This window comes from Salvia miltiorrhiza, chromosome 5 (genome assembly GCF_028751815.1).
Source record: "Salvia miltiorrhiza cultivar Shanhuang (shh) chromosome 5, IMPLAD_Smil_shh, whole genome shotgun sequence".
In the NCBI taxonomy this organism is placed as follows: Eukaryota; Viridiplantae; Streptophyta; class Magnoliopsida; order Lamiales; family Lamiaceae; genus Salvia; species Salvia miltiorrhiza.
In genome coordinates, this window is record NC_080391.1 from 25233277 (window position 1) to 25303541 (window position 70265).

General features: G+C 37.8%; 2 protein-coding genes and 1 long non-coding RNA gene across 5 annotated transcripts; all 3 read left to right on the forward strand.

The window, feature by feature from the left end:
• The first annotated feature begins 2760 nt into the window (after window positions 1-2760).
• Window positions 2761-3945, forward strand: LOC131025708 (uncharacterized). The gene is made up of 2 exons (XM_057955499.1): window positions 2761-3301; window positions 3614-3945. The coding sequence occupies exons 1-2, from the start codon at window positions 2761-2763 to the stop codon at window positions 3943-3945; spliced, it is 873 nt and encodes a 290-aa protein (XP_057811482.1).
• A 12509-nt stretch (window positions 3946-16454) lies between these two features.
• LOC131024236 (uncharacterized) lies at window positions 16455-55795 on the forward strand. Of its 3 annotated transcripts, none has more exons than XM_057953752.1 (17): window positions 16455-16830; window positions 16964-17012; window positions 17840-17907; window positions 18025-18066; window positions 20929-21010; window positions 51884-52035; window positions 52173-52221; window positions 53037-53129; window positions 53319-53422; window positions 53492-53558; window positions 53691-53781; window positions 54100-54169; window positions 54273-54368; window positions 54567-54666; window positions 54815-54901; window positions 54977-55062; window positions 55455-55795. In XM_057953752.1, the coding sequence occupies exons 1-17, from the start codon at window positions 16633-16635 to the stop codon at window positions 55590-55592; spliced, it is 1572 nt and encodes a 523-aa protein (XP_057809735.1). In that variant the 5' UTR covers window positions 16455-16632; the 3' UTR covers window positions 55593-55795. The 3 variants fall into 3 exon arrangements, 2 of the variants coding, with proteins under 2 accessions (XP_057809735.1, XP_057809734.1); XR_009101699.1 differs by having other exon boundaries at window positions 16456-16830; window positions 52983-53129; window positions 54988-55062; window positions 55455-55592; XM_057953751.1 differs by having other exon boundaries at window positions 16458-16830; window positions 52983-53129.
• Window positions 21600-23276, forward strand: LOC131024237 (uncharacterized). Its single transcript, XR_009101700.1, has 3 exons — window positions 21600-21816; window positions 22787-22864; window positions 23038-23276. It is a non-coding gene; the product is annotated as an uncharacterized LOC131024237 (long non-coding RNA).
• Window positions 55796-70265: the final 14470 nt, after the last annotated feature.

Genomic DNA, 70265 nt, shown 5'->3' on the forward strand with positions numbered 1-70265 from the left:
TTTAGAATGTAGGTTTGCAATCTGCTGTTGTGAATGGAGGTGTGGTGGCGGCGGCGGCCATCGAATGGAGGTAGGGCTGGCAGCAGCGCCGCCCGGCCCGCCCCTCCACACTGTGGCTACTGCTTGCAGAGCTAATGGGCGGGGTGGAAGCATCGACACGTGCTAAAGCGCGACAGGGCCAATGGCACTGATGATCGGACGAAGGCAGAATGGAGGGAGATAGAGAGAGAGAGAGAGAGAGGGGGGGGAGGAAACTGGATCTGGAAGTCTGGAGCTCAATCAAAATTTCTCATAATTTCTTTTTTTATGGTAGGGAAAAGTCGCTAATTTCTAGATCTAATCATCTCATTTTCTAACAATTATTTCAATTTAATAATCTAAACCACAAAAAAACGAAAATAATAATAATAATAATAATAATAATAATAATAATAATAATAATAATAATAATAATAATAATAATAATAATAATAATAATAATAATAATAATAATAATAAATCGACTATTCGGGTATTACCTAATTACCCTTCAAGTATATTTGATACTCAATAAAACTACAATCTTAATACTCGATCCTGATCCAAACCTAATTTTTCAGATATTGGATTGGGTCGGGTATACCTGATATCGGTAACCCGTTTGGACACCCCTAACTAAAGCACAAATACTCCTGTAAAACTAGTTATGTCACTGATGATCGAACGGAGGCAGAATGGAGAGAGATAGAGAGAGAGGGGGGAGGTGGGGAGGGAACTGGATCTGGAAGTCTGGAACATAATCATTAATTTCTTTTTTTATGTTAGGGAAAACTCTCTAATTTCTAGATCTAATCATCTCATTTTTAACAATTATTTCAATTTAATAATCTAAACCACTAAAAAAGGAAATAATAATAATAATAATAATAATAATAATAATAATAATAATAATAATAATAATAATAATAATAATAATAATAAATCGGCTATTCGGGTATTACCCAATTACCCTTCAAGTTTATTTGATACTCAATAAAACTACAATCTCAATACTTGATCCTGACCCAAACCTAATTTTTTGGATATTGGATTGGGTCGAGTATACCTGATATCAGTAATCCATTTGGACACCCCTAACTAAAGCACAAATACTCCTGTAAAATTGGTTTTACAATAAAATCGGTTTCTACCATATAAGTATCCAATGACCATGACCCACATTGCTGACCCTGACCCATTTGTATTAAATAAAAAAAGACAAAAATTTATATGCTATAGAAATCTTGCGCTCACAGTGAGCGCGGATCTTCCATGCCCAGACCCGATTCGAAACCGGGTCCATCAACCCGGTGTGTGTGTGTATATATATATATATATATATATATATATATATATATATATATATAATTTTTAACCCTAGGCCCAAACTCTCTCTATTCCATCTCTCTCCATATGCACTCTACCTCGATAGAATACACACACACACAAATCTTCTTCACCTTCGGTGATTGTGAAGTCGTCATCGTTGTCTTCCTCTTGAATTCGCTTGGCCGCCGTCATAAGCCGCCGCCATCCCTTCGTCTCCCTCTCTCCTTTTATTTCACTCTGTCTCGTTCTCTCGACAATACACACATTAGTTCTAAATCCCCCATCCCATTTCCCCTTTTTCGAACTTGCCGCTGTTGCTATGAATTCGGTGAGCGGCCTACGTACCGCCGCGTCTCCTTCGTTGAGAATCGCCATGCCGCCACTCTTTCTCCTCCGCCTTCTCTCTTTGGCTGGTTGACGGTGTATGGTGTGGTCGTGGATTTCGACCTCCGCGTTCAACAAATACCACCGCCTTCTCTTCATTTAAGTCGAGGCCAGGGCTCTCATCGACCCGGACAGCAGCCATGACCTCTGCCAAGCGCACAACTCCGACGCCACCGTCGCGCCTCTTCCTCTGATACTCTGGACGGATAGCACCAGTGAGGAGAGCCGCACCGCCTCTGCTTCTGGGGACTGCCGGTACGCGTGTAGCTCTGCCAAAATAAGCAACAACAAACCGGACACTCTCAATTCATGTTGGGTTGGATTGATGTTGCACGATTGTTTGATTGAGGTATTGTCGATTTGAGGTGTTCAATTCTAGTGGTTTGGGGAGATCCACTCAAAATTTTGACTTTGAATTGATGTTTGTAGTTGTCGGATTTGATTGACACTTTTAATATATCTAAATAATATTAGTTGTATATACCAATGAGGGTTTTGAGGGTAAATGATAACGAGATGTGAAAGCGAAAAACCCTAGTGACTTTTCTCGCTTATTTTTCTTCCGCCGCCTTCATGGATTTCGGCGGCCATCCAACTGGAAAACCGGGCCTTTCATTTCCTACAGTTTCTGCTAACTTTGTTTCTATTCATGCGTCCACTTTGAATAAGCCCCCGGGCTCTGACCATAGCGGTCAAACACTTGACGTCAACCATGTTTAAGGTGATCTGGTGACGAACCCTAACCAGGAGGGTTCTGCTGAGGATGCTTTAAAAGGAACGAATTCCACTGACGCTGGCGATGGAAAATGAGAGAAGTTTAATGTCTCTTATGCTGATGTTACTACCAATCGTGTTCCGAAGCGCCCGGACCTCCCGGCACACAGATTTCTCTCACTCAGACCCTCTTAGGAGGGTGATCACTTCTCCTTCAAAATCCCTAAATAAATCTACACGAAGGAGGTTAATGAGTTTTCTCATGCTTTAACCGGAATATTATTTCTTAAGAAATGAGAGAAATTGCGTCCTGCCATGGTTATCAAGAACGAGCTTCAACATCTTTGGGGAGCCAAAGCGACATGGCAATTGATACCACTGGGAAAAGGATATTACACAATGATGTTTCACAACGCAGAGGACAAACTTCAAGCGAAAAGCAAGCCGATATGGGAGATATTTGGCGGGCACGTTCGGTTGAGAGAATGGACTAAGAATTTTGATCCTTTTAAGGAGCATTCTTCTTTGGCCAACGTTTGGGTCCGGATTCATTACTTGCCTATTGAGTACTGGAACGTGGAGATTCTTGCTGGAATTGGTCGTTTTGTGGGTCACCCTCTCAAAATTGATGGGGCATCTGTTCGTAGAGATTTTGGGCAATACGCTAGGCTTTATATCGAGATTGATTTGGCTAAGTCCCTTCCTACTACTCTTCTTATTGATGTTAATGATATTTCCTTTCACGTGGAATTTTCTTATGAATACATCCCTTTGTATTGCTCTAGTTGTAAAGTCACGGGACATTCCCTTGATAAATGTCGTAAGGGCAAGCACGCTGGCGCTGGCGACATGGAGAGTTTGTAAAATCAACAGGAGAAGCAAGTTGTTGCTAAAGGCCCTCAATGGAAACCGGTGATGCATGAGAATCGTTCTTTGGGTGAAAATTTGGCTTCGAAAGAGTGTTTGGCTGATGGCATGAAGGAGCAGCAGTAATATGCACTGGTTCGTGAATAGCAAGTGATAGAGGGTTCGGTTGTTGATAAATCTCCTTCCATCTTGAGTAATAGATTCAATGTGCTTAATGAGGATAACTCCAATGAGAAGGGTGTTGACGACAACAGATAGATTACCAGTAGGGATGGTTCTCGAAACTCGGCTCCGAGGTCAGATTTCACGGATTCTCCGCTGGCGCATAAAAGCAGTTCTATTTCTCCGAGATCGGGAGAATACTTGGGAAGGCAGAATCATGTTGATTTGGCTTATTTTAATTCTCAGAATTCGTCGAGGCAGACGGTTTCTCTTGGAAGCAGGTCCCTCTCACCGCGGGCGGGAGTTGCGCAAAATTCTTTGGGTAGAAAGAATGAGAACAACAACATACCTTCTCAAGTTCGAGAAGAAGCTTGTTTTTCTGATGTTGTTGTTGAGGCTAGGCTAGGTTTGATGCTGGAAAATCCTCGGGAGATTTCTCCCAAGCGCGACCATGTTGTTGCTGCTTTATAGGAAGTTTTGGTGGAGTCGATTGTGGCCAGCATTAATTTGCAGGGAAGTTCTACGGGGACGGGAACCGGCATGGGCGCTCATGTGCGTGATCCCCCTCGGGCAAAGGAAATCAGTTTGACGTGTTGGCTGGTCTTGATTTAGAGGGTGGTGAGGCAGCGCATTCCATGTCGGGACCAGATTTAGTGAATGCGGGCAGTGGCTTGCAGAATGAAGCTTTGGTGATTGAGAAAGAAGTGGCAGAGCAACAGTCGGGGGTTGGGGCAGAAAGTTTAGAGCAGGTTAATTCTCCGACTCAAAAGGAGGTTGTTGGTGATAAGCAGTCCAATCCTACTCCGGAAGATATGGCTAGTCGTCTAAGTCGGTTAGAAGAGCAGGTCAGTCAGGGAATGCAGTTGCTCTCATAGCCGAAGCGAGGACGTGGCCGCCCAAAGGGCTCGGGAAAGGGCAGGGAGCCTGTGCTTGCAGTTCCAGAAGGTTGCATTAAAAGTCGCCTTAGGAATGCGGAAGAAATGGGTTATAAGCCGAGAGAGTTTGTAGTTGACCTTAGCAATAGTCCCAGCATGCAGGCAATGAATAATGTAGTACATGGGCGTTGGTCGGATGAAATGGATGATTATCCTGATTTTCGATACTGAGATGTTTTATTTTACGATCTCCTTTCGAGTTTCGTGCCCTTAGTCTGCGTCTTTGTGCTTTCAGGGGATTTTTTCTCTTTTCTTTTATAATAAACCTCAATTTAATAAAGTTGTATATACAAATGACACTATAAGATTGAAATTGACACTATAACATTGTAAGGTTGAAATTGACACTATTTGGATATATAAATGACACTATAACATCTAAATTGACATTATAACATTTTAAATGACATTATAAGGTTGAAAATGACACTATGATTGACACTAAAAGATTTCAAATGAGTTCCTCAAAAAAAAAAAAAGATTTCAAATGACACTTTAACATTTTGAATGACATTACAAGATTTCAAATGACACTACTCCGACATACAAATGACACTAAAAGATTTCAATTGACACTTTAACATTTCGAATGACACTACAAGATTTCAAATGACACTTTAACATTTCAAATGACACTACTCCGACATATACATGACACTATAAAATTTTAACATTTGAAACGACACAATAACATTTCAAATGACACTACTCCGACATACAAATGACACTTTGACGTTTCAAATAACACTACTTCGACGTACAAATGACACTAAAAGATTTCAAATGACACTATAAGATTTCAAATGACACTTTAACATTTCCAATAACACTAGTCCAATATACAAATGACACTTTAACATTTCGAATGACACAATAAAATTTGAAATGACACTACAAGATTTCAAACGACACTACTCCGACATACAAATGACACCTTAACATTTCAAATGATACTACAAGATTTCAATTGACACTACAAGATTTCAAATGACACTATAACAATTCAAATGACACTACAAGATTACAAATGACACTATAACATTTCAAATGACACTAATCCGACATACAAATGACACTTTAACATTTCGAATGACACTACTCCGACATACAAATGACACTACAAGATTTCAAGTGACACTTTAACATTTCAAACGACACTACAAGATTTCAAATGACTCTTTAAAATTTCAAATGACATTCGGTTTCAAAAAAATAAATTCAAATGACATTTTCTTCGACATACAAATGACATTACAAGATTTCAAATGACACTTTAACATTTCGAATAACACTACAAGATTTCACATGACACTTTAACATTTAAAATGACGCTACTCGATATACAAATGACACTTTAACATTTTGAATCACACAACTCCGTCATACAAATGACACTACAAAATTTCAAATGACACTATTTTTCTTGATAAATAACACCAACTGCATTAATAAATGATAGTTTATTTACATTACACATGACACTTTTAATATGTCTAAATGGCACTATTTATCTTAGTAAACAACACTTTTTATTTATCTAAATGAACCAGAATTTTGATATATTAATAGTGTCATTTGTATCACAACACTATCCTTAAGTACATTTATTTTAGTTTGAATGAACTTTTTTCGAACTAGAATTTATCTTAGTAAACAACACATAGTGTCAATTCGATATATTAATAGTGTCATTTAACAAGTAGTATCACTATGAAAAATAGTGTCATTATCTATTATTAAAAGTGTCATTTGTATATTTGTATAATGTTATTTATATAAAAATGATAGCTTGTGCAGAAATTTATTTCTGACAAATGAACATACAATGTTCCACTGACTAATGTAGACAATTTTTGACAAATGAACAGTAATGGCGGCAATGTCAGACCAGGGCGGCGGCCGGAATTGAAGAGAACTTGGAGGGTTAGGGCTCGATCCGCCTTCGCTGAAACTGAGAGAGGATTTCAGAGATAGTGAGACATAGACGAATGAAACATCACCGAGGATGAAGGCGACAGCCCTAACTCGCTGGAGAAGGGACGCAGCGGCGGCGACTTCAGAAAGGAGCTAGGGCTCAATTTGTGATTATTGTTTTCTGAATTTGAGGAGAAATACGTAAGGAGTGAGATGAAGGAGAGGAAGGGCCTGAGACGAGGCGCACCTCGCTGGACGAAGCCACGGCGGCTGACGCCTCTAAAGAAAGAAGAGGCGGAGGACTTTAAGCCTGAGAGAGAGGTTAGGGGCGAAGAGAGAGGGAGAGAGAGAAAATAAGAGAGAGAAAGAGAGAGAGCGAGAGAAAGAGAGAGAGAAGCGGTGCTGGCCAAAAAAAGAAGAATTCTTTTTTTTTTTTAATTTACAAAACAGGTCAAAAGACCCATTTCGGAGGCGGGTCAGGGTTTGGGTCGGTGCAACCCAATTTTATCATAAAACTGGTTTAACAGGATACCACCTCTAACTAAATAGTCTAAAGGGTTGATATGTTCAACGTAAAAAATTGAATTGAAAATACAATGGTCGTGCAACTGCGCTTAGTTTTGTAACGTTAGATCGAATGAGACATGCCACATCAATTTCTCAGTGACCCAAAAATTTGAGGAATTAATTTTAAAACAAAATAAAAATAGTAATAACATCATTACAAGATTTTTAAATCATACTTAGATTGAAACATGAGTAAAGTTTTGTACATTAATTAACAATTAGTCCTTTCAGAATTTTCCAATTACAAGGGAGCTTCGATATTCCTTGCTATATTGGTCTAGCGAATTAAACACACAATATTTTAGGTAATTTTGTTTCTAGTCTAGTTCTGACTTCTGAGGTTATATTTGTGAATTTGGAATTTGTGACAGAAAATCATAAGTATATCTAAAAAAGATAAAATATAAAAGAAATAAAATTTCTAGTTGGGACGGTTTCGGAGCGAGGAAATTATGAGTTTTCCTCGTCGCCCAAAAGATTTACTATTAGAGTTCCATCAAATACTTAAGGGTTAAGTACCAAATACCCCTCTATCGATGACGTTCCTATGACGCTCAGGACCCTATACTTAGGATAAGCGTTGTTTGCTACCTCAACGTGGCAAAATCGAAACAATTTCCCCCCTCCCCCGCCACTTAACGAATGCTAACGCCGTTAAGAAAAATCATTTTTTTTAATTTTTAATTCAGGTGGGCGCGGCCCAGCTCTCTCTCCCCTTCGTCCACTATTTCTGCCGCTGCCTTCTCTCTGCCGCCGTCGGTGTGGCTGCCTCCGTCCCCAACTGCTTCTCTTCCCTCAGTTGCCTTCTTCTCCGTCCGTCCGTCCGAATCTCACCAAATTCCTCCATCACCATCGCCGGTCTTCTTCAAGTCATACAGATTCCACCCCCAAAACCTCCAATTTCAGAAGAACTCCATCACCATCGCCGGTTTTTTTAATGCAACACATTGACGCCGCTCGACTCCGACGAACGCGTCCTCGCGCCGCTTGACCTCCCTCGACCCCTGTCCTCTCAGATCTGGGCAGACGCCACCGCCACCGCTCTACCTCGCCTCCAAATACCCACACCCGGTCAGAAAACTCACGGCTGTAAAGGCCATCTCTCTTCCCTCGGCACACACACAACACGACAAGCAACACCAAAATCCGCCGACTCACGGACGCAAGGTCCGCCACCTCTGCTTCCCCAGCGACGAACCTTTCTCGTTGGGATTTGGAGAAGAGCTGACTGGAATTGGGGGTAGGGTAGCAGAGGCGGCGCGAGGGCGCTTTCGCAGGAATGGTGTCTGGGGGTTGGGGACTAGGGTGCTTAAGAGGGAGGCGGCAGCGCCTTTGTCGTCGCCAAGGGAGGAGGCGGTGGCGCCGTCTGATGTGAGTGTGTGTGTGAGTTTCCGATGGGTAGTAGTGTAGTGAGAGAGAAAATCACGTTGGAGTGGGGCCCACCTGAATTAAAAATAAAAAAAAATGATTTTTTTAACGGCATTAGCATCCGTTAAGTGACGGAGAAGAAATTGGTTCGATTTTGCCACGTTGAGGTAGCAAACAGCGCTTATCCTGACTATAGGGTCTTGAGTGCGATTGGGACGTCATCGATAGGAAGGTATTTGGTACTTAGCCCAATAATTAAATTGAAACTTTATCGCAAACAAAAAAAAGAAAAAAACCTATATAGAAACTAGATGGAAGCACATCATGCAACCAAGAGGCCGAGCTTCATAAAATTTTTTTGAGGAAAAAGTCAGTGAGAAAAATTCAACAGAAAAAAGAAGAAGAATACTCATTTATTACAAAGCAAACAACGAAAACGACCAAACAAGACGAGAAGAAAAACAGCGAAGAAACATGAAAGTAAAAACAAAACCGAGAGCTTAAGGGGCCGAGACTAACATGGACCATACTCCAGCTCACCGTAATTTAAGTATGTAAAATAAATGAAACAAAATCTTTAGAAATGGACCCGTGAATCAAAGAGGCCATTTTCATTGACACCACTTCAACTGCAGAAAAAAGCCCACTCTTTCTCTCTTTTAATGTAGTAGTATATATTTTTATATTTTTTATTCCTTTTATTTTAAGAGTTGCAGTGCAGATTATGCAGATGGTATTGATGGAGATTGAATTTCCTGAGAAAGTGACAGCGTCGAAGCTGCTCAGATTTTGTTATGATTGATGATTTGGATAACATATTTGAAAGTTATAAAATTTTCACCAAAAAAATATTCTATTTCATAATAACACGAGTTTTAATAAATTATTTAAGCATTGTAACAAAATAATGATTTTATTTTTATTATAATTTTAAATTAATTAAATTGATTGAGTGGGGGATTCAATAATGATAATATTGATAAATAGAAAATAATATTGAAGATTATAATCAAATGAGTTGTGACGTGGAGTAAAGATTCGCTTTTATTCTAGTTTTTTAAAATTGATTGATTTGATTGAGCGGTGGATTCAATAATGACAATTAATAAATAAGGGATAACATTGAGAGTTAAATTGGTGAAATATTTATTAAAAATAAAATAATGAAATGAGTATATTTTGTGAACAAATTAAAATAGTAAAATATACTCCATCTGTTCCGCGAAGCTTGAGCAAATTTTTTTCGACACGAGTTTTAATAAATTAGTATTTTGTGTGTTAAGTGTGGTAGGTAAAAAAATGAATAAGGGAAAAAACTTTTGACATATAAGGAAAGTGCTTAAACTTCGCGGGACAATTCGAAAATAAATATTGCTCAAGATTCGCTGGATGAAGGGAGTAGTATTTTTTTGTGGAGGAAGGAAACATTTTATATATATGGATTTAAAGTCGGTCATCTTAAAATTGAATTATTTCTGTATATTCATTTTTAAATACTTTGAAATTCACCTAATGTGAAGTTCTGCTAAATATGATTATGCAGGGCAAATGCCTCAAAAATGCTTCAAATATAAGTCTCTTTGTGTGTATCTCTCTCTCTCTCTCTCACGGGTTGTGAGCTTGATGTTAACAACACAAATTGCGGGACAGTAGATTGGGGACCTAGGAAATTTATATACTTGAAAGATGGCCAAAAAACTCTGTTCAATCAAATGTAGGAAGACTACCATTTGTTCATAAGTTGATAGGGATTTGGACTCTTAAAGTTGGCAACACTGGGAGCCGACACTACAGCTGGACTTGTCAAAACTGGCTTGGTCCGACAAACTACTTAATATAACAATAATGTAATTTGAACAAAATATGCTCGAATAGATTATTTTTTTTTTTATTTTTTTTTTTTTTGATCGGGCAAAGTCATGTTAGATGTTAGTAATTAGTTCCCCCATCCACTCCAAGAACCACCTTATCTCTCCATTCACCAAAATCCACCTTATATCTCCAATCTCCAATTCGCTCCCAAGAGGGATCGAACCCGGGTCACTTCACTTAAGTGAGGACCCGGTGGCCAGTGGGCTAAGCCCCCTGGTTTGCTCGAATAGATTATGATTAAATATTTTCATAAATAAATTTATTTAAATTTTTTATTCAAATTTTAGAAAGTTTAGTTAATTTTATTGTTTTATCTATATTTGTAGTTTTTTTTGTAATTTTTAATATTCTTTTTAATTTTTCTATTTTTAAATTATAAAAACTACAAAAAAAAAAACTCCATTCGTCCTACTATTGGGCACGAAAATTAAAAATATGTGTAAATTAGTTAAAAGTGATAAGATTCACACTTTTCGAAGGGTTAATTGTTACTACATTTTATGGAAATGAGACAATTATAATGGGACAAATCCAAAAATAGTAAGTGAGACAACAATAGTGGGACGAATAAAACTAACTAAATCTTTTTTAAATTTGAACCAAAATTTTTAAATAAATAAAATTTTAAAATATTTAACCTTTTTTATTCGAACAAATTTTATCAGAATAGCACTACTCTTAATATAATTATCAATTTTTATCACGAATCATGACTTAATTACTAAAGCATTTTTTTAGACATAAGATACATATTATATCATGAGATTGTATAATACATCGATCAACTAATCAAATAACAATCATGCTATTACAAATTAATAATCAAACAAGTACAACCTAATAAACCAAATAAAATACAATCCAAAAAATAACAATCATGATATTACAAATCAAAAACCAAACAAGTACAACCCATTTTTTTAAGAGAACAAGTACAACCCATTAAACCAAATAAAATACAACCCACACACTATCGGTAGGACTTTAACCAATGCCCTCTTGAAAGAGAATGTCATTTGGTGCCTTAACTTTGTCACTTGGGCTAGACCTCTTCAACATAAAATGCTACTTAATCAATTAAGTTAAAAATTTGAGTTATCATAAAAAACAAAATTGATTATTTATCTTCTTTAATAAGAAAAACTTTTGACTCGAAATAGCATCGTGCCATCGGCTTAGATCGGCCCAAAGTGTTAACTTGGTCTAAACAAATAGGTCAATATGATCTAATATTATTGTGTATAAGTAATTTGTACGCCGAATTAAGATAGTAAAATTGCGACCAAAAGTTTTAATGAACTACACAACATTTTGATTGAAGAAAATCTTAATATAAACCCTGGTTATGAGATCATCCAATTAACTGATTCCTTTGTCTTTAATATCAACCTTGATTCGCTCAGGAACTAGGGTTGAGCAAAATCGAATCGGACCGAAAAAACCGATCGAACCATTTGGTCGGTTCGATTTATGCATTTCTGGGTCGATTTTCAGTTCGATTTGGAAAAGTGAAAACCAACCATTTTTCGGTTCGGTTTTGATTTTCTAGCCATGGTTCGGTCGGGAACCGAACCGAACAGATATATATATATATATATATATTGTTAAATATATAATTTAATATATATAAGAAATAGGGCTGTGCAAAGTGAAACCCTAACAATTTAAAGTGAAACCCGCCCTATACACTGACTTCTTCAGTTCTTCTCACTTCACTCTTTTTCACCCACCACCCACCACCCCCGGCGCCACTTCCCCCCTCGGTCGGCGGCCGCTCAGCGACCAGAAGCATGCCGGCGCTCGGTGACGCAGTAGCAGCACAGCCCGCGCGTTGCAGCAGCATCGTCCGCGCAACACACCCTTCTTTTTCGGTTTTCCCCTCTTCTCCTGACGGTGGCGACCACCTAATCCCACTTTTTACTACTATTTTCAAAAATACAGAACAATTTTTAGTGAATTTGATGTGATTTTACAGTTTTTTTCAGAAAAAGGATAAAAGAACAGTTCAGTTCGGTTACTGATCGAAACCGATCAGTTTTGGTCAATTTTCGGACTTACGGTTCGGTTTGGTCCATCCTCTGCTAAGGTCGGTTCGGTTATGAACCGATGCTCACCCCTATCAGGAAGAAGGGTTGATTATCCAACTTCATACTTGGTGCAACTCAAGCTTGCTGCAGGTCGGATCAGGGCTAACCTTTCAGCTTTGACTGCACTCAAGGTTGACTACATTTCTTTATCCCTGGTTATGCTTTGACCTACTCAAGGTTGACTTTACACTTCATACTATCTTCAGCTATGATCATCTTCATCATATTCGCCTAAGCGTCCCTGACTTCTCAGGTCAGCCTTAAAATTTCAAAGAATTATCTTTGTAATATATATTCATTTATGGATAAGTTAGTGAAATATTCCCTTATTTATGTTTTGGGCTTAGTTGGAATAGGTCCAACGGAGATAACATAATATCATCCACATCAATCATCCCACATTCCGGTGGACATATGATATCAACTGTCTAGCATAATAGAATAATCTTGTCTTCTAGCTCTATTTTGATTTAAGGTTGAACTTTCAGAGCCTTGTGCCAATCATTCATAAGTATTGTATTCCCACGTTATCCTTTGCAATAAACCTGGCAATTTTAATCTAAATTCTTCCACTTTTTCAAAACTTTTCAATTGTCGCATATTCTGAACCATACATTTCTCAACCAGAATTTTGGGATAATCTTAACCTGTTCACCTCGCTTCGACTTCCAGCACTAAGCCCTAAATTTTAATGTCCTTTAAACTATTATATTCTTATTTCATTCCTTGTAAACACTTATTTGTACCACTTTCGTTTTCTCCACCATTGTTAAGCCGTAAAAATTTCGTAAAGTTCTTCTTTTTCCCGCTCTCATTATGACTATTAAACTAATATCACCATTCTCTTTTCTAGTGAGCACTCCCACCAAATATTTTCTCGTCGACCTCACTAGTTCCAATCAAGTACCCATCTTACTTTCCTTTTTTTTGCAACTATGAAGTTTTCTTCCTTCCTTATTCATAACTACCCCTGACGCGCACAGTTGAAGCTATAAAATTTAAGGATGACATGAGTAGCAATACATTACCGCCTTCCATAGCATTAAGAGATTCTTATATTTTTCCATTTCTAATTTGGACATTAAACTCCAATCGGCAAGAATGGAGAAACCAAACCATTTGCCTCGCACCATTATTCCTCTTAGGAAAAATAAATTGAAGTAAGTCTATGACTACATTCTTTCCCCTTTTAATCAGCTGTAATTATTTTCTGATCATTTTTTTTTTCAAATGGCTCATTTGGTTATCTAAAGATCCTTATCATTTGACATCATACTCCACGAGCACGAAGTTTAGGACATCGCTCTTCTTTTCTTTCAGACCCAATTTCTGAATACTCTTTTGTCTAAACTCTTCGAAAAGATTGAGCATCTTGCTTCGGCATTGATGAAATAGTCTAGCATTGTTCCCAATCTACCCCTTAAACCTTAAGTGGCCCTCTCTTTCAGACCTAGCGCTTTCCAACCCCTCAACGACTGTAACTAGGGGTGTAAACAAACCAAGTCGCTCGCGAACTATTCGGAGCTCGGCTCGAAAAAAGCTCGTTCAAGTTCGTTTAGAGAAGCTCGATAAATAAACAAACCAAACTTGAGCTTAGTAGTATTCGGCTCGTTAGCTCGTGAACATGTTCGTCAAGTGATTCAGCTTGAAAAATATAAATTATTAGTATACACAACTTATATTTATCCACTAAAATTAATAATAATTGTATTAAATCTCTAATTAATTTTATTTGTCATAAGAAAATAATTAATATATTTATTATTTTAAATAAATAATTTATTTTTAAAATAAAATAATCAATATTTTGAATATAAATATAAATTTAGAAAGTTCGTATAGGCTCGATTAGGCTCGTGAGCTGCTCGCGAGCCTCAAAGTATTCGGTAAGTAAAGTTCGGGATTCGATTCGATACTAAACAAACCAAACTTGATCACACCACTATTCGGTTCGGCTCGATTCGATTACACCCCTAACTGTAACACTATCTAACCTTTTGGTCTCAAAGGCTTTACAGATAGTAATGCAACATTGGCGGTCAGCGGGCTCTTCTCTCAGTTCCCCACTAATTCCATTGGTATTACAGGGCTGACATACTAGCATTATGACTTAAAGATTGAATTCAATTATGCAATATATTTAGGCCTTAGTTTTTAATTGAGAATCAAAAACCCATTTACTTAGAAAAACATCCCTAACCCCATTTAAATGGTCAAATTAGATATTTTAACCATTACTTATAATTAAGATTAATTATGCATAATTAAAATTTTAAAGATTGAATGACATGAATGAAGCCACGTGTTTACTCTCTATTCCTTCTTCATTTCTTTAACAAGGTATCCCTCATTCATAAAAACCTTTACCCCAATGCAGAAAATCTAGATGATAAAGATCTCTTTCTCAATTCCCTCACCTCAATGTAGAAAATCCAGCCGGTAAAAGATCTCTTTCTCAATTCCCCAATCTTTCATTTACTGTATTTTTCCTCATCAAACTTACTCTCCTTTATTGAATTTTTTCTCATCAAAGTTATTTTCATATGCAATATATAACATCACAGTAAGGGGATGTTTGATACATCAGATAAGGGCATGATAGACAATTGTAGACAATTAAAATTATCGACGAATTAAATCGTGCCATGTGTAAATTCATGGATTAAATATTTAATTATATTTTCTATTTTATTAAATAGGATTTTATTCCTAAATTAAATAGATATATAATTAATATTTAATATAAATGAATTAATAGGCTCATGGACACCTAAAGCCCTAAGGCCCATGCATGGAGGCCCAAAGCCCATAAAGCCCATGAGGCCCACCTCCTACATCTATAAATAGGGGTGTTGGGTATGCTCACAAGACATAAGTTGGAGTGGAGGAGAATTGGAGAGCTAGAAGAATTCTACCAAGTGTAGTCTTGCAAGAATTCAAGATCTTCAAAGCTTCAAGAGTTCAGGAATTCAAGATCTTCAAAACTTCAAGAGTTCGAGAATTAAAGATATTCAAAGCTTCAAGTGATCAAGCATTCAAATCTTCAAGTGATCAAACCTTCAAATCTTCAAGTGATCAAGATCTTCAAATCTTCAAGTGATCAAACATTCAAATCTCCAAGTGATCAAGTATTCAAATCTTCAAGTGTTCAAGCATTTTCAAGATCTTCAAGGCAACATTCAAGCATTCTTCAAATCTTCAAGATCGAAAGCTTCAAGACGTTCTTATAAAATTCTAAGGACGTTCTTCTCCAAATCAAATCAAATTCGACGTTCAATACAAAATCATGGCTTGAAGCCCTTTGGATTTATCGTCATCAAATCAAATGTTCCAAGAACCTTCGAGATCGTTCAAGAATCAAATGGAAAAAGAGAATAAGAGGATAACTAGAGATTGCAACCCGCAAAACTCTATCAAATTCTATCAAATTATCTTTGTAACGTGTTTTGTATTTTATCAAATTGAAATACAAAAATTTGTGTTTACAACAACATATCCACCTTATACCTTGTGTTTGGTATCCATGATGTATATTCAGCAGGCCCGAGATAATACACAAGCTCGCTCTAAAAATACTGTTCACCTTCTCAAAAGCAATTAGCCGAGAATCCTTAGATACACAACCCACTGGTGAACTGTACTCTCGATTTCAAAATTACCAGACCATAATATCATTTTTGAATAATGTCAAATCGAGCGTGTGCCCTCATTTTTACCCAAAAATATCTAAAGAACACAAAACTTGCCGCTGATATCGACCCTATTTCATGGATGAATCTCCATCGTAGATCTCTGCTGGAAAGTTGTGAAAGGTTGAGAAGGAACAATCCATCTAGATCCATAGTTAAAACACATAGATATCTTGAAGAATATTTCCAAGTTCAGTTTAATTCCACCCAAAATAATTCACAAATTTATAAATTCAATCTATTTAATTTCTTTATATATATTGCACATTAATTAAATTTCATTATGTAAATATGTGAATTATTTTATATAATTAGCATTTATTGCGAATTTTAATTAAAAGTCTTTATTAGGCTTTTAATTAAATTTGTATTGGGCTTTAACAAAATATATATTTGGGCCTTTGTTTTTAGTTGTAGGGCGGTTCTATTCATAGCCCCCATTTTATTCCTCACAGCCTCTTTCTTAAAATAACAATAATAATTAATTAGGAATTTACTATTTTACCCTATCTTCTATAGCCCCAAATTAAATTAAATTTTAAATTAATTCGTTATTTACTGCTATCTTAATATTGTGTATCATAGCCCCCATTCATCACCACCGATCAATCGCTCGGTCAGGCCTTCTCTCAATTCGGCAAAGTCATCGAATCGAAGATTGTCAACGATCGAGAGACCGGTAGATCGAGAGGATTCGGTTTCGCGACATTCAAGAATGAGCAATCCATGAGGGATGCGATCGAGGGGATGAACGGACAGGAATTGGACTGCCGTAATATCACCGTCAACGAGTCTCAGTCTCGCGGAAGCAGCGATGGAGGTTTCTGTGGCCCACGCCGCGAGGGTGGCGGGGGCGGTGGTGGTGGTTACGGGCACTGCGAGGGCGGTGGCGGTGGCGGAGGATATGGTCGTTGTGCTATGATTGTAAGATTTTAATCTCCCCCCTTCTTTTATTTTCAAAGCAAATTATGTGTGCTTCTGCTGTTAGTGAAGCAAATTAATGCACTCAAGCAATAATTGTAAGTCAATTGAATTTTCCTTTTTATGCCTTTGTCAGTCGATCGATGTATTTGATAGTGAAGTTGGATTTTCAATTATGACTACAGGTAACAAGGAGCAGTTTTCTGTGTTTTCTACACTGTGGGATTTGATTTTCCATCCGTTCTAGCATTTCTTAATGATGTTTAGTTTGTCTAGTGTTCAGATGTGTAATCTGTGTTTGGCCTCTCTAGTGATGGACTGGAAAAGAACAATCTGACCTTGATTTTTTGTTTTTATTGAAAGTTTGGGACCTTCATTTCAAATGTTGTGATGGACTTTTTTATTTGTTTGTTGGTATGGAGGTTTCTGAAGAGACTTCGTTGAATGGAGCCGAGGAAATACATGTCGTCACAAGTGCTCTTAATCAGACTAAAGCAAAGCAACTGAAAACCCAAAAATATCTTCATCCAATATTTTCATCGTAGAATTCTAAAGTTTCAAAATAATCGAACTTGATGTTTGCAGGGGGCTATACGATTTTCTTCAGAGTTTATATATAGGGGCTATAAAAATATTTTCAGATTAGGCTATACATGTTTATTCTTTTAAATTTATTTAAAATTAGTTTAATTTAGAGGCTATAAAATATAGGGTAGAATAGTAAATTTCTAATTAATTATCACAAATATTTAAAAACAGGAGCTATAAGGAGTAAAACGGGGCTATGAATAGAATCACCCTTAGTTGTAAATCAAAAACCCATTTATTTGGAAAAAACATCCATAAGCCCATTTAGATGGTTAAATTAGAAATTTTAATCATTACTAATAATTAAGATTAATTAAGCACAATTAAAATTTTAAAGATTGAATGGCATGAATGAAGCCACGTGTTTACTCCCTAGTCCTTCTTCCTTTCTTTTACAAGGCAACAAAACCTTATCTGAATGCAGAAAATCTAGGCGATAAAGATCTCTTTCTGAATTGCCTTGCCTCAAATTCAATGCAGAAAATCCAGTCGGTAAAAGATCTGTTTCTCAATTCCCTAATCTCTTCTTTACTGTATTTTTCCTCATCAAAGTTACTCTCTCCTTTACTTCATTTGATTTCTCCTCATCAAAGGTATTTTCATATGCAGTATAACATCACAGCAAGTCTTCCTCTTCATAAATCCAAAGGGGTAAGAACTGACCCTTGATTTCGATTTTGTTTTCTGAATTCTCACAGCAACAAAACAAACCAAGTACAAGAGCATATACAGATTCTTGCGTAATTGCCATATGCATCTAGTAAAAGAAACGAGAGTCTCGATCCACACTACCTTACTTTTACAAAGCATGCAAATGATCCACACCATATGAATGTTTGAGTTAATGAATTTGCTCTATTAACAAAGTAGAGTACAAGGAATACTTATATCTAAAACAGAGGGGATGTACAATGTGTGAACTTTTGGCTGAGTCGTGTTGTTTATGTTCGTCCACGGCTGTCCTTCGCCGATGAGGGAGGTGGCGGCGGCAGCGGTGGCGTGAGGGAAGAGAGAAGAAAATGGGTCAATTAAGAGCTTGGGCCTTGTCTTTTATTTACCAAGTTGGGCCTTTGCTGTTTCATTAAACTTAGGCTTAATTAGCTTAATAAAAATGGACTGCTAATTAATTTGTTAATTAGTATTTCCATCCGTGCATCATGTGCACGACGAATATCAAAACCAAACGAAATATTTAAATAAATAAATACAGATATTAAATAAAATTAAAATATATTTTAAAATAAAATAAAATAAAATTATTCACATCAATTATTCAATAAAATTCTGTATTTAATAACATAAAAATTTTTAACTTCATATAAAATGTAATGATAATTATAGTTATTAAATAATTTTAAATTATTTAATAATGGAAATTAGCATTACACATTATTTGTATAGAGTATTACGTATCATAATAAATAAATAAATATTTTCACACACAAATACAAATAAAAATTGTGAAATTTTAATGAAAAGAGAGAAAATAAATATTTAAAAATTTTATAATTTATTTATTTCAAATTCATTTTTTATAATTTTTATGCTATATTTAAGATCTTATCACGAACTTAAATTCAAAATATATATTGAATATTTTTAAAAAAATTAAATTTGACGAAATTTAGTAAAGAATTAAAATTATAAAGAAAAAGAGAAAAGGGAGAAAATTAGTGGGAGGAGAGAGAGGGAAAAAAAAAAAAGACAAAACTCATGTTTATATCATATAGATTTACATTGGGCTGCATTATTTTCGTTGTTAATGGGCTTGTCTGCATTTAATTTTTTAATTGAACTAAAGATTTAAGCTCAAGTTTATGATTAATTGCTTAGTCTCTAAATTGAATTTAATTAATTATTTTAGTAATATGATTGTATATTGAATATTATTATGTTCATATATTAGTGTAATTATAATTTAATGCATGAAATAAATTGCATTATGTATTTTTACAAATAAAAGTATTTATGATTAAATAATTGATTTTCATCTATAAATTCAATTATAAAAAAAAAAAGTTGTATGAATATTGTGGTGTCCTTAGCTAAGAATTTTGATTTTCAATAATTATAATTTGGAAATCCAAGTGTAATGATTCAAGAATTAATAACTTTTAGACTTTGACTTAAGACTAGTGTCACGATACTTATTAAAAATAGGGCAAAGGTGCAGATTGCCCCCTGAACTACACCCCCTAGAGCTTTTAGCCCCCCATTCTCGGTCAAGGCGCGTTGACCTCCCCAAAGTCTCGGAACAAGGGTGCAGATTGCCCCCTGCGTTAAACGGCTGTTACACGCCGTTAACTTAATTTTTTTTTAATTTTCTAGTGGGCTCCATCCCCAACCAGCAGCAGAACTACCAATACGACGCCGAGTCCGTCCGCCGCGCCACCTGCCTCCGCCGCATCTTCGCTTTCGTGATCGGCCTCATCGTCATCTTCGGCACAGTCACCTTCATCGTCTGGCTCATCCTCCGCCCCCAGCTCCCCGAGTTTCGAGTCGACTCCTTGTCTATCTCCAATTTCACGCTCGACAACGACTTGCTCATCTCCTTCACCTCTGAGATCAAGCTGACCGCCAAAAACCTTAACAAGAAGATGAAGCTCGGCTACGATCACATTGAGACCGCGATTTACTACCAATCGTATTCCCTCTCCGAGACCACCGTCGCGCCCTTCTATCAAGGCACGAAGAAAGAGACCTCTCTGACGGCGAGATTCGCTGCGGCGGGGAGTTTTCTGGAGAAGGTGGCGGTGGACGATGGCGAGAGGGGGAAGAATGATAATGTGAATTTCAATTTGAGGATGCTTTCTAGGGTTAGGTTTGAGGCCAAGGTGTGGAGGACTCGAAGGAGGTTTCTGAAGGTGTTATGTGGGGATCTAGTTCTTGGACTGCTGACTAGTGGGAGATCGGGGGTGTTAACCGGCGGACCGAGGCAGTGCCGCGTCGAGGCCTTCCCTCTCTCACTCAATCATCAAAATCGATTCCCCTCCCCATTCTCTCCACTCTCATCGCTCATCTCTCTCTGTTTCTCACCGCTCTCTCTCTCTCTTTCTCTCCGCCATTGCTCACTTCTCCGACGAGAATTGCCAACCGTCGTACCCTTCACATCCCTCCGCTCTCGCCACCGCCTCCCATTTGTCCTCCCTCTCTCTCTCTCTCGCATCTCCGATAGCAGACGGCCAAGGATGGAGCGCCTCCCCCGCTACTAGCCTCCCCCTCATCCCTCTCTCGCGTTTCCGGCAGCGGACGGCCAAGAAGGAGCCGCCGCTGCAGATCTGCTCCAGTCCGTTCTGTTGCTGGTTGGGGGTGGAGCCCACTAGAAATTTTAAAAAAATATTAAGTGAACAGCGTTAAAATGCCCGTTTCACCCTACGACCTAATTGCACCCTTCTTCCGAGACTTTGGGAAGGTCAACGCGTCTTGACCGAGAATGGGGGGCTAAAAGCTCTAGGGGGGTGTAGTTCAGGGGGGAATCTGCACCTTCGCCCTTAAAAATATAATTCCTTGTAGGCTTTATTGATAAAAGGGACTAGCGCAGCTTTTCCAAAAATAAATTTCCATGATCACTTTCGTCAGGCTTTATCCTATCGAGGTGAGCTTCCTTTACAAAAATATTATTGAGCTATATATGCTATAAATGTTTCAATAAAATGCAAATGTGTTTATCCAATAAAATATTTTTTATGTACTCTAATATGTTAAAAGCTAGTAATGTATCGATCAACTTTCACTTTTGAGCCACGTTAGTGACTCGATGAGTTGATCTCCATTGTGTGCTAACAATTAATAAGGTGTTATAAGTGTGCTTTTGTCACGACCGGACTTAATTAAGGATAATTAAACCGGGAAACCATGACTAAGGGAGGGAGATAAGAAGCGGGAGTAGAAAAGGGGAGTGAATAAATAGAGAATGATCGTGCATTTTCATTGATAACGAAGGAAACATATATATATATATATATATATATATATATATATAGGGTGGGGTTAACATAGAAACCCCCCTTAAGATGAAAACTAAGAACCAATAATAACCTTTGATTAGAAGAAAATAAAGGGTTGAGATTTATCCTTCAATTTATGCACGGTTCCTTTCATTTTAAATTATAGAGAATTTAAAAGGGTAGAATTGTGAAAGGAAAAATGAATTAATAACTATCCCTAAAATCACGTTCCTGAATTAACTTCTCCAATTTCACTTTCTAGGGTTAGAAAAAAAGGCATCATCTTTGCACAAAGCGTCGACTGCTCATCTGTGCAAAATTGTGAGTCGCGATTTTGAGGCAGTGGCGACAATTCCAGTGGACGGCGGTGAGTAAGCGGAGATTTCAGGCAGCGACAGATTCACGAAATCTTCAAGACAGTCATCGGCAACAGCTTATCAGAATCCAGCGGCTGGTATGTCTCTCACTCTTTTTTTGCAATTATTGTTAATCTTATGTGTGAAATGGTCTCTATTTTGGCTCTATTTCACTTGTAAATCATGATATTGTGATACAATAGATAATTGGTAGTGTTATGATTGAGGATTTGGGTATGCGCGGGGCCTTAAGGTTTCGTACAAGTTTTGGGAATTTTGCTGTGCAACTAGGATGTAGTTTGCTGTGCAAATTAGTTTTGTTCAACTTGATTATTAGATTTTGCTCCAAGCATACAATTGATGTGCGTGTGTGGGTAAACAATTGATTAGTGCAACAATAATTCATGATGCACTGATGCACAGATAATTATGTAGCATCTAAGGATTTTTCATTCACTAATGAGAAAATTGCACAGATATGTTGTTGCACAAATTGCACAGATATGTTTGTAGCATTGTTGCACGGTCATAATATGTGTGTTGCACAAAATGCATAGATAATTAAGTTGCACAGTTGTAATTTGTTGTTGCACAGATATGTTTGTTGTTTTAATTATGAAAGCTCTTCTTTAACTGAAACAACGTTTTCGTAAACATGGCCATACAACGGATATATGAATCGCGTAAAGCAAGCAATTGGTTCTGAAATTGCATGAGTCAGTGTATTGTGTTGCATAGGTGAAAATATAAATGCATAGATATGCTTTTAGAGTTACATAGCATAAGAGTTGATAATGCTTTTGTTGTTGCACAGTTCAATATGCCTCGCATAAAGCAAGCATATGCTAAAATGGTTAATCGGGGGCGTCCAGATTGCATTTTCTGATGTATTTAGTTGCACACATGGAGGTTTTTGTGAAAGTAAAATTCTTGTTGCATTTCTGGTGCTTACAACTTGCACGAAATTTTGTGTGTTGAGTTGTTGATTGAAATTATTTATTAGTTGCACAGTTGAAGCTAATTTTGTTGACTATATATAACCGTCTTATAAACATGGCCAAAAAGCAGATATATACCTCGCGTGAAACAAGCTGTTGCAAAACTGGACAATTGAGGACGCAAGAGATGAAGTTATTGGAGCAGAAGGTATAAAATATAAATAAACTGTTATCTACCATTTTTTTATGTTTGGCCAATTAATATTATATGCTTTATGTGGTACAGTTAATACGACGAAAATAATGTTTGTCAACATTTCTATAATGTTTGTGCAATTAGTATTATATGTTTTTAAGTCGTTTCCTCCTCCAAAAATATAGAATTACAGGCGATTCTTCTCCACCCAAATCGGCGAAGCTTCATACGTGCGGCGTAAAAGACACCATTTTTCTGAAGAAATCGCCATCTGACGGCGATGTCGAAGATCTGAGTCAACAGTGCTATAATTTCTGGTGAATAAAGGTGTTAGAGCAACGATTACCAGTGAGGGAGATGTTTGTTCAAAGCTTTCCAGTGTATATCGGGGTTCGAATGACAATTTTCAAGATGTGTTACTGATGTGCAATTATAAATTAGAATTGAAAGTTACGTTAGCTTTATCAGTTAATTTATACATTTTTGAATGAATCCCAAATGAAGATGCTTTTTTGAAGGAAGTCATTTTTTTTTTCATTCTGATTATATTGAACCATCTCCTCGTCTCATCCTGTGCAAATTTTGTTGGACCTACACATATCCTTCTATCTTTATTCTTTTATTTAGCACTTTAAAAAAATTGTTCATAAATTAAATACTCAATGTCTTATTGTGTATTAGCATTTGTGTGACTGTAAATATTGTTTATTTAGCATTTAAATATGATGTTGAATGCATTATTAAATCTGAATCTGTAAAAATTGAAATAAGAAATATGTTACTGCTTGTTCATAGTTGCATTTTGTTTTATTTTAAATTGCACAGAATAATTATTATGAAACCCTAAGTAAAAAATAATATCTATAAGTATGTGCAATTCGATCTTATGGAAAATGCAATAACCAAACCTTACAAAGAAATAAATGAAAACCATAATTAATTTATTCTATGCAACTTGTATTATTATGTTATTCTACAAAATAATAAGTGAAACATCAAACTAAATGTATGTGTGCAACTCGTAAATGGTCATTATGCAATTTCCCAAAATGCAATAATCAAACCTTATGTTATTATCCTTATACAGAGAAATAAACGAAAAATCTAATTGATTTATTCTATGCAACTCGTATTACTATGTTCTGCTATAAAGAATTTTAAGTAAAGCCGCATACTAAAAGTATGTGTGCAACTCGTAAATGGTCATTATGCAATTTACGTTTTCTCCAAAAAATATTATCTTTGAATCTTTTTATTATTTTTTAATTTTAGTTAATCTATAAAAATTAATGCAATAAAATATAAAAAAACCAAAGTTAATATGTAAAATATTGTCTTTGAATCCTTTAATTACTTTATAAATTTTAGTTAATCTATAAAAGAAAATGCAATGAAATATAAAAAAAGAACACAAAGTGACTAAATAATAATAATAATAAAAAATAGAATGTTAATAGAATAATGAAAATATTGAAAATAAATCCCATAATTCTTGCCAACTACTATACTTAAAAATAAATAAAATAACGTTACTATCTGTTATAAAATAGAATCTGCAACTATAAATATCATAAAATGCAAATCATTCCTAAAGTTTTTCGAAAAAAATATTAATATTTTTTTCACTCTTTATACTATTCATGCAACAACAACCACTAAATTGTGCAACTACATACAGTACATTATGCAACAATGCTTAATTTTTTTTTTCGAAAAAAATTAATACTTGTTCCACTCTTTATATTATTAGTGCGACAATAAACACTAAACTGTGCAACAATAAATATGATCTTGTGCATTAACAAAAGTGTAAAAAATAATGAAGTTCAATATTTTATAAAGGCTCGAAATTCCATATTTTTAAATCTTTAAAAGAATAACACTATGATTAAAAACACAAAACTTCTAGGAAAGAGTATGGTCAACGTTTAATAACCGTGGGAGACAATAAATCCCTTAAAACTCTCACAATACCATAACTAAAAATAAGTTAAATTACATTAATATCCTTTAAAGAATAAATAAATGAAAAAACCGATGGTTTCAATAAAAAGTGGAAAAAAACGGTTAACATTGAAACTTAATCTTAACCACAAGATATTTAATATCAAAGGCCAAGATTAGGTTCCTAGTTCTCATTTTAATAGAGGTTTTTATTAGAACCTCTCCCTATATATATATATATATATATATATATATATATATATAGAGGGGGGTTCTAATAAAAACCTCTCTTAAAATGAAAACTAAGAACCTAATCTAAACCATTGAAATTTTAGATCTAGTGGTTTAGATTTGCTTAAATTTAAAACCACCTAATATTGATTAGTTGGTTTCTATTTGGCGAATTTTCATTTTGTAATTAATTTGGAGGATAGTAGTGTCTTTTACAATACTATTAAATAATTAAAAGATGCTTAAACAGTTTTCTAAATCTATACTACACGTATTATCTAATCTTTTTTCAAGTTTAGGGTTTCTTCGTTTTTTACACTTTTTGTTTTTGTTTTTGTTTTTTGTTTTTTTCTCATTCATTTTTCTTCCTAAGTGTTCCATAGTCTTCCATATTTTTAATATCAATTTTGATTGAAGCTAGTTGAAGCAAGTTTTAATATACAATGGGCAACGAAGGTATTTATGAATATTTAGTAATTGTTGTTTTTTGTAGATTAGTTTCTATGATTTAGTTTCGAAATTTATTCCTCATCTTAATTTTTTGTTAGAACTTTTTTTTTATTCATAAAATAGGTAGAAAGTTATATTTATGCAGTTTTAATTATTGTTGTTTCAATTGTTGATTGTAATATATATAAGTTTCATAATTTAATTTTTGACTTGCATAGCACATAAATTTCGCAAGTGCATGGATATGTGTTTATGTTGCACAGCTTTATTTAAGTATAGTTTGTTGCACATTTTTTTATATTCGATGCACAGATGTTGTGGTGCATGTGATTGCACATGTTTGTTTTCTAATTGCATGTATATGTTTGTTGTGGTGCAGTAGCTTCTTCCACTACTTTTTCTTTCCCTTTCTCAATGTTCATGTCATCTCCACTGAAATCATCATCATCAATGCAGAATGCTCCCTTCATTTTACAGACAACGCCCATTCTAGCACTTACAACTCTTAGCTCATTCACTGAAAGATTGGAAAAGTTGCACAAATAAGAATCCTACTTTGAATAATACTTAGTATTCAATTATATATTGTGGGTTAAAGATCTTACGGATTGTGTCTTGAAAAGACGTTTGATCCTTTTCCTTTCCTTTATTTTTCGACAATTTTTCTTGAATATAATCATCGATAATTTTTCTCACGTTAACTGCACAACATAAATTATTTAACATTGCATGCAAAGAAAAATTAAAATTAAATCACAGATGACATAGTTCAAATGTTTTTAATACCTTGTGCGTCATCACGTCCAAATTGCTCATTTCTTGCATCGTCATTTTCATTATTTTTGGAGCTATTCTCATCTATTTAATTACCAAATATAAATGAATATTCTTACAACAAATTAAATTAAAATCAATTAAAATATATAGTCCTTATTATTATACATGTTCCATGCCGTTTAACAATATTTTCAGCAATCTTTTCTGCTAAAATATTGTAGAACTTTTCAAGTCGTTCTAATTAATGAAAATATTCACGATATACCATTCGGACGCCCTTGGTTATCCAAATTAGCAGGTGCTTTCTTTGAAAAGGGCATAATGAGCTATGCAACAAAAAAAGCATTACCACAAAACATAATATGGTTTCAGATGCATGAAACACAAGTTCTGCTTCCTCAACTAATCTCTAGAAAGCAAATTAACTTATAACACATCCTATCCACAGTTCATCCTTGTCTAATATACAAACCATGAAAATAATAAATATAAATGGAACTTCATATCGATCATGAACAATGATACACTTTTCCATAGCCCCAATAAGTAAAATATTATGCATTTATAGAACTTAAACTGCATCTCTCACACACGCATACATACTGAAATCAAATATACAATTATCAATGATAAAATCACAAAAGTATAATCAATCCAATTTTCCATTTTTATCAATCAAATGTGCAGTTAAAGCTGGAATCGTTCACATAATTTGAGCACAAATGTGCACCATAACAAATGCGATTTCAGCACAAATGCAATTACGCAGGTCCTTATGCAATTAAAACGAATGTGCACCATATCATACCACCTATGCACCCAAATCAAAAATCATATACAAACACCAAATGTGCACGTAATAAAAGCATCTATGAAATTATATTAGGTTTGAAAGCCTTAACTGTGCACATAAGGTAAGCATCTATGCAATTATATTAGTTTTGAAAGCCCCAACTGAGCACGTAAGGTAAGCATCTATGCAATGAACTCTATAAGCATCTGTGCAACTTTAAAATCAGCTATGCACTTAAGAAGTGTATCTGTGCAACACCAAACAGACGAGCATTACACAATATATTCAACAAATTTTCGGAAAAACAACAAAATATTTGGGGTTTGATCACAACAAACCAGGCGCCAAATTCAATCTATGCACCAATTAATGGGGGATTTTTTACACTATGCAACTAAAATAATCAACTATGCAATTCTAACTATAAGCAAGCAAATGATGTTTCAAATCACACACAATCTTCAACCGAATCATGAACAAAATTAAAGCTATGCAACTAAAATAACCAAATATGCAACTAAATATGCAAAAGTTATAGTAAAGAGCAGATGAGTGTTAAAAATTTAAAAGCTCGGATTCAAAATCTCCGCCGTCGAAGTCCTCTGGTTTGAATCGAAGTCGCTAAATTCCGGTTTCAAAGCCGCCACCCTTAAATGGCCGTTGATTTGCAGCTGCCGACATCCGCCGTCAAGAAATCGAAGATCGACTTCTGATTTGAAATCCTCCGACCGGAAATAGCCGTCGATCTGCACAGAACGGAGGTTCGAATTGCACCCACGTCGCTGCCTTTCTCCCTTTCTCCGGAAATGGCCATCGATCTGCACAGATCGAATTACACTCCCAATCGCCGCCGTCAATGTCGATTTTTAACTATGGTGTAAAAAACCCTAGGTCAAAGTGTAAAATTGAAAGTGAAAATCTGAGTGCATAGTGAAAATTGATTTCTTCTTTTAATTGTTTATTACATTTTTACCCTTTAGTTTTATTTTATATTTAATTTAATCTGAAAAAATGTGCCTCTACAAATTAATCTCAGCCATGTATTTTAACTAAATCAATGGTTCTAATTGGTTCCTAGTTTTCATCTTAAGGGGGGTTTCTACATTAACCCCACCCTGTATATATATATATATATAGAAGGGTTCAACAGAGAAGCTAAATATTGTGGAGAATAGAGAATTTGTAAAATAAAAACGAACAGATCTATAATTTTGTTGAACAAATCAATGTACCGCATGAACAACAATTTGCCCCGGGTTCGAATCATGCTGGTGGCGAGTTTTTCTCTATTTTTACTAAATACGTTTGTTCATTACTTATGTTGATCTGTTCGTAAAATATATAGATTTGTTCATGATGAATAAAAAGATAATTCTCTGTTGAACTCAACCCTATATATATATATATTATCGAAGGTTTAGTTGCAATGATTAAATAAAACTAGTAAGTTCGGATATCTCCGACTTAGTCAGAATAACATAAGACTTCTTTGAGCACGCAGCGGAAGTAATAAGGTTTCTGATTACATGTATGAAGACATGTACCCAAGAGTTTTTCAAAGCATATAACATCGAGATAAAAGAAGATCCCGCTCGTCACTTCATCACCATCGGCTACTGCTCAACCTGCACATTTAGAAATATATGCAGGGCTGAGTACAAAGGTACTCAGTGGGCACATATGCCTATAACGAAATATAACATGCTTCGTAAAGTTGTAAATTGTCATGCCATCATAAACAGTACAACAAGGCGGTTTTTCGCTAAAAAGGCCCAAGCTTACTAAATTCATTTGTGATTCTTAAAGTTCGTCTGCAGACTAAGTTCTCTTGTAATCTATCATATCTGGAATTTCGTGCCGGAGAGGTGGCCACCTCTCACGGACACCTGACCGGCCAATCCGCTCGATGACTCACGGTCACACGTGTACACTAGCCCTGGCAGGATAGCAATCAACTGCTCAGGATCCGAATTCGATTACATAACACATCAGATAGATATCATACCAAAATTGAAACATTTATGGCAAGACAACAGTTGAAATGATTTTCAGGTCAAAGATTATGCAACAAAATAACTTGTTCAAATATAACATTAAACTCATTTGATATACATGAAAGTAAACCCACCTGATAGCAAAGCTTTGCTACAGATTAGTGACTCATTGACGAACTGTTATTCTTGCGCTCGACCTTTAATCCGAGAAAATAACGTAAGACTTTAAATCGAGGGAAAATTCTCAATTAAATGAGAATGCGTAATTTAACTATGCATGAATCTCGTATGCATGAACTATTATTTTGAAATAATAATTGGGGAAGTTCTGCTATTAATCCAGGCTGTCGGACTTAAAAGATAACCATCTTGGTTCCGTCTCAAGAGGCCAAGTAATTAACTATAAATAATCCGTTCTCTTCAGGGTGTTCTAATCCTGCCAATTAAATAAATCCCGCTCCTCGTGGTCGATAGAAAATAAATAAATACTTCGGCTCATTCGCTTTATAACTTCATAATTAATCGGGCTTAATGAGAGAAAAAGTAATGTTATAAGTTTGAATAATTAGAAGGCCCAACATAAGGCAGCCTAATAATTAATTAAGTAGAAGTGGGCTTGAATAATGAATATGAAAGGCCCAATTAAAATAATTCATTGGCTTAAGCAATTAAACAATTTTTGGCCCAATGAATAAATAATTGATTAGCTGGGCTCAAATACATAAATCAATCAAGGCCTAGCTAAGATAATACAACAGCCCAATTAAATAGAATGCAGTTGGGCTTTAATTTAAATAAACTCAGCCCAAAGAAATAAAATAAGGGAAAGGCCCATTCCTTCTCAAAACAGTCGGCCTCTCTCTCTTCTCTCAAGCATCAGTCGAGCTCTCCCTCTCTCTCATATCAGTCGAGAATTCCCATCTCAACATCAGTCGCGGTTTCTCTCCGCTGAGGGGCTCGCCGCCGCGGCTCCGAAATCCGGCGAGGTCGACGGCCTGACGTACCTTCTCCCTTCGCCTCGATTCCTCCTCATTCCACCATTCCAGTGAAGACCTGGTCGAGCCCTAACCCTTCTTCGCCCAAATGCCACCGCCGCTGCCGCCGTACTCTCCGTTGGAGTCGTTGCCCAGATTCCTCACTATCAAACTCGGCGTCTCCCCCTTCCAATCAACCTTTGGAGACGGCGGGAGGAAAAAACCCTAATCTCGGCCTACAACTATCGCCGCCGCCGCTGTCGCGGTCCCCTGGCCGTCAAACGGCGAAGCCGGCATCGTCTCGCCTTCTCCTCCGAGCCGTTCAGGTCTCGATTCAGTCGTCAAGGTGGGCAGGGAGTTGAGCCCTGTTTCTTTTCCACCTCCGCCACCATGGTTCTGCCGCCATCTCCACCGTCTGTGGAAGACTGGCGATTCAGCGTCGTTGCTCCATTCGAATAGCTGCTGCTGCTGTCACACGATTTCCGCCTAGGCAGCAAGAGTTGCCGCCGCCGCCGTAGTCGTCGTCTTCTTCGCTCAACTGAACAGGCAGCCGGCCCTATTTCTTAAAGCTAAGTTTCAAATCCTCGTCTCTCTTCTTTCGTTGCGTGGTTCAGGTTCGATATGCATATAGGCTTCCTCGAGTACGAAATCTAGTACTTAGCACTCTATGTGTGTGAGCATGCTATAGCAAGACTATATTCAATTTATGAGCTAAGGTGTTTGTTAGGTCCTGAGGGTCTCGAATAGGTGTATGGGGGGGAGGGAATACACCTATAGGTTATTTTTGACTTAATCTACTGACCTCAATCAGAGGGATCTCAGTCAGAGATCAAAACGAAACTTTGCACGCAAACAAGGACTCCTGTTTTACTGAAGTCAGTTTTGACCAACAGGGTTGACGACTGATACTGAAAGCTCTTCAGTAATGAGTTATCAGTTAAGTTGCTGGAACTTAACTGATGCAAGTAAGGGCTTCAGTCGTGTTTGCTAAAATAGAGATGATATCACTCTTCCTGACTATCAGAGGATAGTTCAGTCAGATCGGTATCATACGCAGCTGAAATTAAACTTAGTTTCGTAATAGCCTCGGTGGAGCAGGTTGTTGGATTAAGGTTTCTCTTTGCTGTTAGTCAGTGTTCAGTTTTATCAATTGAAATAGCACAAGTAAGAATGTAAAACTGAAAGCTGTAAATAACACAGAGACTTTTACGTGGTTCGGAAAAACTCTTTCCTACATCCACGGTTGGTTGATCAGACCAACAATCCACTCCGCAAGTGCTTCACTGGTGCACTGCAAACCGTACCCGTGTGCTTGCCTGGTGCACACAACCGTGAACTGAAGAAAACCCTTCTTCAGCACCCACACAACCTCGCGTAGGATTTCCCTGCTAAGCACACCTCGTGCTCAGACTTTTCACTCAGAGTTCAGAGTACCTTCCTGAACTCCGAACCACTCAAACACTCTTATGGGGGGAAGTTTGAACGAGTGCCAACTATACTTACAAAGAACAAGTTCTTTGAAGCAAGTTTAACCTTTGGCTTCTGGGTAAACAGATATGTGCCTAGGGTCTAAGAGAATGTATGTAATCAGCAGTGACTGATTTTGACTTTGGAATTCTCTTCTTCGATTCAAGCTTTGGGGAGGTTAAGCTTTAGGCTGAGTAGCAATTTTGGCAGAGCTTCAGCTTATGTCGTTGAATCGGTGAAGGTTGAAGTGATCCTCGAGCGCTATTTGTAGGAGAACTCTTGAATAGATCCGTTGGCGTAAATCGTCCTAAAGATTTCTTCCGTTGGAGAGCAATTCGAATTTGGGCTGAGGCTTCAATCTTCGAGGTTCCTTGTCTGTGTGGAAACAGCTCTCTTTGATGGACAGGAGATGTGACGTCTCTGAAAAGTTACCACCAGATAGGAATGACCTCTGCAGAGATAAGATATTCTGAGATCTCTGCATTTAATGCGGCTATACTTGTGCGTACGTGGCTTCCTCTGAACGTTGGAAGATCAGTCATAGGAGGAATGTTCAACTGATACTTGACTTTAGTATCAGTCCATTGCGCGCATTAAATAATCAGTCTTCAACTGATTCTTCAATTGATACTTCAGTTGGTATCTGCAGTCTTCAGTCTTCAGTCTTCGACACCGCAAGCTAAACTAGAAACGAACTCTAACACTTGAGTTCAAAACGATTCTAGTCTATTACATTTAAGTCCTATGAATTTTGGTATCATCAAAACAAGGGTTAGGATATTCCACAAGGTTCCCAACAATTTCCCCCTTTTTGATGATGCCAAAACCACACAGCAGTTCTAGACAGCAAAAAGACTGAACTCACAGTACAAGTTCTAAACATGGGGTGAAAACAGTTCCCCTTAACAATAGAACCTAAAAACTTGTACTTAGAGCAAGAACGAAAACAGTTCTAAAACAGAACATAAAGAAGACAGAAAAACCATAATCAGAGCCTGGACAAAGAGTCATTGTCTTCAGGTTGAGATCAATAAGAAGTTCATTTCATTAAAAATGACTGATAAGCCATCAGTCGAGGTACAGAGCAAGACTTACATTGGAGTTAAAAGAAAAACAAAAACAACATGGGAAACCCATGGACTCCAGTAGTCTGCTTGGCTGCGCCTTGAACTTCTTGATCTTCATCTTCTGTCTTCGTGTCTTCATGTTCCTAAGCTTGTTCCACTCTCACTTGTGTTCCGTTGAATTGAGGTCTTATCCTCTGGTTAATCTTCCTCATGATCATCCTGATGAAATAGGATGATCATTTTGCTTGATCGTCTTCAGTCTTTTGAGAATAAGTCTCTAAAGAATTTCCCCCTTTTTGGCAATATAAAAAAGGTGGGATTTTGACTGAAGGATGAAGCTAAGACCACTGCGTGGAAACAGAATCGCAGAATGGTCCAGAGAAAGATGCTGAGGGTCAGAGGTAAATGGAGAACGCGGAGGGTTTAGAAAAGAAAAATAAAGAGTGAGTGGAGGAGGGATGAAGGAGACGGAGAATGGGGTGGGATCAGGTTTGCATGGCTCTCGAGACTGGGAAGAAGAGAGCAGCCATCATGCAAACCAAAGGAGGTTGAGGAGAGGGTTGATGGTGAAGAGAAAGAAGCATATGAGGAGAAGTGTGTGGGAAGGAAAAATCGAATCAGCGGCTATCGTGAGGATAGTCACTGTCGATATTGCACCGGTTGACAACGAGCTCCTGCTCATTGTTGTTGCTTGGCATCGAGGCTTCACAGTAGGCGAGAGGCCTCTTTGAGAAGACGATGAAGTCTGTGTTATTTCAGACAGATACTTCAAGTCGATGCCCCGGGCATGAGGATGTAAGACGCTCGCTTCGCTGGATACAAGTGAGGGTAGAGCAAACTTTGACGCCGGAGAGACGTTGAGGTCCAGTGGAAGGGTCCGGTGAAGACCAGGTGTGTGAGCGTCATTCTTCCACTCCATGACTTTGCAGTCATAGATTTCTCCTTTAGTCGGAACAAATTTTCTCTGCAACTTTGAAAAAGATTGAAAATTTTTCACACAGTGAAGGCTGTGGAGATTTGTTAGTTGATGCAGAAAAATCGTGAAGACAACATGGTATAAATAGACAAGGTTTGAACCATGTAAGAAGATGAAAAGGTTTTTCGAAAACTGTGCCTAAAATGCAATTGAAGAGAAAATTCGCGTCCGCCGTCACTGCGAGGGACTGCATCTTCAAAAAGTTGAAAGGCATCATTGCATTCTGTCATGTCAATGAGCTTTTCAAGAAATTTTATTGCAGAGGCAAAAAGGTTGGAAAGATTTTTGGCAAAAAGATCAGGACAAGTTCAATCAAAACAGATTTTCCCTTTATAAAAATCTTGTCCTTCTCGGATATTCCATTTACCAACAATTCCAACAATCAGTTAAAGTTTTTTGAAAGAAACTGATCAGTTAGAGAAAAGATTTTGAACTAACAACTTAAAGCTCTTAACTGAAATAACTGATTTTGAAAGGTAAGCATTTAAAATACTTACTGATCAACTGAACATCGTAGTCAGTTGATACCACTTGATCCTGGTTGTTTCATCAGGATGACTTCTTCTTCAGATGAGCATTCGAACTTCATTGCTTTCCACGTCGGCGATCGTAGAATCAGCAGTTGGTTGACCACCAGTCAGCATGACTGTTTTGAGAAGATCTTCAAACACAGCATCACTCTTCAGGGTTGATGAGGCCGATCTTTTCACATAGATCATTGAACCTCTCTTCTGGAAGAGCCTTGGTCAGCAGGTCCGCTCTCTGAATAGCAGTGGGAATCCATTCCACAGAGATATCCTTCTTTTCGACATGATCACGAATGAAGTGATGTCGAATAGCAATATGCTTCACTCTGGTGTGATGAACTGGATTCTGGGAGATTGCAATAGCACTAGAGCTGTCACAATAGATAGGAACTTCCTTTTCGTCGATCCCATAGTCCTTTAGTTGATGGACTATCCACAGGATTTGTGAGCAGCAGCTTCCGACAGCAACATATTCAGCTTCAGTTGTAGAGGTGGCAACTGAAGTCTGCTTCTTTGAAAACCAAGAAATGAGCTTGTTGCCTAGGAATTGACATGTTCCGGAGGTTGATTTGCGATCAAGCTTGCATCCACCGAAGTCTGAATCTGAATATCCGGTGAGCTTGATGTCGTCGTCTGCTGGATACCACAATCCTAAATTGGGCGTGCCTTTGAGATATCTCAGAATCCGTTTTGCTGCATCCAAATGAGCTTCCTTAGGATCTGATTGATATCTTGCACATACCCCGACTGCAAATGCGATATCTGATCTGCTCGCAGTCAAATACAGCAAAGATCCAATGATTTCTCTGTACTTCTTCGAAGAGACAGAATTTTCTTCTGAACCTGGATCAACTTTTCAGTTTGTGTTCATTGGGATCTTGACTGACTTCATGTGCTGAATACTGAACTTAGCTATCAATTCCTTGGCATATTTGGACTGACTGATCAGTATTCCTTCGTTGGTCTGCTTAACTTGCAATCCGAGAAAGAAATTCATTTCTCCCATCATGGACATTTGAAACTTGTTGGTCGTGATGTCAGCAAACTTCTTGCACATGCGTTCGGATTTGGATCCGAAGATTATGTCATCGACATAAATTTGAACAAGCAAGAGATCTTCTCCTTCTTTGAGAGTAAACAGAGTTCTGTCCACAGATCCCTTTTTGAAGCCTTGTTCAACAAGATACTCCGAGAGAGTATCATACCACGCTCTTGGTGCTTGCTTCAATCCATAGAGCGCTTTCTTCAGCTTGTACACCTTTTCTGGTCCAGCAACCTCAAACCCTGGAGGTTGTTCTACATAGACTTCATCTGTGAGCACTCCATTGAGAAATGCACACTTGACATCCATTTGGTGTACCTTGAAACCTTTGTGAGCTGCGAAGGCTAAGAAGAGTCTGACTGCTTCCAATCTGGCAACTGGGGCGAACGTCTCGTCGTAGTCGATTCCTTCTTCTTGACTGTATCCTTTAGCCACTAGCCTTGCTTTGTTTCTCACAACGTTTCCTTCTTCGTCTTCCTTGTTCTTGAAAATCCATTTCAAGCCAATCATCTTTGCATCGTCTGGTCGATCCACAAGCTCCCAAACTGAATTCCGGTTGAATTCATTGAGTTCCTCTAGCATTGCGATGACCCACTGAGTAGACTTCAGAGCTTCTTCAATATCCTTGGGCTCTGTAGATGATAAGAAATAGCTGAAATTCTTATCTTCGTTGATGCAGTTCTGATTGATGTCGAAGACGAGGTTGCACATAGATCTCCGAGTCTTGACGCCATCTGATGGTTCTCCAATGATGTTCTCCTTTGAGTGGAGTTCAAACCATCTTCGATACTTCTTGATCTCTTCTGGAGATGGTGGGGCTTCTTCGGTCAGAATGGTTCTGAGGTGTTGAGCACCTTCTGGAGCAGGGGAGTGTTGAGCTGGAGCGGCTTCTGCGCGTTCAACTCGAACTTCAGCAACTGGAGTTCCCCCTTGACTGATGCCATCTGCATTGGCTCCAGTCTGAACTTCAGACCTTTGGTTGATCTTCTGATACTGAAGCATCTCAGCATCTTCATCTTTGCCAGGTCCCCACACCAAGACAGTAGAGGGCTCAGTGTTGTGGATTTCAGCTTTGGAACCTTAAGTGTTCTGAACACACTTTTCAGCTTCATGTTCCCTGAAATCATTTGTAGACTCATCAAAGATCACATGAGGTGTTTCTTCAACACAAAGAGTTTGAGTATTAAACACTCGATAGGCTTTGCTTGATCGATCTGTTCCAGAGTATCCAAGGAAAACTTCTGGATCAGTCTTGCTATCGAAAGTGTTCAACCTCTTCTTATCATTGTTGTGTATGAAACACTTAGAACCGAAAGCATGAAAGTAGGCAATCGATGGCTTTCTATTCTTCCATAACTCGTATGGAGTTCTTCCATGTCTTTGAGTGAGGAAGGAGCGATTCTGCTTGTAGCATGCGTTGTTGACTGCTTCGGCCCAAAACTTCAAGGGGAGTTTTGACTCGGCTAGCATCGTCCTTGCTGCTTCCTTTAGAGACCGGTTTCTTCTTTCTGCAACTTCGTTCTGCTGAGGAGTTCTTGCTGCAGAAGTTTGATGACTGATTCCTTGTTCATCACAATACTTACGAATGACAGTATTGAGGAACTCAGTCCCACGATCTGATCTGATGCTGATGATGTTGACTTCCTTTTCAACGCTCAGTCTTCTCAGCAGCTTTGGCAGTTCCTCCAGTGTTTCTTTCTTCTTGAAGAGAAAGATAACCCAAGTATATTGTGAATAATCATCCACAACTACTAAGGTGTACTTCCTACCGTTGTAGCTTCTTGGAGTGATCGGGCCAAACAGATCCATGTGAAGTAGATACAGAATCATTTCAGAGGAGTGTCCTAACTTTGACTTGAATGACATCCGCGTCTGCTTTCCTCTGAGGCATGCTTCACATTCTTGCTTCTTCTGGAATACAATAGAAGGAAGGCCTTCTACCAGTTGATGTTTAGCAAGTTTGTTGATCGTCTTGAAGTTGAGATGGTTGAGTCTCTTGTGCCATAGCCAATTGAGCTCCGAGCTGCTCTTGCTGATGAGGCACGTTTCTGGTGGGCTGTCTTCCCAAGAAACGACGTAGAGACTCCTTTGTCTGAATCTTTTCAGAACCACCTTCTTTTGATTGTTTCTAACAGTGAATTCATCATTCTTGATCTTCACTGTGAAACCACTGTCACAAAATTGACTCACAAACAACAAATTATGTTTAAGACCAGAAATAAAGCTAACATTACTGATACTGGAGTTACCCATGTTGAGCACACCGTAGCCTTTTGTTTCTCCGATTGAGTTATCTCCGAATGCAACTTTGGATCCAGCTTTCTCAACATACTGAGATAGAAATTCCTTGTAGCCTGTCATGTGCTTTGAACAGCCACTGTCCAGATACCACGTTCTGATTCAAGCTTTGGCCTCTTCCTTCTTTTTGAGTTTCCTGACATTGACCTGCAAGGAAGAGTTGCTTTAGGCACCCAATCAAGCTTTGGGTCCTTCGATGATAGCTCGAGTTCCCTTTGGAACCCATATCAGCTTCAGAATTGGTCTGGCTGATCTCTTGCGCTTTGTTGAATGTCTGATTGACGTCGTTGGCGCTTCCGGTGGCACATGAGCATTCTTCTGTTGAGAAATCCTTTTGAAGGCCTCACTCTTGTAGTAGTTCTGTCTGATGAGTGATTGAGGTCTTCTTTGCTCGGCGAAGTATCTTCCCTGAGATACTCGAGTCTTTGCAGACTTTTGGAGACTTGGCTGATGTCCAGTAGTTTGTTGTCGTGGATGGCTCTTGGTTCGTCTGGACTCAGCATTGCTTGGTCTCCATGGATGTTGTTCCTTTTGAAACTGAACTGAAGATGTCAGTTTCTGACTGATGTGGCCTTTCTTCCCCCTGGATTGATGAGGAAGATTCTTCTTGACTTCTGATGTTCCTTCCCTGATCTTTGACTGAAATCTGCTTTCCAGCCTTCTCAATAGAATGATCTGGTTGGGGGCCTCTTTAGCTCGTCTGAAGCTTCGTGGAGGTGGAACATTTGATCTAGCCATCAGTCTGCGCTTGCGAACTTCATCCATATCATGATCTCTTGATTCTTCTGAGGTTGTGATTTCAGAAGGATCGTCCTTTGAGATGATCATGATATCCTTTCCTTTGTCAGCTGCAACCTTTCCTCCGATGCTGTTGACCAGACCTTTCGATGGAAAGTTGCTCATCATTGGAGACTGCATCATGCAGTTCTTGACTGTGTCTTCCAGCTTGTGATTGAGCCTCTTGATTTCATGAGATGCTCTTTCACATTCTGAGTTGGAGATTCTGAGCTCTTTTTCCAGTCGGCTGTTCTCCATGATTAGCTGATCAAGACAAGTTTCATCCGGAAAGTAGATGATTGTCTGATTCTTTGCTCGTTCATCATTGATCTCCTTGTCTATTTTCTGATTCTGCTAGAGGAGATCTTCGAACATTTTCCTCAGCTGACAGTGATCAGTCATGAGCTGATCAAACTCGTCAGTTTCATCGGATGAGCTACCTCCAGATTCTGAGTGGTCTCCTGAAAGCATCAGGAAGTTATCAGTATAAGGAGTTTTTGAGTGAGAGTTTACCTCTGAGCCATTCATTCCATTGTCATAGCTGTTGTCAGCCACGCTTTCTGATTCATTGGCCATCAGGGCTCGGCTCTCATCATCTGAGCTGGAACTATCGAAGTCGGATGATTCTGATGTGTCTTTGGAAGAGTCAGCATCGTCAGCAACCATCACTTTCTTCTTCGAAAAGCTACGATCTTTCTTAGCTCTCAGTTCTCTGCGCTCAGCTGAAGTCAGATCAGGGCATTCATGTCGGAAGTGCCCTTTCTTTCTACATCCAAACCATTCCATATCTTTGATGTCGTAAGCGGCTGACTTCCTTTCTCCGCTTCGATCTGTGGAATGTCTGGAGTTGCCTTCTCTTTCTTTTCCTTTGTAGTGCTGCTTGTGAAACCTTCTGTACTTCCGGAACTTGGACTCCATCTTGTTGAATCTTTCAGTCAACAAAGTATATTGACTGAAGAAGTCCTCTGGGTTGAGTTCCGTTGGTTCCTTGATCTGCTTCTTGCTTTCTCTAGTTGAGGCCTTCAGTGCAACTCCTCTTGAGGTTGATGGACCATCTTCGTCAGATCCTCCAGCCTTCTTGTTACCAAGATTTCTCAGAAGGTCGAACTCATTTGCCATGAGATCGGAGAAAAGCTTGTTTGTCGGGAGCTGACTGAATCCTGGCTTATGCTGATGAGCGACAGAGTAGATCTGTCATTCTCCACGTGGCAGTGCTCGAAGAATCTTCAGGTTGATTTCTCGTTGAGTGTATTTGTCTTTGAAAAGGGATTGAACTTCATTCAAGATAAGATTGAATCTTTGTTCCATTTCCTCGACAGATTCATTCTTGAGCATGAGGAATGAGTCGAACTTCTAGCAAGCTATTGATAGCTTATTCTCCTTGATTTCCTCGGAACCTACGCACATTCTTTCCAGAATGTCCCATATCTCCTTTGCAGTTCCGCACTTGATGATCTTCATGACATGTTTGTCGGGAACGGTGCCGGAGATGATGCTTTTGGCGAGGTTGTCTAACTCATCTTGCTTCCTTTCTTTTGTGGTGAAGTCTGCCTTTAACTTGGGTTGGACCTCATCGTAAGTATCCTGATGGAGATCAGCAGGAACCCTTTTGATAACTTTGGTGATGGTTATAGGTCCGCTGGTGATGACTTCCCACATTCGGCAATGTTGGGCGGTGAGGAAGCTTTCAAGCCGAAACTTCCATATGTCGTATTTTTCAATAGTGAACATAGGTAGAGAAGATAATCTGTTGTGGTTAGTCTCCATAAAAAAAGAAAGAACAGATAACAGCAGATAGAGCAAATAGCAAGCACAAAAAAAAAGAGTAATACTTTTTCGAGACCTTTAAGAAAAAGGATCTAGTTCAAATAGAACCTAGTCAGATGCAGATAGTTCTTGCGAACAACCTGCTCTGATACCAATTGTTAGGTCCTGAGGGTCTCAAATAGGTGTATGGGGGGGGGGAAATACACCTATAGGCTATTTTTGACTTAATCTACTGACCTCAATTAGAGGGATCTCAGTCAGAGATCAAAACGAAACTTTGCACGCAAACAAGGACTCCTGTTTTACTGAAGTCAGTTTTGACCAACAGGGTTGACGACTGATACTGAAAGCTCTTCAGTAATGAGTTATCAGTTAAGTTGCTGGAACTTAACTGATGCAAGTAAGGGCTTCAGTCGTGTTTGCTAAAATAGAGATGATATCACTCTTCCTGACTATCAGAGGATAGTTCAGTCAGATCGGTATCATACGCAGCTGAAATTAAACTTAGTTTCGTAATAGCCTCGGTGGAGCAGGTTGTTGGATTAAGGTTTCTCTTTGCTGTTAGTCAGTGTTCAGTTTTATCAATTGAAATAGCATAAGTAAGAATGTAAAACTGAAAGCTGTAAATAACACAGAGACTTTTACGTGGTTCGGAAAAACTTTTTCCTACATCCACGGTTGGTTGATCAGACCAACAATCCACTCCGCAAGTGCTTCACTGGTGCACTGCAAACCGTACCCGTGTGCTTGCCTGGTGCACACAACCGTGAACTGAAGAAAACCCTTCTTCAGCACCCACACAACCTCGCGTAGGATTTCCCTGCTAAGCACACCTCGTGCTCAGACTTTTCACTCAGAGTTCAGAGTACCTTCCTGAACTCCGAACCACTCAAACACTCTTATGGGGGGGGAAGTTTGAACGAGTGCCAACTATACTTACAAAGAACAAGTTCTTTGAAGCAAGTTTAACCTTTGGCTTCTGGGTAAACAGATATGTGCCTAGGGTCTAAGAGAATGTATGTAATCAGCAGTGACTGATTTTGGCTTTGGAATTCTCTTCTTCGATTCAAGCTTTGGGGAGGTTAAGCTTTAGGCTGAGTAGCAATTTTGGCAGAGCTTCAGCTTATGTCGTTGAATCGGTGAAGGTTGAAGTGATCCTCGAGCGCTATTTGTAGGAGAACTCTTGAATAGATCCGTTGGCGTAAATCGTCCTAAAGATTTCTTCCGTTGGAGAGCAATTCGAATTTGGGCTGAGGCTTCAATCTTCGAGGTTCCTTGTCTGTGTGGAAACGGCTCTCTTTGATGGACAGGAGATGTGACGTCTCTGAAAACTTACCACCAGATAGGAATGACCTCTGCAGAGATAAGATATTCTGAGATCTCTGCATTTAATGCGGCTGTACTTGTGCGTACGTGGCTTCCTCTGAACGTTGGAAGATCAGTCATAGGAGGAATGTTCAATTGATACTTGACTTTAGTATCAGTCCATTGCGCGCATTAAATAATCAGTCTTCAACTGATTCTTCAATTGATACTTCGGTTGGTATCTGTAGTCTTCAGTCTTCAGTCTTCGTTCTTCAGTCTTCAGTCTTCAATCTTCGACACCGCAAGCTAAACTAGAAACGAACTCTAACACTTGAGTTCAAAACGATTCTAGTCTATTACATTTAAGTCCAATGAATTTTGGTATCATCAAAACAAGGGTTAGGATATTCCACAAGGTTCCCAACGGTGTTCTCTTTCTTTTTGTCTGTGGAGTTTGATTTCATATGCATAAACATATCATGCTCGAGGGTGTGAGATGCGTATGTTGAGAGAATGAACTGGGATAGTATAAAATACCTTGAAGTATAAATGTTGGTTGGCTGTTGTTGCTGAGTTAAATGAACTGGAACGACTGAACTTAAAGTTTCGCAGAGAAATGAATGAATGTTTTATCTTACTTTTCGGATACGGCGTGTCGAATGAACTGGAACTGAAAATTGGTGTTGTTGTTTCAGTAATTGCAGGTGATCAATGGAAGAAGGTGGGGCATTAAAGCAAGGCTTACCTTGAGAACTTGGCTGAACGAAGTGGAGGCTTCTATGCTCTTTGGAAAAAGCTCTTGGTGACAGAAAAGTGATAGAGAATGTGGTGTCCTCCGCTGGAGTTGAGATTAAGTGGAGGGAGAGTTGTTGCTGCACACTTGAGTATGCTAGCTAAAAGGTGCAGAGATAGGGTGGCTGAATGACTCCTGCTGTACTTGGCAGCAGGAGGTGTAAAAGAAGTGATGGTGTAGGTGCTGTAGGGGAAAAGGGGGGGGGGCAGCAGTGGCTGCTCTTGCAGCCCACTCTTTCTTCCCTTCTTCTTTTCCTTCTTTATCTTTTCTTTTCTTTATGAAATTGCTAGATTATGGGGTAATTAGGAAGGTAGGAACGGAAGTTGGTTGTGAGTAAGAGTTTGTAAAGTTTGAAAGAAATGAGATGGTGATGAATAAATGAAGTATATTCAATTGTCCCGGTGATTCTGTAACTGTAATATGAATCTAAATTAAATCAGTAAATTTAATTCATTGTTGTAGGCAAACTCGATCAGTGGCAACACTGATTCCCAACTTCCACCCCTGTCTAACACCACTGTTCTTAACATGTCCTCGAGAGTCTGAATTGTCCTTTCCGACTGCCCATCTGTCTGCGGGTGGAAGGCGGTGCTAAAATTTAGCCTCGTGCCTAACTCTTTCTGCAAACTCATCCAAAATCTAGATGTAAACTTTGAGTCTCGGTCTGAAGTAATCGACACGGGTACACTGTGTAAGCGTACAATCTTTTGCACATACAACTGAGCTACCTTGTCTGACCCGTGTGTGATCGGTATTGGTATAAAATGAGCACACTTTGTGAGTCGATCCACTATTACCCAAATGGCAGTGTTTCCTCTATTTGTTTTGGGCATACTGGTCACAAAATCCATTGCGATGTGTTCCCACTTCCATTCTAGAATTTCCAACGGTTGTAGTTTTCCATATGGCCTTTGGTGTAAGGCCTTCACCTGCTGGCATGCCAGGCATCTCTCTACGAATGACGCTATGTCTCTCTTCATGCCTTCCCACCAAAACTGTTTCTTTAGGTCTTAATACATCTTAGTACTCGGGGTGGGCAGTATAAGGGGTATCGTGAGCCTCGCTCATGATTTTATCCTTAAGTTCATCATCGTGGGGAATGCATATGCTTCCCTCAAAGAAGATTGCATTATCCGATGCTTCTTGGTAATTCTTGAGGTCTCCTTTCCTTATCGCTTCTCGTAGCTTCTCCATTTTCTCATCCTCTCTTTGTGCTTCTACAATCATCTTTCTCAAGCTAGGTATCGTTGCAACAACGCTTGCTATCGTCCCTGGTGGTTTAACCACTTCTATGCTCATTTTGCTAAATTCCCTTATGAGCTCCGTCTCTCGAGTGATGAGAGATCCCAATTTAGATTGAGTCTTACGACTCAATGCATCAGCCACTACGTTGGCCTTGCCTGGGTGGTAGTTAATACCGCAGTCATAATCTTTCACTAGTTCGAGCCATCTCCTCTGTCTCATGTTGAGGTCCTTTTGCTCGAAAAAGTATTTCAAGCTTTTGTGGTCTGTGAATATCTCACACCTAACTCCATATAGGTGATGTCTCCAAATCTTCAGTGCGTGCACCACTGCAGCTAACTCCAGATCATGAGTCGGGTAATTCAGTTCATGTGGTCTAAGTTGGCGCGATGCGTACGCTATCACTTTTCCTTCCTGCATTAGTACGCAACCAAGTCCATTTTTGGACGCATCCGTGTAGATCACGTATTCCTCGTCAACTGTTGGAACAACTAACACTGGTGCCGTAGTAAACTTTTCCTTGAGTTCTTGGAAGCTCTTTTCGCACTCATCTGTCCAAGAAAACTTTATCCCTTTTCTGAGTAATTGCGTCATTGGTCTTGCGATTTTAGAAAATCCTTCAATGAATCTCCGATAGTAACCTGCCAATCCTAAGAAACTTCTTATCTCATCAGGGTTAGTAGGCGATCTCCACTCTCGCACTGCTTGTACTTTTTCAGGGTCCACTTTGATCCCTTCCGATGACACAATATGCCCTAAAAACGTGACTTCGCTGAGCCAAAACTCGCACTTGCTGAATTTGGCATAAAGGCGCTCCGTCCTCAACGTCTCTAGGATAATTCTCAGATGTTCTTCATGGTCCTTCTCGTTCTTCGAGTATATCAAGATGTCATCTACGATACTAAGACAAATTTGTCTAAGTATGGATGGAAAACTCTATTCATGAGGTCCATAAATACGGCTGGTGCGTTGGTTAGCCCGAATGTCACAACCACAAACTCATAGTGGCCATATCTAGTTCGAAAGGCCGTCTTAGGTACGTCTTCTGGACGAATCTTCAACTGGTGATAACCAGATCGCAAATCAATCTTTGAAAACACACTTGCTCCCTTGAGCTGGTCAAAGAGGTCATTTATCCTTGGCAAGGGATACTTGTTCTTGAGTGTTACTTTATTCAACTCTCTGTAGTCTATGCACATTCGCAATGTGCCATCCTTTTTCTTCACGAAAAGTATGGGTGTGCCCCAAGGTGATACACTTGGCCTAATAAATCCAAGGTCCAGAAGTTCTTGAAGTTGTATCTTGAGTTCCTCCAGCTCCTTAGGGGCCATCCGGTACGGTGCCTTTGAAATGGGGGCTGCCCCGGGCTCCAAATCAATGGTAAACTCAATTTGTCTGTCCGGTGGTGGCCCTGGCAGAATCTCCGGAAATACGTCTGAAAAGTCCCGTACAATTGTTACATCTTCTATGCTCTTCTCGGTTCCCGGTTCTCCGTGCAAGTATACGAGGTAAGCTGGGTATCCTTTCTTCATCATTTTCGTTGCTTGTAGGGCGGAGATGATCATCTTTCTCCTTTCCATGCTGATTCCGTGAAAGTGCGTCGGCTCCCTTCCTGGGGGTCGAAAAGATATTCGTCTTTCGTTACAAAGGATGGTGGCGTAGTTCTCGGCTAGCCAGTCCATTCCTAGGATTATATCCACATCTCCCATCGGTATAACATATGAGTTGTTCACTACAATCTTGAGTGATCCTAAGTTCAGTTCTAGATTCAAGCACACATGTTCTACTGTTGTCATCCCTCCTATTGGTGATGATATATTCAACTCCCGATCAGCCTTTTCAGTTCTTAATCTTAAGGTGTCAACACATGCACTTGCAATAAAAGTATGTGATGCGCCCGTATCAAACAGAAGTATGACAGGGGTATTGAGTAGCATGCCCATACCTGCCAGGTTTCCCTGGTTGTTCTCGGGCTGCTTTTGCCCTATAGCATAAGCTCTAGCATCACGAGGCCCTCCCTGTTGTTTCTGTTGTTGACGAGGCTGTTGCTGATACAGCTGTTGCTGTTGTGGCTGATACTGCTGTAACTGCTGAAACTGGGGCTGCTGATACTGTGGCGGTTGTTGCCCTGGGTTTGGTTGAGGATAAGCTTGGATTGCTCGTAGGTGCGGAGCCTGAATCGGTGGGTTTGGCTTTGAACCCGTTCTGTGTTGCTTATTCGGGCACCGATTGGCGTAGTGCCCTCTTTGGTTGTAGTTATAGCAGCTATCACTGCCAGCCTTACAGATTCCCTCGTGATTTTTGTTACACTTGGGGCAAGGTGGGGTCCTCTGTTGGTTATTTCCCATCTGTTTCGGTGCGTTCTGGCTTCCATAGCCCTGTGACTGGAAGGCCTGTCCCTGCCATGGCCCATTCTCGCCTTCGTTCGGGTTACTGTTGTCCCATCTCTTTTTTCCTTTGAAATTCTGATTATGATTTTGATCATGTGGAGGTGCTGGCGTAGGTACAGTTGCAGGTCTTTCTCCTGGCATGGCTGCCTCAATGTCTAACGCTCGGCTGAGCGACTCAGTGTAGGACAATCCTCCGTGGCTTGCCAAAGCTATCCTAATCTCGTGCCTCAGACCGGCACAAAACTTTTCAGCCATCTTTTCATCCGTGTCAACTTGTTCCGGCGCAAATCTAGACATATCGCAGAACATCATGTCGTATTGAGTTACCGACATCTTTCCTTGTTTGAGATTGTAAAATTCAGCTTCTTTCTTCTTGCGGTAGCTCTTGGGTATATACTTGTCATATATACCGGCTTTGAATTGTTCCCAAGTTAGGTTTTCTAACTGCTCTGCTGTCATCGTTTTCATCCTTGCTTCCCACCAGAAATCAGCTGACCCAGTCAACTGAAAGGACATACAAGTCAGGCGCTCTTGATCAGTGCAGCGCAGGAAGTTGAAAATGCGCTCAATAGCGCGTACTCAAGTCTCAGCTTCTGCCGGGTCTCCTGTCCCGTTGAAGGTAGGTGGGTTCTGTCGCAAGAATAGCTCCTCAATCCTCCGTTCTGGCGGTACAGGTGGTTGAACTATTTCATGTTCTGGCCCTGCTTCTGGGCCTCTCTCATCATTCCGGGGAATCCTTCCCCCTCCTCTCGGACGCCCTCGTTTCGGTGGCATTCTAATGAGTCAATACACAAGGTGTTAGCACACTAAACATAATCAAAACGTTCAATCATTACTAACATCGCTCTTATTCCTCGAACTCTACTCATGCTCAACTCAAGTAAACAGTTGGATAACATAATGGATGACTTGCCGCAACTAGTACTAACTAGGGTTTTGAAAAGAGGTAACTCCGCTATGTCACAGCTTTCAAACTATGTAATACACTCTCATTGCCATGAGAAGTGTTCCCACTATACATTGGTTAAGGCAATAGTCGAATCGATGTTCCACCTCGCGTGAATAATCTGAACGAAGATCTACGCCCGTGTCACTATCTCGTGTGTGACACCTTTCTTTACTCCACATTGTATTTTTTTTGTCGATTTCTCGTTTGATTTCCCTTTCTTGTAGCTTACATATCACTTCAACCTGCAGAAAAAAGTAACTGTGTTTCTGCTAGTTTGTTTCCCTTGTTGAGCATGGCGATGTGATGAAGTGTTGAGCTTTTGTCGACTGACTCTTTCATACTAGTAATCATACTAGGAAAAATTAGTTAACTCTTGAGTTCAGAGCAATTGAACTGCTCTGATACCACTCTGTCACGACCGGACTTAATTAAGGATAATTAAACCGGGAAACCATGACTAAGGGAGGGAGATAAGAAGCGGGAGTAGAAAAGAGGAGTGAATAAATAGAGAATGATCGTGCGTTTTCATTGATAACGAAGGAAACATATATATATATATATATATATATATATGTCGAAGGTTTAGTTGCAATGATTAAATAAAACTAGTAAGTTCGGATATCTCCGACTTTAGTCAGAATAACATAAGACTTCTTTGAGTACGCAGCAGAAGTAATAAGGTTTCTGATAATATGTATGAAGACACCCAAGAGTTCTTCAAAACATATAACATCGAGACAAAAGAAGATCCCGCTCGTCACTTCATCACCATCGGCTACTGCTCAACCTGCACATTTAGAAATATACGCAGGGCTGAGTAAAAAGGTACTTAGTGGGCACATATGCCTATAATGAAATATAACATGCTTCGTAAAGTTGTAAATTGTCATGCCATCATAAACAGTACAACAAGGCGGTTTTTCGCTAAAAAGGCCCAAGCTTACTAAATTCATTTGTGATTCTTAAAGTTCGTCTGCAGACTAAGTTCTCTTGTAATCTATCATATTTGGAATTTCGTGCCGGAGAGGTGGCCACCTCTCACGGACACCTGACCGGCCAACCCGCTCAATGACTCACGGTCACACGTGTACACTAGCCCTGGCAGGATAGCAATCAACTGCTCAGGATCCGAATTCGATTACATAACACATCAGATAGATACCATACCAAAATTGAAACATTTATGGCAAGACAACAGTTGAAATGATTTTCAGGTCAAAGATTATGCAACGAAATAACTTGTTCAAATATAACATTAAACTCATTTGATATACATGAAAGTAAACCCACCTGATAGCAAAGCTTTGCTACAGATTAGCGACTCCTTGACGAACTGTTATTCTTGCGCTCGACCTTTAATCCGAGAAAATAACGTAAGACTTTAAATCGAGGGAAAATTCTCAATTAAATGAGAATGCGTAATTTAACTATGCATGAATCTCGTATGCATGAACTATTATTCTGAAATAATAATTGGGGAAGTTCTGCTATTAATCCAGGCTGTCGGATTTAAAACATGACCATCTAGGTTCTGTCTCAAGAGGCCAAGTAATTAACTACTAATTAATCCGTTCTCTTCAGGGTGTTCTAATCCTGCCAATTAAATAAATCCCGCTCCTCGTGGTCGATAGAAAATAAATAAATACTTCGGCTTATTCACTTTATAACTTCATAATTAATCGGGTTTAATGAGAGAAATTCGAATTTGGGCTGAGGCTTCAATCTTCGAGGTCCCTTGTCTGTGTGGAAACGGCTCTCTTTGATGGACAGGAGATGTGACGTCTCTGAAAAGTTACCACCAGATAGGAATGACCTCTGCAGAGATAAGATATTCTGAGATCTCTGCATTTAATGCGGCTGTACTTGTGCGTACGTGGCTTCCTCTGAACGTTGGAAGATCAGTCATAGGAGGAATGTTCAACTGATACTTGACTTTAGTATCAGTCTATTGCGCGCATTAAATAACCAGTCTTCAACTGATTCTTCAATTGATACTTCAGTTGGTATCTGCAGTCTTCAGTCTTCAGTCTTCGACACCGCAAGCTAAACTAGAAACGAACTCTAACACTTGAGTTCAAAACGATTCTAGTCTATTACATTTAAGTCCAATGAATTTTGGTATCATCAAAACAAGGGTTAGGATATTCACAAGGTTCCTAACAGTGTTCTCTTTCTTTTTGTCTGTGGAGTTTGATTTCATATGCATAAACATATCATGCTCGAGGGTGTGAGATGCGTATGTTGAGAGAATGAACTGGGATAGTATAAAATACCTTGAAGTATAAATGTTGGTTGGCTGTTGTTGCTGAGTTAAATGAACTGGAACGACTGAACTTAAAGTTTGGCAGAGAAATGAATGAATGTTTTATCTTGCTTTTCGGATACGGCGTGTCGAATGAACTGGAACTGAAAATTGGTGTTGTTGTTTCAGTAATTGCAGGTGATCAATGGAAGAAGGTGGGGCATTAAAGCAAGGCTTACCTTGAGAACTTGGCTGAACGAAGTGGAGGCTTCTATGCTCTTTGGAAAAAGCTCTTGGTGATAGAAAAGTGATAGAGAATGTGGTGTCCTCCGCTGGAGTTGAGACTAAGTGGAGGGAGAGTTGTTGCTGCACACTTGAGTATGCTAGCTAAAAGGTGCAGAGATAGGGTGGCTGAATGACTCATGCTGTACTTGGCAGCAGGAGGTGTAAAAGAAGTGATGGTGTAGGTGCTGTAGGGGAAAAATGGGGGGGGGCAGCAGTGGCTGCTCTTGCAGCCCACGCTTTCTTCCCTTCTTCTTTTCCTTCTTTCTCTTTTCTTTTCTTTTCTTTATGCAATTGCTAGATTATGGGGTAATTAGGAAGGTAGGAACGAAAGTTGGTTGTGAGTAAGAGTTTGTAAAGTTTGAAAGAAATGAGATGGTGGTGAATAAATGAAGTATATTCATATGTCCCGGTGATTCTGTAACTGTAATATGAATCTAAATTAAATCAGTAGATTTATTTCATTCATCGTTCTAATATCTAAATTAAATCAGAAGAGTTAATTAACTCACGAGTCGAAAAATAATCCTCGACTTAAGTAATTATATAAATAACAATATCTAGTTCCATCTCGCTTAATAAATAACATGACTTCGCTAAGTCAGTTATAACTTTTGAAATAACATCATTGACTGCTTTAACAATATAAATTCAGGATCATAAGCTGAATTCATATCAGGATAATATTCGGGTTTCATTGACTGGCGATAAATAATAAACACGCATTACTGATTTAATATATATATAAAAGAGCGGGTCATTACAGCTTTGCTAGACATGCTTCAAAACATGTGTTTCAGTGTATGGTCTGCCTGAGTTACATCTTGAGATTAATGAATGAAAAAAAATGATCCATCTGTGGCTACAAGTTTAGGATTAAAGCGAATAATAAAAGAATGTGACAATGGTACCACAAATGAATGAAATACTTTTACATACTTAAAAGTGCTTTTCAATTTGAAACCTTTTTCTATGTCATGTTATGAATGATCGAATAAACTGTCTTAATGAAAATCTGAAGTGTTTTAGAAATGCATGCCCGTCGAGTACATTAGTGGTCAGCTCAAATATTTTCTGGTTGATTGGTTGATGCTGATGGGGTAGAATTGAGAATTGAGGTGCATTTGACTTCCGTTGTAACTAGGTTTTATCTGTCTTTCGTTTTCCCTAAACATAATTAAGACTTCTATGTTTATACGTGGAATGACTTATTTGTCGAACTTCAACTCGTAGCTTTTAGTATTATATTAATGAATGTTGGTTATTAGAAATATGGAACCAAACTTATGATCATAAAGTTTTAATTATGTTGTTGGTTGACTCATATAGTTCGATGTCTTTCTTTTTCCAATTGAAACGAACTTAATTTCTTATTTATTCAAGTCAAATAGGTTTTTTAATGTTTACCCTTTTATTTAGTTGCACCTCGATTCAAGTTATTCTTTCAGGAACTGGAGTGTGACAGAAAGGTATCAGATCGATAGAGAGTCGAGTGTCGAGCAATAGTTTAAGCACTGAATGTTGAGTTGTAGTTCAAGCGTCGAGTATTGAGTTTAAACTATTGCTCGACCTTCAACCGCTCGATCGAGCATTCACATCAAGTATGTATAGTGATGGTGGTGGATCTGTGTATTAGTGGCTGTGGCTATGGTGGATTTGTAGATTGTTGTTGTTGTTGGTGGTGGATCTAGGATTGGTGGCGGTGGCGATGACGATGGTGGATCATTAGTAGTGGTGGTGTCGATTTGTGAATTGCACTATCAATAGTGGTGGTTGATTTACCCAGCGCTACGGTTGGCGATGGCATTATGGTTATCATCTAATGGTCATACTCCTACCGTCCACAAAAAATAATCCTAGAACGGAACGACACATATTTCAATAAAAATAGTTGATTGTATTGAGAGTGAAGGAGGGCCCTACTTAAAAAGTAGTGTTAACAATGATAATAATTGTATTGTGAGTGGAGAGAGAGTCCACCATATGATAGAAAGTTTTTAAAATTGAAAATGAACTAATTTTCGTGGACGTCCCAAAATGACAAAAAAATGACTATCATTTGTGAACGGAGGGAGTAATTAATAAATTAAAATATAATCTAAATTTAAATTGATATAAAGATAAAATAGTCATAATAAGTACTCTCTCCGTCCCAATTTAATAGGCCACATGACTTGGACACGAATGTTAATAAACGAATAATTTATAATAAAATAAAAGAGAGAAAATATTTTTTTAAGAACATATTTGTTAAAAAAATAGAAGAGAAAAATTAAAGATATTATTTTTCAAATAAAAGGAGTGATAATTATGTGTGGATCACAATGAGTCAACGACATTAAGTGTAAATAACGAGTTATATAAAGATTATTATTTATGTGTTATTTTTTATTTTGAAAAATGGCTTATTAAAATGGGTTCAAATAAAGAAATACGACGAATTGAATTGAGACGGGGCGTAAAACTTACTAGTATCTTTTAAGTATGGATATATTTATGTTTTATCTTGTGAAAATAAATTATTTTATCCTCAATTTGAAATTACAAACTACCATTCTTCGTGATTTTTGTTGTACTCCGGACTCCAGTGTTCTTTCTCAGAAGCAAAAATCCTTCCATTTTCTTGGCCATGTCTCTCAGCTGCTGGGCTTCTCTGTCCCCACACCTTTCATGTCTCTCCCCTTCTCTCTATACGATAGCAATGAAAAACTTATCTAATTATTATCATGCTTGTTTATCCACAGGTGAGCACCATGCAAAAAGCAAGAATGTTGGGGGCATTGCACAGGTACAAGAATTGATCACAAAAACTGGAATTCCTTCAACCATCACTTCTCCTCTTGCATCTCTACACATGGGAAATTGGGTTAAGCTCATTTGTGGGGCTAGCTTTGAGGTATTTTGTCAAATCACAACATTTATTTGAATTTTACAATCATCATGACACATAGTACCTAAAATTTAGATAAAATTATTATGGATGGATTTATAACTCTCTTTTTATAAAATATTATTTTTTTATATGTGATGTAGGACGTAACTGATATCAGGAATTTGTCTCTGGTTTACACTCTTGCTGGAGGTATAACAATCCAAATTTATGCTATACAAGTTTTTGTCAATTGCTATAGTTTACAGGTTTAAAACAAATAAAATGACCGGTATTGTTTACAGGTTTAAGTTTTTCTATTTTGGTAATGTTGTAATTTGTAGATGTGGAGAGGAAATTCTAGGATAATTATTTTTGGAGTCTGTATACTTGTTTAATGATTAAATTTTGGAACTAACAATGATAGTAAATAGTTCCTTATTCAGTTTTCATTCATTCTAAAAGTTTTAGTTTATTTTCATTAATAAAGGTGCATTAAATTTTCATTTGCCTTAATATAGTGGTGCTTAAATTAAGGTTATTTGATTTTGGATGTAAATAATGGTATAGGAAAATTGTGTCAGTTTTACATTTTCAAGTACATTTTCTTTATATGCGCCAAAAAGGGAAGGGAATTATATTTGAGGGGTAGAGGCAGTATGAAAGTTGCTATCTCCCAACATTTGCCGCGCTGAAATAGTTTGAGCTTTTAGTAAATCAAATTACTATTTATTTGAGCCGTTCTAGTATGCTAGTCTTCTTATTCTAGAAAATTCTAGGTTGTGTAACTCGTCGAATAGTGTCAACTTTCTGAAATTTTGTCGATTTTCATCCTATTTTGGAGCATCCATCTCAATCTTTTGGAACTGAAGTGGAATGGTAGCCTAGGTTCAAGTAATGTAAAATGTGGTGTCGGATTATGTCATTTGGAACGACTTCTAAAAATAGGGCATTGCTCTCGTGTGGTGTCATAGTTGACTGCATTGATTGTGCGGCTGAGGCATCTGTCATCAATGCTGTAAATGAAGGAATTGAAGCAGCAAGATGTATTCTTCCCATACGAAGGCCATGGGTGATGATCAGTGTGAATGATGGTGAAGATTTGCATTTTCGTAAAGCTGGTATTCTCTTCACTCTGAGCTGTGGAACTTGTACATGTTTATGTGTTTTAGTGATTGTATGATAATGATATTTAGAATACAAAGTAACGGATTATTTGCAATATTTCTAAGTTGACTTCATTATTTATGTATGTGAGTGCTACACTAAAAATGAACTTTTTATGTGAGGCTTACTCGATATTTTGCCAGAATTCAATCCAGATGATTGTCCACTGGATTGCTTGAGGCCGTGTGAGAATGTTTGCCCTGCTGATGCAATCTTCTCAAACTCGAGCAAAGCTGATCTATCCAAGGTTTGTTTACGATTTTTCTTAATTTTTTATGTGTTCAGATCCTTGCTTTATATTTATTGTTCCAACTAGGGCGTCTTAGCTGAACGATGTTATGGTTGTGGTCGTTGCTTACCAATCTGCCCATATGATAATATAAGTAAGGCTCTTTGTTCCGGCATATACTTTCAAATATCATTCTCGTCTAATTCTTTACCAATCGTACTGTTATTTTCACCAAATTTGTTGCTATATTTGCTTTGCGATACTTATGTTTAGTCTATTGAGGCAGGAGCAATTACATACGTACGAGATGTTACTGCTACCGCCGAACTTCTGCAACGGGATGAAGTCGATGCAATTGAAATTCACACTAGTGGAAGGTACTTCCTTGCACGTCAGGGTCAAACTAATTGTTCTCTACGGTGTTCAAGTAATTTTGTTGTTCGTAAGGTTGAAGTATGATTCAGGCTTAGAAGTCGACGGAATTATTGAGTTCCCAAGAAAGGAGTGAGGATGCATTAGTATTCAACTACTGCCTACCTGCATTTAGAAACTTAATACGGACTTTTTCCTTACATGAATCATCTGTTTCTACTCTATAAGAAGGAAAAAAAGGAAAAAACAATACTTATGTTTCATCTCTGTTATATGTTATCAGTGTATTAAATTCTGTTAGTTAATGTAGTGATTGTTTGTAGGCAGGCAGAGTCATTCCAAGAACTCTGGGATGGTCTGGGAGATTCCATTCACAAGCTGAGGCTTGTCGCTGTGGGTGAATTGTTCTTTCTTGACCACATTTTGAATATCAGAATATAACAAGACAAAAATATTTAGTTGCCGTTTTTGGGTGTGTGTGTATGTGTAATTGCAGGTTAGCTTGCCTGACTTGGGGGAGTCGACTATACCTGCAATGGATTCTATGTACACAACAATGAAGGCGAACCTCCATTGCCTCAATTTATGGCAGGTTCCAGTGTCGTAAATCCTGCCCCCTCCCACACACACACACACAAACGAGTTGAGGTCCTTTGGTCCACAATTGGTGTTCCTAATCCGTGTTTGGATATTTTGGAATAATTTAAAAAGAACTATCGTCTCATGAAATGGGATATGGAATAGGAAACTATAAAAGAAAGTTTCACATTCTTGCTCATGCTAACTGTAGTTGGATGGCCGCCCTATGAGCGGAGATATTGGTCGAGGCACAACGAGGGAAGCAATCAAATTTGCTCTACATTTAGCCTCTCTCGAAGACAAGCCAAAAGGTTTGGTGACCTTGCTATTCTATTTCCGTGCACTTGTAAATATTTTTGAAAATATCTTCTTTTTTCGTGAAATAGTACTTTTTTTCAAGAAGAGATACAAACACTTCCAATATCTTCGTCGAACACTATCATGAAAATGATGTTGTAGGTTTTCTTCAACTAGCTGGCGGTGCAAATGCTCACACGGTTGAGGGGCTAAAAAAGGAAAGGCTATTTCAAACCACATCCATTTTCGGTACTAAACTACTAACAACGCTGTTTAGTTTGGTAGAAATAGCCTTCTCTTTAAGTTTTACGGGATCTAATGCAGATGATTCGAAGGTGCCTCTCAACGACTCACCTGAAACATCACATGCTTTGATAAGTGGAGTAGCTTTTGGTGGCTATGCACGAAAGGTAACTTAATTTTTCACTTTTTCACTAAGACTGCATTATCTTTGATTGTAAATTTATCATGGGAAAATGAAAGATAAATAAAATTTCACCCTTTAAATCCTTCTTTTTTTTCTCACATTTCCTACTTGACCCTTACTCATTCCTCATTCACACTACAGGTGTGATAATATTATCCATCCTTTGTAGTGTGAATGAGGAATGAGTAAGGGTCAAGTAGGAAATGTGGGAAAAGAAAAGAAGGATTTAAAGGGTGAAATTTTGTTTATCCTTCATTTTTCTAAGATAAATTTACAACCAAAAAGAACGCACCCTAAAACTTCTTTCTTTTTCGAGTTTGTTCTAGCTGAAAACATGTGAATCTCATTGCTGAAACCTTTTCAATCCTCCTCTAGATAGTTGGGAGGGTTCTTAGCTCGTTGCAGTCGGACTATGGGTATGCGCGTCTTGAAGATCACCCAGACCATCTTCTGAAAGCACTGGAGGAGTCTCTTGCTTTGGTTGGGACCGTGAAATGCTACAATGCAACTTAGGAGTAGCCGTATCAACCTCCGGCTTTATATGAATTTTCTCAGTCCAATGCATATTCTTTTTGAGATAATTTAAAAATTTGTGTAGAGAGAAAAATATACTAGGTCTGTACTTGACCTTCTCGAGTGTATTGATAAAGTGAAACTCGATAAATGGACTAAAGTGGCTTGTAACAACTTGTTATTCTATGAATTAACTACTTGCATAAGCATGTTGTCAAAAAAAATAAATAAAAAAAACTACTTGCATAAGCAATTTCTTTGTTTAATCGAAGTGCAGTATGTCTCCGTAAGAACTTCACTAGGATAGTCTAAATACGAATCGCATCGAGGGAGAGAGTGGTGGATCCAAGATTTTGAATTTGGGGGTTGCATAATTATAAACCTAATAAATACTTAATATTGTTAAATGTAGTATATCTTGAAACATTGTTCAATTTTCAAGTCATACACTTCAAAATATTAAATTAATTTACAAAAATTGATTATCTAATTTATTTTTCAACGAGTCTCCATTTCTTGAAAGTGATTGATAAACTCGTCATTAGAAATTTGTAGAAACATTTCTTTCTTAATAAAAATGACCAAACAATCATTTAATTAATTGTAATATCCCGAACTTTTTATTATTAAATTATAGGAAATCGAAATCTTAGTCTAACTATTAAGTAATTTTGCGCCCGAAATGAATTCATTCTTATATCTTTCGAACAAGAGTTTAATTCGAAAATCTATTATTTTGAAATCAATATGTATTTTCAAACAATCTTACATGGATTTATTCAATTATATGCATCATGTGAAAATCACTAATTATTCATGTTCTAGATAAGTTGTTATAGTAGTACTAATAAATCTAACAAAATCCAAGATGAATGCTTTTAACTAGTGGATAAAGATCATATAGGTATATACATCACCACAATCATAGGTACAGATTGTAGGTCTCCCATGTAAGTGTTCCTACATAGATATATGTGTAGGGAAGAAAGACAAAGTTGTTGGAAAAAGAGAAGATGTGATATCAACCTAGAACAAGTATTAGGAAGAGCCACATGCTGCACTCTTATTTCAAGTAAGAAGACAAGATGAGAGTAACCTTCTATAGGAGAATGAAGACATGAGAACAATTCTAGTAATAGTGGACTTGCAACCCTCCTATCTAGGCAAGGTGTAGCTTGTGTCATCCATATTTCCTCTATAAATGAAGAAGGTGGCAACCCTCCCTTCTCCATTTTCGCACCCCTTTGATCCACTAAGTACAGAGAGAGAGAGAGAGTTCTTCAAAGAGTTCTTCAAAGGTGGCAACCTAGGGTTTCTAAAGCATAGATTGAACTTTGATATCATTCTTGAAGTTATATGATGTTCTTGATGGTGATGATGTTGAGTTATGAAGAGGAAAACTAGTTATTCAAATTATAAGTTTCGAACAGAAAATTCACTGTTGAGACCCTAGTGTTCAACATTTTATTTGCCAAGCAAACGTGGTATATTTTCTAGTTTAACAATTTCTGGGAACATTAGGATGTCATGTGAAGGTCTCTGCAAAATTTCAGAAGTTTTCAAGGAGATTTGCTATTTTTAAAAATTGTTCTTAAAACTGTTGTCAAAACTTGACAGTTTTAGTAGACTTTGGGAAAAAACGCTATATCTATCAAACCACTTTGAATTTTTAAGAACGGCTTTTTCTGGAAGAAAGCTGACATCATGAGGTTTCCAAAAAGGTATATTTCAACCCCTGGAGAGTTCTGGTTCAAAAATTGTGAATGCTTAAAGTTGCATCATTGACAGTGAACTTTCTGAAAATTTGCTAAGTTAAGTGAATAAGTGTGTTGAACTTGGATATGGGCTTAAAAACATTTTCCTTCTTGTTTGAATGCTGTGGAATTTGATATATCCTTTTTATGATTGCATGAAATTTATTATGTACTAAATATTAATCATGTTATGATAAGCATAAGTTATAACTACATACTTGTGTACATGATAAATTATTCTATTATTAAAGTTTTGAAAACTCGGGCTTAAGCTAATTTAGAACTAAACTAGTTTCACCTATAGACTGAGATTAAAATAAGTTTTTGGGCCCTATTGAGATAGAATATCTTATAGGCTTCAACGAGGGGACAGATTAGGTGCTACCTCTCCAACGAACTCAAGAAATTCTCCAAGGATTTTTTGCTTGCAAGGTGGAGAAATTCTTCCAAATGTATGATTGGAGCTAATAAGCTCGAATGCTTTATTATTAAAATGCAAGTTATCCATAAATGTTTAGTATGTGCGTTACTACTACGTTAAATACTCTCATATAGATTCGATCGAGGTTCTTACACCGACCTAACACGTCGTGCAAGAATCGTGTACACAAATGGTTAGTAGTGCGATGGGTTGATCTCCATCATGTGCTAACGTAGCAGAAGGATTTCTCTAGGTAACAACCTGAAATCCACCAAGTATTAGACGACCTTTCGGGGACTCAGGACCCGAGGTCAAATATAGATCTGACGGTGGCTAGAGGTCTTTGATCACGAAAGTAACGTAAGTACGCGACATAGCACGCTCAATTAGCAAAAAAATGATTTAGTGAACTTAGAAGTGGTTTTTGTTTTAAAACCTTCTAAGCATCACTTCATATTATATTGGGTAACTTTGCTTTTCGAGAAATATATTTGAACTGCTATGCTTAAAAGTTGGCTTTTACCCATTGAGTACATTAGTACTCAACCCAAATATTTTTAAAATGTTTTCAGGTTGAAGGTCGATGTAGATGGGGTAGAGCTGAGGCGAGGGTTGAGATGCTAAGCTTCCGCTATGCCAAGACTATCTTTAAAATTTTTAATTATGTTCTTAAAGACATCTATGGACGGATTCTCTTAAGATCACTAATTTCTTAGCCCAAAATACTGCAGCTAACACGGTGCAATTGTAGCAAATAACCAGTAACCGAGTATCGTATCCACATGGACTGATAACCGAAATAACTCTAACTACTCCCTAAACAAACTATCACAGTAGACAGGCAAACAGAATAGGAAGAAGATTTAACTAAAGCTAAATTCAAATAGCAACAAATAAAATTTCAAGAGGAAAAATTCAAATAATGAAAACGACTGATCCTAGGGTAGTAAATTCATTAACTAAATCCACATAATCAATCTATTAATCCTATTAACCAGTTTAATCCAGTTATGATGAGAGATCACTTAATTAATCAATTACTCTCGCTAGAGCAGTAACGATCATAGATTAGTAAATTCTCTATCTCCGTGTAAACACAAATTTTATTGTATTCAATTTAGTAAAATACAAAAAATGTGTACAAATCCAAAATATATGGATTGAGATGAATTTGTTGCGGGTTGCGAATCTCCACTTGATTCTCTGATTATCCTCTTCAAATGTTACTTGAAATCTTTGGAGGAAAGTACGTCTTCTTGATCTCCTTGGATTTGTATTTGATGACTTGAACTTGAATTTGAATTTGATATGTTTCTTGAAATCTTTGGAGGGAAGTTCGCCTTCTTGATCTCCTTGGATTTGATTTGATGACTTGAACTTGAATTTGTATTTGATGACGTCAATCCAGAGGACTTCCACCTCATTTCTGAATTAAATGTTGACTTTGATGAATTTGATGAAGAACGTGTTGACTTCCTTGTAGAACGCCTTGAACCTTGAGCTTTGGGCTTTATAACGTTGATGCAGATGGCCTATGCCTTATTTTTGGATCGAGCGTTGGATTTGACTTGAGCTTTTGGGTTGCTTCCACAAAGAATGCCTTGATTGTTGGAGATGACTTCGTTGTAGTGAATTTCTCCTTCAATGCTTATGCTCTCAAATTATTTATGTGTGTTTAGAACTGATATGAGGACCCCTATTTATAGTTGTAGGAAGAGTCAAGCTTTGGGCCAGAGCTCACATGATTATGGGCTTAGGGCTGACGTGGCACGATCCTATTGGCTCTTGAATATTGATATATATCAATATTAGATTTGACTTGCTGCCAAAGAAATTGATCTCTATCTTTGAAATATGGTAAGATCTTTATTAATAATATATCATATTTAATCTTGGATTTCATAAGATTCCAAAATAAACAAAGATATAAAATTAAAATATTCTTTTATATCCTATAAATTCCGTGTGCCTACAAATGCCCCCTCGAGACTTGTTCATGGACGACTTGTCGTGAAAATGAACGAGTCTCGACAGTTTTGAATTATTAGATAGTTTATACTCATATCAAGGAGTTCTTGGATTCAAATTTGTGAATAGTTTATACTCATATTCAAGAGTTTTTCAATTTGAACTAAGATAGTTTATGCTCGTATCAAGGATTCTTCAACTTGAATTTGTAGACATTTTATACTCGTGTCAAGGAGTCTTCACTTGAATTTGTAGATATTTTATACTCGTGTCAAGGAGTCTTCACTTGAATTTGAATTTGTAGACATTTTATACTCGTGTCAAGGAGTATGCAACTTGAATTTGAATTTGTAGACATTTTATACTCATGTCAAGGAGTCTTCAACTTGAATTTGAGTTTGTTGACATTTTATACTCGTGTCAAGGAGTCTTCACTTGAATTTGAATTTGTAGACATTTTATACTCGTGTCAAGGAGTATGCAACTTGAATTTGAATTTGTAGACATTTTATACTCATGTCAAGGAGTCTTCAACTTGAATTTGAGTTTGTTGACATTTTATACTCGTGTCAAGGAGTCTTCACTTTAACTTGAATTTGTAGACATTTTATACTCGTGTCAAGGAGTATGCAATTTGAATTTGTAGACATTTTATACTCATGTCAAGGAGTCTTCAACTTGAATTTGAGTTTGTTGACATTTTATACTCGTGTCAAGGAGTCTTCACTTTAACTTGAATTTGTAGACATTTTATACTCGTGTCAAGGAGTCTTCACTTGAATTTGAATTTGTAGACATTTTATACTCGTGTCAAGGAGTATGCAACTTGAATTTGAATTTGTAGACATTTTATACTCATGTCAAGGAGTCTTCAACTTGAATTTGAGTTTGTAGACATTTTATACTCGTGTCAAGGAGTCTTCAACTTGAATGATTATTTTAGATAGTTTTTGCTCATGTCTAGGAGCTTCTTGATAGCTTAGGCTCTTACCAAGGAGCATAATTGATAGTTTAGGCTCTTCTCAAGGAGCATAATTGATAGTTTAGGCTCTTACCAAGGAGCATTTGACTTTATGAATTTCAACTTGAAGATTGTCTTGTGGTTACATTTGAAGTTTCTTCATCATCTTCACTTGGGATTTCTTCATCATCTTCATTTGGGATTTCTTCAAGAGATTTGCCCTCATAACTTGCTTCTTCGTTTTCTTGAAAGTCGTCTGACATTTGCATGTGTAGATCATCAACTTTATTTGCGATCATGCTTAACTCCATGTCATGAGCTCTAGTAGTCAACTTTTCAAATGTATTTGGTCGAATTCCTTTTAAGATGTATTGAAGGCTCCAATGCATGCCTTGAATGCACATCTCGATTGCTGAAGCTTCAGATAGTTGATCTTTACAATTTAAGCTCAAGTCCCTCCATCGGTTGATGTAGTCGATGACTGACTCTTCTTTCCATTGTTTTGAGTTTGTAAGCTCAACTATGCTCACTGTTCTTCGAGTGCTATAGAATCGATTGAGGAACTCCTTTTGCATTTGCCCCCAACTATCGATGGAATTTGGCTCCAAGTTGACATACCAATCAAATGCATTGTCTTTCAAGGAACGAACAAATTGTTTTACCAAGTAATCTCCATATGTTCCCGCATCATTGCATGTCTCCATAAAGTGAGCCATATGTTGCTTTGGATTGTCTTTGCCATCAAATTGTTGAAACTTTGGAGGCTGGTAGCCTATTGGCATCTTCAAGGAGTCAATCCTTGTAGTATATGGCTTGCTATACGTCCATGCTGATTTCGAGGTCCCTTCGAACTTGTCTTTGACCGTTCCCATGATGAAGTCTTTGAGTTGATTGATGTGAATGAAGCCATCGGCAGAGACTTCGATGTTCTTAGGAGGCGTCTTTTCTTCATGGTGTTTCTTGAATGACTCTGAATCATCGTTTTTTTCATCTTTTTCGTCATTCACTCGACTTCCTTCTCCTTTCTCTAAGATGAGCTTTGAGATCTTGACATCTTGCTCCAATATACGCTTGTTCATGCTTTCAAGAAGCTTAGCTATGCTAGCAACTTGTTCCTCCAGAGTAGAAGCGTTTGTCACCATGACAGGAGCTTCAAGATAGTAGCTCGCGGTTGAATGCTCTTCCATTGCTGAAGCAGGCTTGAAAATCTCCCCCAATTGCATAGCTTTGCCTCGAGTGATAACACCAATATACTCCAAAGTGATGTTTAGGCCAGCACTTGAAGCTTTGTTCTCCATTAGAATTTGCTTGAGTTGCTGTTGGTGAAGAGGAGAGATGAGAGGTAGAGATGTCCCACTGGGCGTGCCAAAATTTGTAAACACAAATTTTATTGTATTCAATTTAATGAAATATAAAAAATGTGTACAAATCCAAAATATATGGATTGAGATGAATTTGTTGCGGGTTGCGAATCTCCACTTGATTCTCTGATTATCCTCTTCAAATGTTACTTGAAATCTTTGGAGGGAAGTACGCCTTCTTGATCTCCTTGGATTTGTATTTGATGACTTGAACTTGAATTTGAATTTGATATGTTTCTTGAAATCTTTGGAGGGAAGTTCGCCTTCTTGATCTCCTTGGATTTGATTTGATGACTTGAACTTGAATTTGTATTTGATGACGTCAATCCAGAGGACTTCCACCTTATTTCTAAATTAAATGTTGACTTTGATGAATTTGATGAAGAACGTGTTGACTTCCTTGTAGAACGCCTTGAACCTTGAGCTTTGGGCTTTATAACGTTGATGCAGAGGGCCTACGCCTTATTTCTGGATCGAGCGTTGGATTTGACTTGAGCTTTTGGGTTGCTTCCACAAAGAATGCCTTGATTGTTGGAGATGACTTCGTTGTAGTGAATTACTCCTTCAATGCTTGAGCTCTCAAATTATTTATGTGTGTTTAGAACTGATATGAGGACCCCTATTTATAGTTGTAGGAAGAGTCAAGCTTTGGGCCAGAGCCCACATGATTATGGGCTTAGGGCTGACGTGGCACGATCCTATTAGCTCTTGAATATTGATATATATCAATATTAGATTTGACTTGCTGCCAAAGAAATTGATCTCTATCTTTGAAATATGGTAAGATCTTTATTAATAATATATCATATTTAATCTTGGATTTCATAAGATTCCAAAATAAACAAAGATATAAAATTAAAATATTCTTTTATATCCTATAAATTTCGTGTGCCTACACTCCGCTAGGTCTCAAGAAAATCTACTAACTCCCAAAAGCACATAAGAATAGCTCTCTATGATCCACCTATCTCCGCTAGGTCTCAAGGTTAAGATCATATCATACATTCCTGAATCCGCTAAACAGTTATCTCCGCTAGGTCTCAAATCGAATAGCTACACATGCAAATTATTGGCCAGATAATCCACAAGAAATCAAACACCAGGAATTACGAATCATAAACTGGAAGGCAAATAGATATTAACAAATAAATCACATGAATCTAATTAACTATTTACAAACCCTAGAATCATATTAAAAACCTAGCCAGACATAATGAAATAAAACATAAACATAATTAATAAAAAGAACGCAATTGAAAGAATTGAATTAAATAAAACCGAAAGAATGATCTTGAATCTTCAATCCTTGTAGAAATCCAATCCAAGCTCTAAAAACTGAAAAACAATGAAAAATAAAAGCTATAGAACTTAAAACTAAAGTTGGGAACCCTAGATAGGTCAAAAGAAGACCTATATATAGTATCGGGGTAAAAAAAAAACAGAGTTTGAAGCCCAGAAGAACTCTAAAAAATGAAAAAACTCGCAAACCCGCCCAACTCGGCGGTCGCCGAGTTAACTGTCGTTTTTGTGCTGAAAAACACCCGAAATCGGCGCCCGCCCATTCTGAAACTCGTACTGCAAAACTGAAATAGAGAATTCGGCGACCAACTCGGCGGTCGCCGTTTAGGTCGCCGATTTTCTTCTTCAAAACCACCGAATTCGACGACCAACTCCCGTGGGTCGCCAAATTTGGACTACTGCGGGCGACATTTTTGTTTCAGCCATAACTTCTTCGTCCGAACTCCAATTTGTAATCCGTTTGCACTCACGAACTCCTCTCGAGACGAACTACAACTTCTATTTCAGATCATATTTTCAAATTCGATCTCAAGATTCCTGTAAATTCCTTCAAATTTCAAGCAAGAATCATATTTCACAAGATAAAACAATATAAACACAAAACAGTCATCCAACACTCAATTTCCTATAAAATTAACATCATATGAACATTAAAAACCATAGAAACATGACTGTTATCAACCTTATATTTAAATTCCCTAATTGCTTGACGAACTTATTATTCGCAAGCATCTCTTGAACTCTACTTGTGACATGCTTTGGTAAACTAGTTGAACTTTCAGAGTCTGATTGAACTTCATGCATTCCTGTTATGTTTTGAGATGATTGCCCCCCCCCCCCTCCTCCTCCTTTCCACTTCTCATTTTCCCTTCTGTCACCCCCAATTCAAGAGCATTCATTCAAAAATTTGGGATGTGACATTAATCTTTTTTAATATTCATAGCCACCTTTTTTTAAGTTGTGTTAAAACCCAAAGCCCAAAGAAGATGAAAGGAGGGTTGGGTGGGGTCGATTATGTTAGGGGTACAAAATAAGATGAAAATACTTTTAATACATAATATAAAGTTTTGAGACGTTATAATCGAGACGAATGGAGTACTACTTAAAAAGAATTAGGAGTACAATTGTACCCCTGTCGCCATACTCTTCATGTGTCACGAGAGAGAGAGAGAGAGAGAGAGAGAGAGAGAGAGAGAGAGAGAGAGAGAGATAACTATAGACAAAATAAGTGAAATGATGAATTGAATTTTAATTTTTTTTATTTTAGTGAATAATTTTTTATTTTTACTATTCGAAAGTTACCATTTTCACAATCCACTCTATATAAAAAGGGATAATAGCCGGAAAATCCATGAGAAATTTTCATTTTCTGGTATATATCACGACCCTTTAATTTGACTTCTAAATACATCAATTTATAAATTGTTCGCAATTATCCCACGGCGAAGGACTTCGGCGAAATCGAAACTGACGTGGCAAGTACGTGGTTAGAACTGATGTGTCAATCTCTTAAACAAAACGACATCATTTCATTATTAATTAAAAATAGTTTATATTTAATTTAGAATTAAATATAAATTAAAAAACCTAAATTCATCCACGTCACCTTCCCCTCCCCTTCCCTCAACCCTTCTCCCACCCCCTGCGCAGGCCCTCCCGCTCCTCCACCTCGGCGCCCCCTCCCCTTACCCCACCCCCTGCGGAAACCCTCCCACTCCTCCACCCCGGTGCCGCCGCATCTTCTCCTGCCGCCTCTCGGCAAAGTCAGGAAAAATAGTGCTTGGTTGACGGGGGCAGGGGGTTGAGAGATGGTATCGACTGCGGAGCTCTAACCGATGACGAATGAGGGTTTGGGGAGGAGGGCGACGGAGGAGGGTCAGCAGCGGCCGACGAAGGTGGCTCCGGGGAGAAGGGCGGCGGAGAAGGGTCTGCGGTGGAAATTAACAACAGCGAAGGCCCTTGTGGGTTCTAAGGTACAGAAATCAACAACAATCCGGTGAAGGTTCTTGGGATTCTGGAGCCGTTTGAGGCTTGGGATTTATTAATTTGGGGCTTGGGATTTCTTGATTTGCAGTCGATGGAGCTTGGGAGGAGGCTTATCGTTGGGACAACGAGGGAGAACGTTGTCGCCGCCGTCGATTTGGGGTGGGGGGTGCCCTTCACTGGTTTGTATTCTGTGTGAGATCTGTTGGACTTTTTTGGAGAAGATGGAGGGTGTTCCTCGCCTTGAAGAGGAAGGCGGCGATGGTAGCAACAGGTGGTGGTGGGGCCGTCGACGGGGGTAGGCGGGAAAGTTTGCCGGGGTGGATGAAGAAGGGTGCGACTCTCTGTGTGTGTGTATGTGTGAATCTGACTGTGAGAGAGAGAGAGAGAGAGAGAGTGGAGTGTGTGTGCGCGCGTGTGATTTGGCAATTCCGGTGGCCACATAGGCATTTCGACTGCCAAATCAGCTTTGATTTGGGTGAATTTATAATTCATGGGATAATTGCGAACCAATTATAAATTGATGTATTTAGAAGTCAAATTAAAGGGTCGTGATATATACCAGAAAATGGAAATTTCTCATGGATTTTTCGGCTATTAACCCATATAAGAACATATGAAAATTATCCACTTTCATGTAATTAAAAATATATATTCACCTTTAATAAAAATATTATTAAAAAAATCCTCCCCCAACCTCAGTCAATTCATCTTTCTCAACTTCCCCTACTTCATTGTCATATGGATTGTAAAAGTTTCATTCTTCTTTGCCCCTTCAAAGTCTCTCTCTCGCCCCCCCCCCCCCCTCCCCATCTTTTAGTGAGGACGGAGAACCATGAAAAAACACATATAATATATAAACAATAGATAGTCAGATCGCGAACAATTATAATACATAAAATAAATGAACAAAAGATGGTCGGATCTTGTATGCATGTTGTATTTGACTGTTCACGTTCTTATTCTCTCTTGTTTATATATTTTAGGGTTAATTGCCTGTAAATCCATTACGTTTTCACGGAATTGGTTTTTGCTCTCAATTTAAAAAATATGCTTTTAAATATATAACATTTCGTTTTTGTCTGATTTTTGTCCGATGACCGATTTTTTCTTACACCGACGCCAAAAATTACACGGTGGTAGCCGAAATTGATGCAGTGGCAGTCGAAAACACATAGGCATATTATTGACATGTGAAAAAAAATATAAAAAAACACACATCATCATCTTCCCCAATCTCTCCCACTCCCAAACCTTAATCTCCCTTCCCCCCACCCGCCACCGCCGGCGCTCGCTGCCCCCCTCCCCACCACAGAATCTCAAATTTCTTTTCAGACATCCCCAAGAATCAATAACATCCCCCATTTCTCTCCAATTCTTATCAATTACACACCAAGAACACACGCAGAAATAAAGTGCAGCAGCTAAATCAAATCTAGCAAAAGGCCCACACGTCGGTGTGCAAAATTAAAGAACGCGACGGCGAATGAGGGAAAATCTCTGTGGCACCCGCCGCCAGAAAAGTGTCCCCAATGTCAGGGAGGTTCGTTTCGACAAGGAAGAAGAACCCCAAACCCACGTCACTGGTTCGGGGAGCAACGCAAAAGCCCACTCCGAAACCGAGGGAGAGGAGCTCAGGTGTAAGGCATCGATCTACACTAGAGAACAGTCGTCGAATCCACCAAAAGTTCCAGGGCGGCAGCGCGGCGATTTAACAGATAGAAACCAGGGCTCTTATCCCGGCGATAGGCGCCGCTGTCAGCCACGGCCGCCGCCTCGCCATCCCTTCTCTCCTCGCCTATGCTCTCTCTCCTCCTTCATCACCCGACGCGCACACACAGATGAGCAACGCAAAGAAAATCCACGGCCGCTTCTGATGCTTCTCGTCCCTTGCCCTCAAACTTCGATTTTCGGCGTCGATAGTCAACAGACCACCATCGCCGTTCGATTTTCGGAGGAGAGGCGCCGCCGGTGGTGAAGGCAGGGAGCGGTGCCGGCGTGTGGTGGCAGCAGCGGGTGGGGGGAAGGAGGAAGGGGAAAGAAGACGATGGGGTTGGGGGATTTTGTTTTGTTATTATTATTATTATTATTATTATTATTATTATTATTATTATTATTATTATTATTATTATTATATTCCACATGTCATAAATTGGCCTAGGTATCAATTTTCGGCTGCCACCGCATCAATTTCGGCTGCCACCGTGTAATTTTCGGCGTCGACGTGAGAAAAAATCGGTCATCGGACAAAAACGAAAAGTTATGTATTTAAAAACAGATTTTTTAAATTGGGAGCAAAAACCAATTTCGTAAAAACGTTATGGATTTACAGACAAATAATCCTATATTTTATATATTTGTTCATGATTCTCCGTTCTCACGAAAATATGTGATTCTCACTTGATCATTTTACCTATATATAAGGAATAGTTATTTTTATGAAAAATGATAATAGCGAATAAGTCAATATAAATCTACGAATAAACTACTTATTATGTACAAATAACATATCAATTAATGTAGTAAATTTTCGCCTTCTCTAGAATATGAAAAATTGAAAATAGATGAGGCTCTAAGTACATATCAACCTTAAAATTTGATTATCTCAAATTTTAGATTTATTCTTATTTTTGATGTTGTTATTGATCCCCAACTCTTTTTGTGTTCATATAAGTTTTTTTTTTTTTTTTTTTTTGTGTTCATATAAGTATGACGTAACAACTATTTGCGCCAATTCGGTAGACGCTTTAACTTTGCTTTAAATATTTGTGGCCCGGGAAATGTATAAGCTTGGAATTAATATGACGATGATGTTTAGTGTCAAGTCTCTCTCCCTCCCACGCACACGCACACGCGATTTATGATTTTTCATAAGTTTTATCACAAGCACCGTCTTATTAGGTAACAAAACAATTGGTGTTCTTCATTTCATTTGAGTTATTTTGTGGTGGAGTTGGTAAATTTGTAGATACAAGTTATATGAAATAGTTGCGGACTTCTCATATTAGAAAAAAAATACCATATTAACGGTGAGAATATATATATATATATATATATATATATATATATATATATATATAGGGTGTGGTTCTTTTTTTATTTAGTGGTTCTTTCTTGAACCTCTCTCTTTCTCTCTCTCTCTCTCTCTCTCTCTATATATATATATATATATATAACCACTAAATAAAAAAAAAAGAACGGAGAACCATTTTCAGCCATTCGATCATCAAAATCTACGGTGGATGCATCATCTTGTTGGATGAATGTAGAACCTGGGTTCGAATCCTGAATGGAGCAATTTTTTTTATTTTTTTTAGTGCATTAATTTTTACAGTGGATGAATTAGATTTGAAGGTTTTCACATTCTCACAAATAATGTAGTTCTCTCTAGAACCACACCCCATTTTATATATATAATCTATATATTATATAAAAGAGCAGTATAACGGCTACTTTTTCCCACCAAAATTTCTCTCTCCTCATTTTTCTTTTTTTATTTTGATTCTTTTATAAAAATCGCCAACTTTGATTAATAATAGGGATAATTGCGTGAAAATACACAAACTTTGCCAAAAATTCATATTTGACGCGAAGTTAGGATTTTACATTTTAATACACCAACTTTCGTTGTTGTCCAAATTTGACACGACTTAATTCTTAAAAATTCAAAAAACAACCCATTTTTGTAAATAATTATACAAAGACTCACTTATGTTATTATTTGAGACATTTAAACCAAAACAAGATATTTCCTTATGATGTTTTCTTTTAATCTTTGATCCGCGCCTAAAATGGTTTAGAAGAAAATATCATAAGGAAATATCTTGTTTCGGTTTAAATATCCCAAATTATAATATAAGTGGGTCTTTGTATAATTATTTACAAAAAAAGGTTGTTTTTTGAATTTTTAAGAATTAAGTCGTGTCAAATTTGGACAACAACGAAAGTTGGTGTATTAAAATGTAAAATCCTAACTTCGCGTCAAATATGAATTTTTGGCAAAGTTTGTGTATTTAGGTGCAATTTTCCCTTAATAAAAAGATATTCAACATGGATGTTAAATTAAAGATAACGAAAAGATCTTTAATTTGAAATAAAAATTATAAAAAATAAATTTAAAACGAATAAGTTATTATTATCAATTAAAGTTACAAAATTATTTTTTTTCTCTCTCATCTTTTGTCTCTCCTTTCTCTTTTATAATTTCTTTTTATTATCAATAAAAATCAATTAATTGGTAATTGAAAATACAAAATTGAAAATTTATATATTTTCAAATTCGTGTTTTTTATTGAAATTATATCGTGGATAATTTAAATTTTTTATTTAGATTTAGATTTATATTTAAATTATAGTATATATTTAACATGCATATTTATTTATTTAAAATATCGTTCAGTTTCGATATTGATCGTGCATCGCACGAGTGGGCGTGTGCTAGTTTATAATAACAATCAACAAAGATTATGAGGCCCAATGAATAAGATGTTTTCTCCTTTTATTTATATTTTTCACAATTTATTTTTTCACTTGATAAATAAAATTTATAATAATAGTCAATAAAAGCTTCGTGGCCCACTAGATAATCATTGGTTTATCGATCTAGAGATTCTAGATTCTAGCTTTGTGAACTCCTGTCTACAAACAATGAGGTCTAGGGATCAAACTTCACCGCTCTCCTTCCCCAAAGAGATTCTAGATTTGATCTTCAATTGAAACACATTTATTTACAATTTTATTTTATTTTTCAACGAAAATTTGTGTGCACTGTGCCACATTTAAATAATATTTTTCATAAAATTAAATAAGACTTTCTCTTAAGAATAAATAATATTTTTTATTCGTAAATAAGATTTTGCTTAAAAATAAATAATCATAAAATCAAATACTAACACTGTTTTTAAGAGCAAATAAACCTTTTCTTAA

What these genes read in the sequence shown, in the direction of transcription:
- LOC131025708 (XM_057955499.1), top strand. Translation starts at nt 2,761, where the DNA reads ATGGTTATCAAGAACGAGCTTCAACATCTTTGGGGAGCCAAAGCGACA. An exon ending in TGGCGCTGGCGACATGGAGA is followed by an intron (nt 3,302 to 3,613) that starts GTTTGTAAAATC and finishes CTCCGAGGTCAG; the next exon opens with ATTTCACGGATTCTCCGCTG.
- LOC131024236 (XM_057953751.1), top strand. Translation starts at nt 16,633, where the DNA reads ATGAGGGATGCGATCGAGGGGATGAACGGACAGGAATTGGACTGCCGT. An exon ending in ATTTTCAATTATGACTACAG is followed by an intron (nt 17,013 to 17,839) that starts GTAACAAGGAGC and finishes ATCTGAATGCAG; the next exon opens with AAAATCTAGGCGATAAAGAT. An exon ending in CTCTTCATAAATCCAAAGGG is followed by an intron (nt 18,067 to 20,928) that starts GTAAGAACTGAC and finishes AATTCCTTGTAG; the next exon opens with GCTTTATTGATAAAAGGGAC.